The following is a 70,717-nucleotide window of genomic DNA, read 5'->3' as shown; positions in this document are numbered from 1 at the left end:
TGGTGCTTAACCCAGAGCCTGACAGGGCTTGGAGGGCCTGTGATATGTAGTCCTCAGGGGGACTGTTTTGAGACAGGAAGACAGGGAGGAAGGGGAAAGTGAAAGTTGCTTAGTCCTATCTGACTCTTTGTGACCCAGGCCAGAATACTGGATTGAGTAGCCTTTCCCTTCTCCAAGGAATCTTCCCAACCCAGGGATCGAAACCAGGTCTCTCACGTTGCAGTCAGATTCTTTACCAGCTGAGCCACAAGGGAAGCCCAAGAATACTGGAGTGGGTAGCCTTTCTCTTCTCCAGGGGATTTTCCTGACCCAGGTATCGAACTGGGGCCTCCTGCATTGCAGGCAGATTCTTTACCAACTGAGCTAAGAGGGAAGCCTGGAGGAAGGGGAGGTTTGAGTAAAACTCCAATTGTATGTGGAACTTCCACAAATATCTGTGCTTACATTGGAACTCAATTCTTACACTAACTTTTCTCTGCACTGTTCTGCCCTGTCCATCCCCCTGCCCCTTCCATCCCACCTCGCCTTTCCCACCCACAGGAGGGGTGGTTGAAGGGGACACAATAGTAGCTACTTCTAACAACAAATAGATGGGCCACGGGTCTTTTATATTAAGTGATGCATCTACATGCCTGTTTGATTTCTCCCCTAAATGATTAGCATTTGGCATTGATATACATTTCTAAATTCATCTATCCTCTCCTCCTTTTTCTCTCCTCTTCATTTACTCAGGCCCTGCCTTGTTCAAGAAAAAGTGTGTATGAGACGTATGACATACCATAATGGTTAAGAAGCCAGGTGTTGGGGCAAGGCAGGCCTGGCTTCACCTCCAGACACCACTGCTTGCTAGCTCTGAACTTGGACAGGCTGACTAATTTATTTGAACCCTAGTTTCTCTTTTGTGAAGTAGAGCTAACTTCCCCAGTGGGCTTGTTGGGAGCATGGAAACGTAAGGAATGTTATCGTTAAGGGTCAGCTTTCCCTTAGGCCTACTCTGTTCTTGCTAGCTCTCATTCTGGAGTCTAGATATGCCTAGAAATAGGAAGGAGGTCTGTGAGGCTGGAGTTCACTTCTTAGATCAAGACTATCTGCCTCCTGACTCCCTCCTTCAGGAATCACCCCACTGCTGTCTCCCGGAGCTGGAGGCTCCCGCCTCAATCCTTGGATAGGCCTCAAGGGGGCAGCAGTGTACAGAAAATGCCCAGCATTGCGGCTGCCTGCCCAGCCAAGGCCTTCCTCAAGGACTCTGCTTCCTGCAGCTTCCAGACCAGAAGCAGATTTATCATAGAGTGAATGAAAGTTAAACCTCAAGGTCCTTCACTCTGTTAAGCCACTTGCAAGGCCTGAGAATGGGACTCACGGCAATTCTGTACTAATAATTTTACATTTTCTTCCTTAAATCTTAAAGGGGATCCCAATCTGTCTAGCTTCAGATCCCACCAAATCTCCCAGGGCTCCAGGGGATTCTGAGGGAAGGGAGGTCCCTATGGGCCTGCAGTTGAGCCAGTGGAGGCCCGAGGGCTTCCTGGTGGGTGAAGACACTGGCCACAGGTAGTGCCAACCAGCCAGCATCAGCCTCTGCTCTCTAGGCCCCACGCTGAGGGCCCTTCTCATTCCCAGCGTGGCTCTGCTCCCACTGGGCTCTTGGTCCTCAGAAGGCCCTTTCCTGTCTGGGTCTCGGTTTCCACTTCAAAGTGAAGCTGGAGTGAGGACACCAATGAGAGAAGTGGCCACCTCAGCTCCTGACAGTTTCCCACTTCCTGCTTCTGTCTTTCCTGGGGTCTCCCTTTCCTGCCAAGAAATCCCCTTTGAGGAGAGAATGGGTACATGTATATGTATGGCTGAGTCCCCTTGCTGTCCACCTGAAAGTATCACCTCACTGTTAATCAGCTATGCTGCTGCTGCTAAGTCGCTTCAATTGTGTCCGACTCTGTGTGACCCCATAGACGGCAGGCTACCAGACTCCCCGTCCCTGCATTCTCCAGGCAAGAACACTGGAGTGGGTTGCCATTTCCTTCTCCAATGCTTGAAAGTGAAAAGTGAAAGTGAAGTCACTCAGTCGTGTCCCACTCTTAGCGACCCCATGGACTGCAGCCCACCAGGCTCCTCAGTCCATGGGATTTTCCAGGCAAGAATACTGGAGTGGGGTGCCATATACTCCAATACAAAATTAAAAGTTTTTTTTTTAAGAAATCTTTTAAAAAGAAAGAAATAGAGTCAGTGAGTGCGAAGATGGTTTTCCTGTAACCCAAAGAACTAAGAAGGAACATGAGATCTGCTGTATCTCTTAGCAGGTTTTTGCGGCCACAGACTGCGCTGAACAGAGTGCGCATGCGTTAGGCTGCCCAGCGCTCAGACACTGGGAAGGTGCTGATTGCTCAGTGAGTGCTCTTCAGAAACCACGAGGAGGCTTGTCAACAACAAAAAAAACTGCACAACCTAAAAGTTGAGAGTGAGGTTTTCTTCGGTGGACATGCTAGGGACTTCAAGCCCTGGACACAGCATCTCAGATAGCGCTGAGAAACTGATTCGAAAAAGCAAGGGCTGGGGGTGGGGGTGGGGGATGTGGCAGGGTGGTGTACCAGGAAATACAGGAGTTTTTGCAACAAAAGATCAGGTAGTTGGAATGTCAAAAGACTACTGTTAAGAAAAGAAAAACAGAAGTCTCAAGTCAAAAAATTTAGCTGTTTTTTTGTGTATGGGAAAAGGCAAGAGTTTGGGCTCACTGATACACTTCCTTTAATAGGCACCTCAGCTATCTGATTCTTTACCAACTGAGCTATCAGGGAAGCCCATCCCTGGTGGCTCAGATGGTAAAGCGTCTGCCCGAAATGCGGGAGATCCAGGTTCAATCCCCGGGTTGGGAAGATCTCCGGGTTGGGAAGATCTCCTGGAGAAGGAAATGGCAACCCACTCCAGTACTCTTACCTAGAAAATTCCATGGATGGAGGAGCCTGGTGGGCTACAGTCTATGGGGTCGCAAAGAGTCGGACACGACTGAGTGACTTCACTTCACTTCACCGATCTGGGGCCAGCATCCTGTGCTTTCTCACCCTGAGTCTCCTCAGGGTGCACCGTTGGGTGTCCATTCAGTTCAGTCGCTCAGGTGTGTCCAACTCTTTGTGACCCCATGGACTGCAGCACACCAGGCTTCCCTGTCCATCACCAACTCCAAGAGTTTGCTTAAACTCATGTCCATTGAGTCAGTGATGCCATCTAACAATCTCATCCTCTGTCGACCCCTTCTCCTCCCGCTTTCAATCTTTCCCAGCATCAGGGTTTTTTCAAATGAGTCAGCTCTTTGCATCATGGGGCCAAAGTATTGGAGTTTCAGCTTCAGCATCCATCCTTCCAATGAATATTCAGGACTGATTTCCTTTAGGATTGGCTGGTTTGATCTCCTTGCAGTCCAAGGGACTCTCAAGAGTCTTCTCCAACACCACAGTTCAAAATCATCAATTCTTCAGCTCTTAGCTTTCTTTACGGGTGGCTGCAGTAACTGACTGCTAGATGGTAGGCATCCTTTTTCTATCCTGAATTCCCTGGGAGCTTACCATCTAGGAGGCTGAAACACGATGGCTTGATGGTGGCAACATCCTTTGATTCCTGATATGGCCGGCAATATTTTGCTTACAGGCTGAAGAAAGCTGGAAAGGATTTGCAAGTTTGGACTGACTCTTTCCACTTTGAATTGGTTTGGGCCGTTTTGAGCTGGTTTAATTTGATTGGACCCCATTCCATACAGATTCATCAGGCAGAGGTGAGCCTTGGCAGGTTTAGACCAATTGTTGCCATTTGAGCTGACGTAGGCTGGTTTGAGCCAGCTGTTCATCCATCACATTGGCAAAAAACGTTTCAAGTAAGAACCTTTGGGGAGGGATACAATTTGGCAACCTCTATGTGCCAAACCAATTTGGCAATAGTTATAAAATTAAAACTGCAGACTTTCTGCCTAGCAACCCCCCTCCTGGAATCTGTATCACAGAAATGAGAATGTAAGCATAGAAGGGCTTATGCACAAAATATTTTTGTTGGCAGCATTTTTTTGTGATAATAAACCTGGAAACAAAATGCATGCTCATCTAGGGAGGAAGAGTTAATAGTTAAATAAATTGTAGTATCTCTTTACCATGGAATATTATGCAGCCATTAAAAACAATGAGTTAGAACTTGATCTATTGACAGGAGGGATTTTCATGCTCTTTTGTGAGAATAGTAAGACATGGAGAAATGTATACTTATAAATTTTTTTATTAAACAAAAGAACCAAGCTATATATGTATGTATGCATGACATGGAACAACAGACTGGTTCTAAATAGGAAAAGGAGTACGTCACGGCTGTATTTTGTCACCCTGCTTATTTAACTTCTATGCAGAGTACATCATGAGAAACGCTGGGCTGGAAGAAGCAAAAGCTGGAATCAGGATTGCCGGGAGAAATATCAATAACCACAGATACGTAGATGACACCACCCTTATGGCAGAAAGTGAAGAAGAACTAAAGAGCCTCTTGATGAAAGTGAAAGAGGAGAGTGAAAAAGTTGGCTTAAAGCCCAACATTCAGAAAACAAAGATCATGGCATCCGGCTCCATCATTTCATGGCAAATAGATGGAGAAACAGTGGAAATAGTGACAGACTTTATTTTTGGGGGCCCCAAAATCACTGCAGATAGTGACTGCAGCCATGAAATTAAAAGACGCTTACTCCTTGGCAGGAAAGTTATGACCAACCTAGACAGAATATTCAAAAGCAGAGACATTACTTTGCCAACAAAGGTCCATCTAGTCAAGGCTATGGTTTTTCCAGAAGTCATGTACGGGTGCGAGAGCTGAACTATAAAGAAAGCTGAGCACCGAAGAATTGATGCTTTTGAACTGTGGTGTTGGAGAAGACTCTTGAGAGTCCCTTGGACTGCAAGGAGATCAAACCAGTCCATTCTAAAGATCAGTGCTGAGTGTTCATTGGAAGGACTGATGTTGAAGCTGAAACTCCAATACTTTGGCCACCTGATGCACAGAGCTGACTCATTTGAAAAGACCCTGATGCTGGGAAAGATTGAAGGCGGGAGGCGAAGGGGACAACAGAGGATGAGATTGTTGGATGGCATCACTGACTCAATGGACATGAGTTTGGTTAAACTCCAGGAGTTGGTGATGGACAGGGAGGCCTGGTGTGCTGTAGTCCATGGGGTCGCAAGGAGTCAGACATGACTGAGCAACTGAACTGAACTGAACTGAACTGATGCATGATTAAATGAACATGAAAAAAATTATGGAAACATACACACCACTTGGTTAACGTAAATTACTCGGCATGGTGGGAGAAGAAAGAAAAAATGAGGAGAGAGGAAAGGGAGAGAGGAACAAAAAGGCTGATTTTAAAAAGATGTTCATGGTACAGAGTGCACACAATTAAAGTCCCAGTGATGGGAGAAATATTGGGTTGGCCAAGAATTTCCTTCAGGTTTTTCCATAACAATTTATGGGAACACCCATCTCAAAGGCATCTGTTGATCTTCCTGAGCCAGAAGTGAGTGACAGGGAGAAGGCAGCACGGCCAGGATCTGCCCCTTGGTCCTTTATGTGTACTGGCTCATTCAGTCTTCATGACAACTCAGAGAAGTGGCATCTGTTAGTATCCACATTTGACAGAGAAGGAACAGAGGCATAGAAAGGTCAAGTACTTGCCCAGGACAGCAGCAGAGTCAGCACAAACCTTGGGAGTCTAGCTGTGGGGTCCGTGACCTTCACTTCTGCCACTCTCCGTAGTAGCTGTGGGACCTTGGGCAGCTCATCTGAACTGTTGGCCTTGAGCTGTGGGACCTTGGGCAGCTCATCTGAACTGTTGGCCTTCAGTTTCCTCATCCATGAAGTAGAGCTGAATATCCTGCCCTCCGTCCCCCAGTGAGTGTGTGTGTCCTTGACTGAGCCCATAGACATCTCTTATGGGTCTGTAATTGCTTTATAATGTTGTGCTAGTTTCTGCTGTACAATGAAGTGCATCAGCTATGTGTACACACTCACCCCCTCTCTTTTGAGCCTCCCTACCACCCCACCTCCATCCCCGCCCCACGAGGTCATCACAGCACCAAGCGGAGCTCCCTGTGTTAGGCAGCAGCTTCCGGCCAGCTCTCTGCTTTATACACAGTAGTGTATATATGTCAATCCTGCTCTCCCAATTTGTCTCACCCTCCTCTTCCCACCCTATGCCAGCTTATCAATTCTCTTCATCTGAATCTCTATTCCTGGCCTGCAAACAGGCTCATCTGTACTATCTTTCTAGATTCCATACATATGTTTTCATATATGATATTTGTCTTTCTCTTTCTGACTTACTTCCCTCTGTATGACAGATTCTAGGTCCATCCACGTCACTACCGACAACCCAGTCTCATTCCTTTTTATGGCTAAATAATTTTTATGGCTGAGTAATATTCCATTGGAGAAGGCAATGGCACCCCGCTCCAGTACTTTTGCCTGGAGAATCCCATGGATGGAGGAGCCTGGTAGGCTGCAGTCCATGGGGTCACTAAGAACTAGACACGACTGAGTGACTTCACTTTCACTTTCATGCATTGGAGAAGGAAATGGCAAACCACTCCAGTGTTCTTGCTTGGAGAATCCCAGGGTCGGGGGAGCCTGGCAGACGTGGGCTGCCGTCTATGGGGTCACACAGAGTCGGACACGACTGAAGTGACTTAATAGTAGTAATATTCCATTGGATCTACGTAGCACATCTTCTTTATCCATTCATCAGTCAATAAAGGACATTTAGGTTGCTTCCATGTCCTGGCTATTGCAAATAGCAGCACACAGACTTGAGTCTCCTTGACCCAGCCCTCTTCCTTCCTCTCCACCTGATGCTGCACCCCTGGACCTGGCTCAGAGTTGGACTATCTTGTCTTTGTTCCTATTGCAGTATGCAATCACACACCCCAGAAAGACAAGGACACATAGGTACTAGTGTCAGGCTTGGCTGCAGATCTCCACTGTATCAGCAGTATGCCTTGAACAAGTCATTTATCCCCTTAACCTCAGTTTCTTCATCTACGAAATGGGAACAGTAATCTCCCCTCTGCCACATTGAATGTGTTCATGGAAGTACTATTTGCTGCTTACTGACATATGTAGGAACATGCCCCAGAGAAGTGCTGAACAGAAGTCCAGAACAGAAGTGCTGCCTGGGATGGGGCTGGGTGGCGGGATCAGCTCCCAAGGGGTGTTCTCAGGCAGGAGTGAGTGTGGCATGATCTCAGGGATGACTCTGTCCAGCCTCCCTACAGGGTCACCCAGGGACCTGAGTCACAGCACCGGGGAACACATGGGCCCTGCCCTGAGAGGCTTCTATTCAGCTGTCTGTCAAAGGAACCCCACGTGTCACCCTGGACTGTGACACCTACTCTCTTTGTGGCCTTAGGCAGGTTACATAACTTCCCAGAGGGGACGGAGGAGGGCAGGCCAGTGGGAAATGGGGGCATTTGGCCAGGGAAGAGCTACCTGGGGTGACAGGAGCCCTGTCTGCTGATGGCTGAAGGTCTGCATGGGGAAGGTGGTTTATGAAGATTATGTAGCACTGCAAGACATATTTTTTCAACACTTTAACTTTTCGAAGATTTCAAATCTGACACCTGGCAGAGACTCCTGAGCACACCTCCCCTCTTTCTGGTTTTGCCCCCAGAGGCTTTGCTTTGAACACTGTCGGGCATTTTTTCTGGTATTGACTTCAGCATTTCCAGAACAAACTTGTGATGCTATATTATGATTTAATGCGTTAAGCATCACATACTTAGCTTTTAAATGAGGTTCTATATCTCCTCACTTCTCATCACTCTTCCCAAGATCAGTTCAGTTCAGTCCAGTCGCTCAGTTGTGTCCAGCTCTTTGCGACCCCATGGACTACAGCACTCCAGGCCTCTCTGTCCATCACCAACTCCCGGAGTTTACTCAAACACATGTCCATTGAGTCGGTGATGCCATCCAACCATCTCATCCTCTGTCAACCCCTTCTCCTCCTGCCTTCAATCTTTCCCAGCATCAGGGTCTTTTCAAATGAGTCAGCTCTGTGCATCAGGTGGCCAAAGTATTGGAGTTTCAGCTTCAACATCAGTCCTTCCAATGAACACCCAGGACTGATCTCCTTTAGGATGGACTGGTTTGATCTCCTTGCAGTCCAAGGGACTCTCAAGAGTCTTCTCCAACACCACAGTTCAAAAGCATCAATTCTTCGGCACTCAGCTTTATTTATATCCATACATGGTTACTGGAAAAACCATAGCCTTGACTAGACTGACCTTTGTTGGCAAAGTAATGTCTCTGCTTTTTAATATGCTGTCTAGGTTGGTCATAACTTTTCTGCCAACGAGTAAGCATCTTTTAATTTCATTGTCGCAATCACCATCTGCAGTGATTTTGGAGCCCAAAAAAATAAAGTCAGCCACTGTTTCCACTTTCTCCATTTATTTGCCATGAAGTGAATATATTCCCAAGATATTTTATCATGATTTTACTTAAATAAATCATTCCTTCCTTTATCATGACTCTTTCATCTATTATCTTTGAAATTATTGGGAATACCTAGAGTTTCTTTTTGAATTAAACATATCAAAGGGGATCTCAGTAGTCTGAACACCTATTTTTGTCCTGCAGAACCCATGATCAGCTGGCTGTAGCAAGGATTCCTGCAGACCTAACAATCCTGACCCCACTAGAGCCCTGCTGTCCATGACGGTAACCGTGTTGCCTCCAAGGCCAAGTGTTGCTACTTGACCTGTACCATCTTCCAGGTACCCCCCCCCCCGGCCCCTTCTCATCTTTCGCTTTGAAATCCGGAAGTCCATTTCCACTGTGGAATTTCCTTCCTTTTTCTCTGGCTTAGAGAGTGGTTTTCAAAGATGCTGCTGCTGCTAAGTCACTTCAGTTGTGTCCGACTCTGTGTGACCCCATAGACGGCAGCCACCAGGCTCCCCTGTCCCTGGGATTCTCCAGGCAAGAACACTGGAGTGGGTTGCCATTTCCTTCTCCAGTGCATGAAAGTGAAAACTGAAAGTGAAGTTGCTCAGTCGTGTCCGACCCTCAGCGACCCCATGGACTGCAGCCTACCAGGCTCCTCCGTCCATGGGATTTTCCAGGCAGGAGTACTGGAGTGGGGTGCCATTGCCTTCTCCTTCAAAGATGCTAGTATTCCCTTTGCTGATGTGATTCTCAATGCATTTCTCAGTCCTTGGAGAAGGTGTGGTCTTCTGAACCTCTATAAGAAACATAGTTAAGTTTTGGCTCAGCAGCTTGTGTGCTCTCCCTAAATCTCTGGATTCCTTCCTCTGTATGAATTTGTGGCATTCAGCCTCATTTACCCCAGGCCACCGCAGAGTTCAGGTTCATCTAATCAACAGAGCAAACATTTAGAACCACTCCCAGAGGTAGAGCAAGCATCTTGATGGTTATTGTGGGTAAAGTAAACCCATATAGATAAAGTGTGTGTGTGTGTGTTAGTCGCTCAGTCGTGTCTGACTCCTTGTGACCCCATGGACTGTAGCCTGCCAGGCTCCTCTGTCCATGGAATTCTCCATGCAAGGATACTGGAGCGGGTTGCCATTCCCTTCTCCAGGGGATCTTCCCAACCCAGGGATTGAACCCAGGTCTCCTGCATTGCAGGCAGATTCTTTACCATCTGAGCCAGCAGGGAAGCCCATAGATAAACTGGTCTGATCTAAAATTATGTTTCTCCCTTCTTGGTCTAATTCCCTCACAGATTCTACTGGTTTTTGTGACTGTAAATTGGGTGAAAACTTTAGATTATTTTGGCCTGGCACTGTACCGCTTAAGGGTTTGATATTACTGGGGTGCCCTTGGGATGTGCTGTTAAAGAATCTGAAGCAATGGCGAGGGTGCATGAAGAGATTGCTGTCACTCACAAGCCTCCTGCGAGGTTATAACAGGGATCTTTAGAGTCAGAAACAGCCTGATCAGTGCCAGGGAAATGGGTTAACTGCACTGACAAGGGAGGCTTGATATACTCTGTGGGGTTGGGGCACTTTGAGACATCTAACTCTCTGATATATCCTGATTACAATTCTTAGGGTGCATGCTTTCCAAGTCAATTCTTCAGCTTTTATATAAGACACCAGGGGCCTGATACAGCTATGAAAATTTTAATCTTAAGTGTACAACTGAATGAAGTCTTCCCGAGTGGCTCAGTGGTAAAGAATCTGCCTGCCAATGCAGGAGAAGCGAGTTCGATCCCTGGGTCCAGAAGATTCCCTGAAGAAGGAAATGGCAACCCACTCCAGTATTCTTGCCTGGGAAATGCCATGGACAGTGGAGCCCAGTGGGGCTATAGTCCATGGGGTCACAAAAGAGTCAGACGTGACTTAGCGACTAAACAACAACTGAATGAATATATATACGTATACAGAAATACACCGAATATGTACATGAATATATATGTACACATGTATGCATATATATATAAAGATGAATATATGTGCAGATGATCCGCAGCTTGAGATGGTTTGACTTAAAAGCTTCTGACTTCATGGTGTGTGGAAGTGATACACATTCAATAGAAACCATACTTTGGATTTTGAGTTTTGATCTTTGCCTGGACTAGTATATTCAGTACCACACTGTCTTGTGATGCTGAGCATGGAGGCCACTGCAGCTCCTGCTCAGCCATCAGTCACAAGGATAAACAACTGATATATTTACAGCCATTCTGTACCCACACAACCATTCTGCTTTTCACCTGCAGTACAATACTCAATACGTTCCATGAGGTATTCAACACTTCATTATAAAGTAGGCTGCGCTATATGATTTTGCCCAACTGTGGGCTAATGTTAGTGTTCTGAGCGTATTTTAAGGTGAAAAAGTGAAAATGAAAGTCGCTCAGTCGTGTCCGACTATTTGTGACCCCAAGGACTATACAGTCCCTGCTGGAGTGTGTAGTCTTTCCCTTCTCCAGGGGATCTTCCCAACCCAGGGATTGATCCCAGGTTTCCTGCACTGCAGGCAGATTCTTTACCAGCTGAACCACAGGGGAAGCTCAAGAATACTAGAGTGGGTAGCCTATCCCTTCTCCAGGAATCTTCCCGACCCAGGAATCCAACCAGGGTCTCCTGCATTGCAGGCAAATTCTTTACCAACTGAGCTATCAGGGGAGCTGATTTTAAGGTAGGCTGGGCTAAACTCTGTTGTTCAGTAGGTTAGTGTATTAGACGCATTTTCAACTTGTGATGGGTTTATTGGGACATAACCCCATTGTTAGTTAAGGAAGATCTATATGTATATTCTGTATTACCACTGCTATAAGATATAAGACACTTCTAGGGGGACAGAGGCTCTCTCATACCCTCTCCCTGCCCATAGCTCCCTACCCAGAGGTAATGACTTATCTGACTGCTGTCAGCATAGATTAATTTTGCATGTTTTTGAACTTCATATAAATAAAACCATAAAGTATGTATATATTGTTATTTGGGGCTTGCCTTTTCTTTTCTCGCATTATGTCTGTGAGGGTCACTCATATTTTTACAATTAACATGTTTGTTCTTTTCCATACTGTGCAGTGTTTCATGGAATATATATGAATTTATTTATCAGTTCTATGATTGATTGACTTTTAGATTGTTTTAAATGTCTCTACCTCTAGAAGACTCTGACCACCTGTGTTCATCCAGGCTCTGCCTACCCCACTCCCCACCTGTCCCTCCCTGACTGTCCCATCTTCCAGAGCGGGCTGGCTTCCGGCAGGGGTCAGCCACTGGGGCCGCTGGCAGGAGGCTAGGAGGTCGCCGGAGAAACCAGGCCGTGTGTCCCCCACCTCTCTGTCCCAGCTAGTTTCCTAGGCAGGGGCTGTGGCTCCACAGCTCCAGCTTCCACCGAGGGACCTCAGACTGCAGTTTGGGAAACATCACTTTTCCCTTTGCCCCTCCAGTCGGGGCATGGGAACGACTTCCTGCCGGGATCCAGGGTGCTTCACTGTTTCCTGTTTGGCCCTCGGCTGCTCCATAACTTGTGGATACAATCCTCTGCATTAAACTGTCTCTGTTGTGAAGAGCTGAAGTGGTTTGATTTTCCTGGTGAGACCCTAACTGATCTCCCTCCCAAGCGAAATTGTGTCCCCTTCAATTCAAGGGACACAGCACCTCCCTCCTCAAGCTGCCCCAGGGGTAGGACCCCAGGAAGGCCCAGATTCTGTATCCCTGAGGTCTTTAGTGCCTCCCCTACCCAGGCATGCACTAAGCAGCCATCAAGAGAGGCCCAGTGACCACACAAGGTGAGTCCAGGCTGAAGGAGGAGGTGGGTCCAGGCTGAAGGAGGAGGGGCTGCCCGAGTTGGTGGAGGCAGGTGGGAGGATGGAGTGATGGAGTGAGCCCTGGCTGCCTGCACGAGGTAGAGAGACAAGGAGAGGAGGGAACCAGGTGGCAGGGGGCAGAGGAGGGGGTGAGTAGGAGGACCCCCCCAGGATCTACAGCGTGGGCTGGTGGCCTGAAGACCAGCAGCATGGGCTGGTGGCCTGAAAAGACCTTCAGGTCTCTTAGCTTTCCCACCTATAGGATGGAAGAAGAGGTTGCGGAGCCTCCTTGTTCTGGCACGTCTCTGATGGTCACACATTAGTAGGAGTCTGAGCTTCACCTATGTACCTGTCATTGTGGGCAGACCAGGGTTGGAGAGTTACCTTGGCTTGTCGAGGACAAGGGTTTTCAATTGCGCTTCCCTGCTTCATGGGGATCTGAGCTGGGCCCATAGGGATTTGCCTGGAGCCAGGGGTCAAGCATGTGGTCCCACAGGTCTCAGCGCAGGGCAAGGGGGCAGCTGTCCCCACCCCAGACTGGCAACGCCCTCTGCATTGGGCAGGCCACTCATCAGGAGCTTCTTATCCACCATTAATCCAGGTACTGAGCCTGTCCTGGTGCTGAGGCTGACACCCGCTGGGGCCTGCCCATCCGACATAGACTGTATATTTGGCTCTGGGTGGAACTTGCCTCATGAGCTCCATGACTTACCACATAAAGTACTTAGCATAATGCCTGACACTTACCTAGGGCTGAATAACATTGGCTGTTCTTGGAGTTATAATCATGATCACTGCTATACGCTGGCACTTGGCTAAACTCTTTGTAGGTGTTACCCCATTTCATCGCATTTAATCCTCACGAGCACCCTCTTGGCCCATGTGGATGTTATCCTCATCTTGAGGCCCCCAGACGTGAGATATTTACAGGGTCCATGAAGGAGAGTTGGAAGTCAGTGCTACCTGAATTAGTCTGGGGTGAGGGTAGGTGGGGATCTCTATAAAAGCTTGAACTTTATTATCTTTTTCTTTTTAATTTTTTTTTCAACCCCCACCCGCGCGGCGAACTCCGCTGCCACTGTCTCCGCCCCACAGACACGTTGCAGGCCAGAGCGACCGGGACGCAGGGCATCTCTTTTTAATTTTTAAAATTAATTGATTGACTTTTGGCTGTGCTGGGTCTTTGTTGCTGCACCTGGGCTTTCTCTAGCTGCAGTGAGCAGGAGCTACTCGCTAGTCTCGAGGGCGTGCAACCTTCGCTAGTTGCGGCACATGGGTTTGGTTGCTCTGAGGCGTGTGGAATCTTCCTGGACCAGAGATGAAACCTGTGTCCCCTAAACTGGCCGGTGCATTCTTAACCGCTGGACCACCAGGGAAGTCCTGGACTTTATTATCTTGTTTGGAATCACAGATGGAATTAACAAGATTTGCTACAGAGAGTCCCTCCCTCCATTCCAGGCTCTACCTGTTGCCCCTTCCTAAATGTTTAAGCCCCCAGAGCCTGAAGATGGTAGGGGTTCGGGGGGCACTGACCCCTGGTGGGAGGGAATAAGGTTGGAGGCCTCAAGTGAGCAGAAGGTCAAGCAAGGCCGGCAGAAGAGAAGAATCAGGTCAGAAGCAGGCTGTTGGCTGTACTTCCTTCCTGGAACAGGCACAGGAGGCTCTGGTCAGAACACAGAGGTGAGATTAAGTGCAGCAGCAAGTGACAGCAAGGCAGCTCCAGGGTGACGGCTTTAGCGTGGGAGGGCCCGCAGGTCACAGAGATCTCAGCAGCCCACATGGAGGGGGGGTGGGGCCAGGGAGGGAGAGGGTGACTGGACCTGAGTGACGAACAGCCTCACTTTTTCGTTTGGAGAAACTTCTAGCAAGGTATTTAAATCTGCCGTGGAGGGCAGAGACACTGCACCAGGAGAGACCAGCTCTCGCTCCAAGGCAGTGGAACCTGCCTGTGGTTAGAGTCAGGTCCTGATTCTGCTCCCAGACCTCCTCCAGGTTTGCTGAGTCCTCTGGAGACCTCTGGGCCCCTCGGTGTTTCCATCTGTGAAGTGGGAAGGGTGGATGCAGGGTTCCCAGGGTCCCTCGACTCTGATTGTCACTGACATTCCCTTATAACTGGAGTCTAACTTCACCGTGGGCTTCCCTGATAGCTCAGTTGGTAAAGAATCCGCCTGCAATGCAGGAGACCCCGGTTCGATTCCTGGGTTGGGAAGATCTGCTGGAGAAGGGAGATACTACCCACGCGAGTATTCTGGCCTAGAGAATCCCATGGACTGTATAATCCATGGGGTTGCAAACAGTCCATGTGATCCTGTTGTGTGGGTGACAAAAGAGGGTTAGTTCTCGGAGCCTGGGAGGTCTGGGCTGAGTAGGCAGGGCTGGCCGGCTGAGGTCTGGAGGGACAGCCTGGGGTGGTATTTGCCCTGGTCCCTGAGATCTGGGCTGAGTTCTGCTCTTCCCATGGCATTTACCCCAAGCCAGACACCACAGATCCCAGCTCCCTAGTTTGAGCCTGAGAAAGCAGGTCACCATAGGCAGCAGGTGAGTCTGTGTGTGGCGTGGGGGGTACAGGTCAAGTCCCAGCTGCCAGAACAGAAGGCCCCTGGCTGCAGGCCATCCTTGCTTTGGTCTCAGGGATTCCTGGCTGGCAGCAGGTCCGTTTCTGGTCTAGAGACCCCAGGTGCCAGTCCCAGCTCTGCCACTGACCATTTGGTGACCTCGATCAAGTCCCTTCCTCTCTCTGGGTCTCTCATTCCTGTGTGTAGAATGGGGACCCTGAACCTGGATCATCTCCTGGGCCCTGGCTGTGAACCCTACAATCTGAAGATCCTGAAACTCTGCACTTATCCTTCCTGGCCTCAGCCTCAGTTTTCCCATCTGTGAATGGGAACATCTGTGTGGAGGAGCCCGGAGGAGGATGCCAAGCCTCTATTCCTTGTGTTCAGCCTGTGGGTCTTGCTTGGTCCCTTACTAGGTCTCTGAAGCAGACTGGGCCTGACCAGCGGCCCATTTTACAGATGGGAAAATTCACGAGGGCTCCATGGAGCTGTGGTAGCTGAATGGGAGGGCTGAGAAGTTACAGCCTGAGAACTCTGGCTCTGGGGCCAGTGGGGAGCTGGGAGGAGGGAAGAGGTCCCATCTCAGTGCCAGCCCTTTTTAGGATGTTGAAACTGCACCTGGCCGAGGGTTTGGTTGGAGTGTCGGGGGTCAGCATTCCCATCGGGAACTCAAAGGAGAGTAAAGAAAGCCCTGGAAGCACATGGCCAAAGGACATCATTGCCCTGGAGCCTGGAGAAACTGCCTGGGATGTGGTCCTGAAGAAGATCAAGGAGCTCTCGGATTCGGTAAAGAAGGAGGGAGAGAGGAGGGGGGCAGTAAGGAAGGATGAGGGTGTCTCAGTCCCTGCTTTGGGGGGCAAGAAATAAGACTTTCTGTTTTCTGGTTTTATGTCAGTTTCCTAGGTCTTATTTCAAAGCTCTGCTCTGCTGGGGGTGATAGAGTCATTCTGTTCCCTTCTAGCTCCCTCCCCATGCCACCGCTTGGGGGTTTTACCCAGTGCCAAGCTGCCTGGTTGAGGATTGGAGCTGTCTTTCCCCTTTCTTGATCTACAAAGATTGTTTCCCTCTTGTCCCTCTATTTTAAGAGTTAGAAGTTGTGGTTGTTCAGTTGCTAAGTCATGTCCAATTCTTTGTGACCCATGGACAGTAGCACACCGGGCTTCCTTGTCCTTCACTGGCTCCCAGAGTTCGCTCAGATTCGTGTCCATTGAGCTGGTGATGCTGTCCAACAATCACGTTCTCTGACACCCCCTTCTCCTTTGGCTTTCAATCTTTCCCAGCATCAGGGTCCTTTCCAGTGAGTTGGCTCTTCGCGTCAAGTAGCCAAAGTATTAGGGCTTCAGCATCAGTCCTTCCAATGAATATTCAGGGTTGATTTCCTTTAGGATTAACTGCTTTAATCTCCTTGGAGTACAAGGGACTCTCAAGAGTATTCTCCAGCACCACAAAAGTATCAGTTCTTTGGCTCTCAGCCTTCTTTATGGTCCAACTCTTACATCCATACACGACTACTGGAAAAAAGAGTTGGAAGATCTGGTATCAAACTCTATCCTAGCCAGTACTTTCTCTGTGACCTTGAGCCAGTGACTTCTTTCTGAATCTTTTTTTCCCCATATCTGAAATGACAACAGCAATAGCACTTACTGCATAGTGTTGTTTTGAGGGTCAGGTGAGATAACCCACTACCCAGCCTTCTCTTTCTCTTTCACTGTCCTGGCAGGACTGCCGACATGCTTTCATGGTGGCCGACCTGGACGTGCTGGCCAGCCGCCACCAGGTCTTCCGCCAGGCCCTGCCGCGGGTCTCACCCTTCTACGTGGTGAAGTGCAACAGCAGCCCCTGGATGCTGCGTGTCCTGGCCGCCCTGGGCACCAGCTTCGACTGTTCCAGCCAGGTGAGCCTGGGCCAGCTGACTCATTCACAAGCCCAACACTTCCTGGGGAAAAAAAGGCCAGTTGCCAGGGGTCCTGGAGTGGAGACTGCAGCTCCTCAACAGGGGCGGACACTCCTAGTCCTCAATTGTTTGGGAAAGAATAAATGAATGCCCTACGGGGGATCAGTCTCCCACTGGTCCTTGTGACTAAGGCAGACAGCTTAAGTGAATGAGGGGAAGCACAAGCTTGAAGACACAGCTGCTGTTCTTGTCCTAACACAGCCTTATCACTTGGAAGATTCTAGAAGCCAAAAGGGCACAGTCATGTTCAGCACACTGCACAATAGGGGTTCAGTCAAGGGCAGTCCCTTTTGCTCATGCCCAGGGTTCCCATCCCCAAAGAATAGAGGGGCATCAGGGCAGCTCCCCACTCTGGCTCTCACCCATGCCAGGGCGAGCTGGAGCAGGTGCTGGACCTGGGCGTGGCTCCCTCACGCATCGTCTATGCCAACCCCTGCAAGCCTGTCTCCCACATCCGCTTTGCTTCCCTCCACGGGGTGAAGCTCCTGGTGTTCAACAGCGAGGAGGAGCTAATCAAGGTGGCCCAGCATCAGGTGAGACCAGCAGGAAGTGGGTGCAAACTAGAGACAGGTGGAAAAAGGGACGTTAAACCTGGGACCCCGGCTGTTGGAACTGGCTGCAGGAATCAGATGAAGGAAGACTCATGTGGTCACTGGCACAGGCCAAAGCAGCAAAGTACAAGAATTTGGGTCGGTGGCCTGATGCCTTCGTTGGTGCCCATTGATGCCAAATGAACAATGCCTGTGTTCACATAGACACTGGGAAGAGCCTAGAAGGTGGTCTGGCGTTAGCTGACCTTATGGAAAAGACACTCGTATTGGAGTCAGGGAGGCCAGGGATCACATTTCAGATTCATTTGTCACATGCTGCCTGATCTTAGGAAAGTTATTTAACATCTCTGATCCTGTAATGTGGAGGCCTATGGAAGGTGTATTTATAATTTTATCTGCCAGGGACCAGCCCCGGCTGATCCAGGGTATTCGAAGCGGGGACGGCGTCGGCGACCTATTTATTTAAATATTTTATCAAAGATATAAAGAGTAATAGGATGAGGATAGCTCAGTAGGAAAATTCAGTGGAGAAAAGAGGCTGAGTAGCTTGGTTTACGCGGGAGACCAATAAAACTTCAAGACAAGAAGTTTGCACCACTTACGTAGGCCGCAGGCGTCCTTCCGTTCTCCTGAAGGAGAGGAGACACTGAGGCCTCCCCGGTCGGATCTTAGAAGCCCAGGCATAATTAGCAAGCATGGCGGGTTCCGCGCTCCAGATGGAGACTCACCCAGAATTTGGGAGAGAGGGCGACATGGGGAGACCAAGTTTCGGTGAACAAGGCCCGCACTTTATTTTCCAAAGTAGTTTTTATACCTTAAGTTGTGCATAGAGGATAATGGGGGAAGGGGTGGAGTCATGCAAGGACAGCAATTCCTGGTCCTAATCGAAGCCAGGCTTTCAAACTCCATGTGCAAAAGTTCAGGTGAATTACATCATCTTCTGGCCAGGAGGCCTGTTAACATTTTAAGAAACTTATCTTTCTCTAAAGGTGATTATTCCAAAGTCAGGCACCAGCCTCCAAAAAAGCATTGGACAAAGCTGCATTCCTATAGGGCAAAGGTGAGGTGGGCTCAATCAAGAAAAGAATTAACTCAAGGGTCCAAGGTTACAAACATTGAGCTACTACTTACATTTCTATACACCCATTATATCAATCAATACACTGCCAAGGACACAGTAGGTAAGGGGTATGGAGACTTAGCAGCAAACATTGGCCCAGTAAGTGAAAAACCCTTCACCAATACAATTTCTAATCAATCTTTTAACTACTCAAAGGAATCTGTGTTTAGACAGTTTAGAACATCTCCTGCCTCTCACAGTTGGGAGGCTCTGAACAATCACACGTGGCCGGAAAAACCTATTCAGGCAGGCTAGAGGATTTCCAAAGGAGTTTGTAGGTTAAACACTGTCACACCCAGGAATTATTAACTGGAACTGTAATCTAACTCTTTTTTCAGAGAGAGGTAGTGGGGGACAGCCCCCCGTAAAGTCAGAGGTGTAGGTGAGAGCACAAAGCAGAAAGTAGGCAGACTCTGGTTTTGGGGGTAGATGCTCGAGAATTTCCAGGGGGACTCCTGAGGCTCGATCCCGCCTTTGCGTATGCCGAGCCTCCTTCCTCATGACCTTTGTCATGGGTGGAGCTCCTCACGCAGGCTCCCGGCAGTGATAGAATTCCAGTTGAGCTATTCCAGATCCTGAAAGATGATGCTGTGGAAAGTGCTGCACTCAATATGCAATATGCAATATGCACTCAATATGCAATATGCCCTCAATATGCAATATGCCGGCTCCCGGCATTTATCCTTTTCCTGCTTTTTCTTGCCTGGACAGAAGCCTGTAGGTAGTGAGTGTGTTCACTCTTTGGGTCTCCATAGCTGGACAGTCCAAAGGAGCTAGGCAGAAGTGGGTGGGAAGCTGGAGGGAGGTAGGATGGGGGGCCTCGGGGCTCATGTGCCTAAGAAATTCTGATACCCTTTGCACCCCTCTCCCAGGCTGGTCCTCTGGTGGACCCAGGACAGTGACAGCATCTTTCCCCTGAGCTCTAAGTTTGGGGCCAGGCTGGAGGTGTGTGAACATCTGCTCGAGTCTGCCAGGGACCTGGGGTTGGCTGTGGTTGGAACCAGGTGAGTGGACTGGCTTTCCCTGCTTGGAAAGGAGGAGCCAGGAGTCTTGGTTTCCACTGTCCGTCGTTGCTGTTATTCAGTCGCCAAGTCGTGTCTGACTCTTTTGTGACCCCGTGGACTGCAGCACACCAGGCTTCCCTGCCCATCACTATCTCCTGGAGTTTGCTCAAATTCATGTCCATTGAGCCAGTTGTCATCCAACCATTTCATCAGGTCGCCCCCTTTTCCTGCCTTCAATCTTTCCCAGTATCAGTGTCTTTTCTAAGGAGTCAGCTCTTCACGTCTGGTGGCCATAGTATTGGAGCTTCAGCTTCAGCATCAGTCCTTCCAATGAAAATTCAGGGTTTATTTTCTTTAGGATTGACTGGTTTGATATCCTTGCAGTCCAAGGGACTCTTAAGAGTCTTCTCGAGCACCACACTTCGAAAGCATCAATTCTTTAGCTTTCTTTATGGTCCAACTCTCACATCCACACATGACTACTGGGAAAACCATAGCTTTGACTATACAGACCTTTGTCAGCAAAGTGATATCTCTGCTTTTTAATACACTGTCTAGGTTTGTCATAGCTTTTCTTCCAAGGAGCAAGCGCCTTTTAGTTTCAAGGCTGCAGTCACCATTCAAAGTGATTTTGGAGCCCAAGAAAATAAAGTCTGTCACTGCTTCCACTTTTTCCCCTTCTATTTGCCATGAAGTGATGGGACTGGATACCATGATCTTAGTTTTTTGAATGTTGAGTTTTAAGCCAGCTTTTTCACTCTCCCTTTTCACCCTCATCAAGAGGCTCTTTAGTTCCTCTTCACTTACTGCCATTAAATGGTATAATCTACGTATCTGAGGTTGTTGATATTTCTTCTGGCAATCTTGATTTCAGCTTGTGATACATCCAGTCCAACATTTCAAATGATGTATTCTGCATATAAGTTAAATAAGCAGGGTGACAATATACAACCTTGTCATACTCCTTTCCCAATTTTGAACCAGTCAATTTTTCCATGTCTTGTTCTAACTGTTGCTTCTTAACCTGCATACAGGTTTCTCAGGAGGCAGGTAAGGTGGTCTGGTATTCCCATCTCTTTCAGAATTTTCCACAGTTTATTGTGATCCACACAGTCAAAGGCTTTAACATAGTCAGTGAAGCAGATGTAGATGCTTTCCTTGAATTCCCTTGCTTTCTTTATGATCCAGCAGATGTCGACAATTTGATCTCTGGTTCCTCTGCCTTTTCTAAACCCAGCTTGTACGTCTGGAAGTTCTTAGCTCACATACTGCTGAAGCCTACCTTGAAGGATTTTGAGCACGGCCTTGCTAGCATGTGAAATGAGTGTGATTGTGCGGTAGTTCGAACATTCTTTGGCACTGCCCTTCTCTGGGATTGAAATGAAAACAGACCTTTTGCAGTCCTGTGGCCACTGCTGAATTTTCCAAATTTACTGGCATATTGAGTGCAGAACTTTAATAGCATCATCTTTTATGATTTGAAATAGCTCAGCTGGAATTCCATCAACTCCACTAGCTTTGTTCATAGTAATGCTTCTTAAGGCCCACTTAACTTCACCCTCCAGGATGTCTGGCTCTGGATAAGTGACCACACCATCGTGGCTATCTGGGGCACTAAGACATTTTTGGTATAGTTCTGTGTGTTCTTGCCACCTCTTAATCTCTTCTGCTTCTGTTAGGTCCTAACTATTTCTGTCCTTTATCATGCCTATCCTTGTATGAAATGTTCTCTTGATGTCTCCAATTTTCTTGAAGAGATTTCTAGTCTTTCCCATTCTATTGTTTTCCTCTGTGTCCTTGCATTGTTCACTTAGAAAGGCTTTCTTTTCTTTCCTTGCTACGCTCTGGAACTCTGCATTCAGTTGGGTACATCTTTCATTTTCTGCCTTGCTTTTCGCTTCTCTTTTGACCTCAACTGTTTGCAAGGCCTCCTCAGACAATCACTCTGCCTTTTTGTATTTCTTTTTCTTGTTTTCTAAGAAGAGGCAGTCTTCTTACAGCCTCCTGTAGGATGTCACAAACCTCCGTCCATAGTTCTTCAGGCACTCTGTCTATCAGATCTAATCCCTTGAATCTATTTGTCACTTCTACTGTATAATCATCAGGGATTTGATTTAGGTCATACCTGAATGGCCTAGTGGTTTTCCCTACTTTCTTCAGTTTAAGCCTGAATTTTTCTATAAGCTCATGATCTGAGCCACAGCCAGGTCCAGGTCTTGCTTTTGCTGAACATATAGAGCTTCTCCATTTTCAGCTGCAGAAAATGTAATCAATCTGATTTCAGTATTGACTATCTGGTGATATCCATGTGTAGCATCATCTCATGTTGTTGGAAGAGAGTGTTTGCTATGACCAGTGTGTTCTCTTGACAAAATTTCCACTGTCTACCTCCAGCCTTTGGCTTCCTGGGTACGCTCTGGTCAGCTGAAGCCCCTCTGGGCCTCAAGGTGCTTCTCTGTTCTCAGCGAAGAAGCTGGATGTTATCTGGGATTAGGGTGGGGCAAAGGAGGCAAAGGCCTTGGGTGCAAAATTTAAGGGGATGTGAACAAAGTTAGTACTCTAGCTAAATAATATTTTAGCGACTGAACTGAACTGAATACAATATTTGAAAAAATGAAAAATAATGCAAAAAAATCACGATGAGAAAAATATTAAAACTTTAACTAAAGACAGGATTGGCATTTCTCATCTTTCCTTTTGCTTCCGGGTTCAGCTACTGTTACCACTTTTGTGCGTATAAAGCGCCTGTATTATTTTTAAGTGTTCATGTAATCTGGCTTCATTGGGCCTTAGTCGTGTCACATGGGGTCTTTGGTTTCAGAGCGTGGACTCTCTAGCTGTGGCGTGTGGACTCAGTGGGTGCAGCACACAGGCTTAGTTGCTCCGGCATGTGGAATCTTAGTTCCCCATCAGGGATCGAACCCGTGTCCCTTGTATTGCAAGGTGGATTCTTAACCACTGGACCACCAGGGAAGTCCCTACTGTTACTAATCTTGTCTTTATTTACATTTTAGTATTTTCGTCATTGTAGATGTTTCTAAATCAGTTTTGCTCTTTACAACGATTGCATTTAATGTTCTTTATCTTGATCATTTAGTACTGTGGCACCCCCTTGAACTTTTGCACTGGCCTCACCCGACCTGGCCCTCCTCACAGGCATGGGGATTCGGGTTCTGAACACACACCTTCCAAGGGGGAGAGAAAGGGAAGCCCCTGCAATGAGGCACTTGGAAGGGGCTGCTAAGAGAGGTGACCACCACACAGTCTTGAGTGCTCCAACTCAAGTATGACCATGCTTCGGTGTTTCTGGCCATGTCTGTCCTCCTACTGACCTTTGCTTTTTCACGGGTGTTTCTCTACATGTCACTTGATGTGTGTTCAGCTTCCATGTGGGCTCAAGATGCCAGACACCCCGTAACTTCATGAAGGCCATCGTCGACTGCTGGCGCGTGTTTGAGATGGGCAGCAGCATTGGGCATGACATGAGCCTCCTGGACATCAGAGGGGGCTTCTCTGGAGAGGAAGGCTCTGACCCTGAGTTTGAGGAGGTGATGGGGAGGATGAGAGGGAGCCGGGTGCTCCAGCTTGGGTTCAGGGGACCAAGTGTGTGTGTTTGTGTATGAGGAGGTCATATGAGATTGTGTACGAGGAGGTCATATGAACTGTGAGTCACATGAGATTTGTCTTTGTTGAGAGGTCTTTGTCTGACTACACTTGCATGGCCTGTGTGCATATATGAGCATGTGCATATCTGGCTCCGTGTCTTTCTTTAGAGGTGTTAGTTGCTATCCCCCCTTAAGCTACAGTCAGGTAGAAGTTTGTTATCCTTGTGACCTGGGGAACATTTTGTCTTTGCTGACTGTGTATTAATTTAAGTGGTCCCAAATTCAGATATCTCAGGGTGCTCTGTGCCCTTGGACAAGTTACTTCCCCACCATGGGCCACAGCATCTACCTGTTTCCTCCCTAGTAAAATGGAGATAATGACTCCCCACACAGCTGTCAAGGGAATGAAGGGAGAGTGTGCAGGTAAAGCCCCCTCAGATGGACTGGCCATGTTAAAGTCTGGGTCTGTCCCTGCAGGTGGCAGGAGTGATCAACACTGCCCTGGCCCAGGACTTCCCCGAGGGGAGTGGCGTCGAGGTCATCGCAGAGCCTGGACGCTTCTATGCAACATTTGTCTGCACGACCGCTGTCAACATCATTGCCAAGAAGGCTGTGCTGGAGCCCAGTGGGTGGGCAGGCCACTGTCCAGGAGCAGAGGATGGATAGGGGGTCTGGGCTCCACCCCCAAATGCCTAATTAGCAGGAAACAAGCTTTGAATTGGGTATGAGAATGAACCTGTTAGTATCACTATTTTATTGTTCTCAGACTGGGAGGTGAGAAGCAAGATGAAGAGTCTTCATTTTTCCTAAGTAGCCAGTGGATTTATATGGCGTTTATAGCCCATGAGGTTCATGGACAAAATCGTGCTGCTGTGCACTTTAAATTCATCCAGCAAGCATTATCTAACAGGGGCAGATTCCGGTGCCAAAAATACAGTGAGTAAATGCAAATTCTTACAATACATATAAGAAGGCACCCTTGTCGTCATGGCCTGAAGGTTAAGGGTGACATCTGCAGGGTAATGGTAAACCTAACCACCGCAGGAGCTCTTTTACAGTGTTATTTTTGCAGCATTTGGTTTTCACACAAAGTGAGCTAACCAGAAACTCCATTGCATGATAAGATGGAGAACATGAATAGATTTTCCCCACTGGCTTAGTGCTCTTATTCTTTGCTGCTTTATGATAACTGACATATAAATATTTATAAGCTGCTTTAATCTCCTCCCTTCTCCTTTGGACAAATGATTGGCCCACAGGTTTGTAATCCCAAGGCACTTGTGTCAGCTGATTGCGTTTATTCACAAAACGTCTGATTAAAGGATATTGTGATAGGAAGCCTATGATTTCAAGTCATCATTTAACAAAACTCTAAGTATTAAGGGCTTATTTTTAAAATTTGTATCTTTATTATGGTAAGGGGTAATTTTTGTATGTGTATTTTTTTTTTGGCCACCCCACGGGGCATGTGGTATTTCAGTTCTCTGACCAGGGGTTGAACCCATGCCCCCTTCAGTGGAAGCAGCACAGTATTAATCTTTGGACCACCAGGGAAGTCCCTAGGGACTCATTTTTATTTCCATAAAAACAAGAGTTGCCAATTATTAAATATCTATCATGTGTGAAATATGTATTTTCTCTCATTTCTGCTCAACAACCCTGTGAAGTACTTTGGGGTCATTCCCATTTTACAGGCAGAGATAGTGAGGCTTAGAGAGAGGAAGGGACTTGTCCGAGGCATCACAGCTGGTCAGTGATACACTGGACCTGGTCTGCCTGTCTCAAATACCACGTGCCAAGCAGACCTGAGCTCTTGACCTTAGGGGTGTCTTGACTACCTCTCACGACTAAGTAGTTTAGGGACAACTGGGGCTATGGCTTCAGTGATGGCAACTAAGAAAGAGGGGGGAGGATGGTAGGAAGTATATCGGGGTCAGCGGGGAGGGCAGAAAATCAGTATTCAGAAGGATCTGGGCATCTAAATGCCCAAATATTACGAAATGCTTCAAATGCTAACAGAAATCAGCACAAAATCTCGAGTTTAGATTCCAGAAAGCAATATTCTAAGAACAGATGAAGAGTGGTTGTGAAGACACTGCCTTGGTAGTAGGTCCTGTCCGAAGGATCTGGGGGTCATAGATGAGCACTAGTTCAATATGCATCAGAAGTATGACGGTGCTGGAGAGAAAGCATCACACGCTTCCACTGGCAACATCAACAGAGGCAGAGTGCTAAGATGCTGTTCCCCATGCTTGTCAGAGTAGGGCAATGTTTTTAAATGTACTTTGTTGTTGTTTAGTTGCTAAGGTGTGTCTGATTTTGCAATCCCATGGATCGCAGCACACCAGGCTTTCCTGTCCTTCACTATCTCCCAGAGCTTGCTCAAACTTACGTTCACTGAGTCGATGATGCTATTCAACTATCTGATTCTCTGTCGCTGCCTTTTCTTGTCCTGCCCTCAGTTTTTCCCAGCATCAGGGTCTTTTCCAAGGAGTTGGCTCTTCCCATCAGGTGGCCAAAGTATTGCAGCTTCAGCTTCAGTCCTTCCAATGAATATTCAGGGTTGATTGCCTTTAGGATTGACTGGTTTGATCTCCTTGCTGTCCAAGAGACTCTCAAGAGTCTTCTCCAGCACCACACTTGGAAAGCATCAATTCGTTGGTGGTCAGCCTTCTTTATGGTCCCACTCTCACATCTGCACATGACTACTGGAAAAACCACAGCTTTGACTATATGGATCTTGGTTGGCAAAGTGATGTCTCTTCTTTTTAATACGCTGCCTAGGTTTGTCATAGCTTTTCTTCCAAGGAGCAAGCGTCTTTTAATTTCATGGCTGCAGTCACCATCCGCAGTGATTTTGTAGCCCGGAGAAAAGAAAATCTGTCACTGTTTCCGCTTTCCCCCCATCTATTTGCCATGAAGAGATGGGACCATCTTTATTTTTTGAATGTTGAGCTTTATTTTTTAAATTGAAGGATAACTGCTTTATAGAATTGTATTTGTTTCTGCCAAACATCAACACGGATCAGCCACATTGTGTTAGTTGCTCAGTTGTGCCCGACTGACTCTTTACAACCCCATGGACTGTAGCCCACCAGGCTTCTCTGTCCATGGGATTTTTCAAGCAAGGATACTAGAGTGGGTTGCCATTTCCTTCTCCAGGGGATCTTCCCAACCCAGGGATTGAACCCTGGTCTCTTGCACTATAGGCAGATTCTTTACTGATTGAGCTACCAAGGAAACCAGTAGTGAAGTATATGTCCCCTCCCTCTTGAACCTGCCTATCACCTCCCTCCCTAGAATGTTGAGTTCCAAGACAGCTTTTTCACTTTCCTCTCTCACCCTCATCAAGAGGCTCTTTAGTTCCTCTTCACTTTCTGCCATTAGAGTGGTATCATCTATATATCTGAGGTTGTTGATATTTCTCCTAGTAATGTTGATTCCAGCTTGACCTTCACTTAGCCCAGCATTTCACATGATGTACTCTGCATATAAGTTAAATAAGCAGGGTGATAATACCTGGAATGTGTTTTAATCAGTTTGTGTAAGACCTGGAAATAACTGCCGTAAAGCTTCCTCTGGAGAACCCAGAGGTGAGGCAGGCCACTCAGGGCCACAAGGGGAAGGACAGGATGGGTCAGGAAGCAGAAGGACACGGGAAAAGACTGGTCAGAGCCTCTGTTGTGGTTTTCGAGGAACAGAATGGGTGAAGCAGGGTGAGTTGGACTGGCAGGTTTGGGATTGGCTAGTTTGAGTAATTTCAGTGGGTTGTGGGGGGTAAGGACTGCCCTAGGAGGATTAGGCCAGAGGTAGTTTCTGGTTCTGTGAGTTCCATCCAGAGGTGGTTTGCAGTATGAACACTGGATTGGTTGGCTGGCACGGGCAAGGCATACTTGCAAGGCAGTCACTTGCTGTCTCTAGAAATTAACCAGCCTGGGGAGGAGCAGTCTCGCTAGGGTCAGCAAGGCCCCAGATGCTGGAGCCTCAAGAATATAGGGGGAAAAAAAGAATATAGAAAATAAGAAAATGTAGTTTAGACAGGCACCCCTTTGAGGAAGGAAACTGATAAATTAGCATATCACTAAGGACCAACCATGATGGAATCAAGTCACGAAAAGACCGTTTGCTCCCAGTTTGACTCATGCAGCAGGTGCTCAGGGCACCTGGTCTAAGGGGAGGGCAGAGAACATGAGACCTGTGAGCTGGGGGCGAATCCCAGCCCTGCCACAGTCTCCTACATGACTGCTGACAAGACTGTTTTCTCAACCGTAAAGTAGGGCTCGCTGAACCCACTCAGAGTGTAGTTAGGAGGATTAAATAGTTGAATACATGTAGGGAACTTAGAACAACGCCTGAGTCATATGGTGTGTTAGTTAGATTATTCTTTTGTTTATTTACTGGCTGTGCTGGGTCTTTGTTGCTGTGTGCAGGCTTCCTCTAGTTTTGGCATGTGGGGGCTGTTCTGTAGTTGTGGTGCACTGGCTTCTCATTGTGGGGACCTCTCTAGCTCCGGAGCACGGGCTGTAGGCAAGGGCTTCTGCTGCTGCAGCTCGCAGGCCCTAGCGCGGGCTCAGTAGTCATGGCGCACAGGCCTAGTTGCTCCATGGCACGCGGGTTCTTCCCAGACCAGGGATCGAACCTGTATTCCCTGAATCGGCAGGTGGATTCTTAACCATTGGACCACTAAGGAAGTCTAGTTAGATTATTCTTATTTGGAAGAGGAAGATGAAGAGGAGAAGGGAGGAACACTGAAAGGTGGGGGGTGGAGGCGGAGGGGCAATGGGAGTGCAGAGGGCAGGCCCCAACTGTCCATGGGCTCAGAGAAGACTCCTGGAGCAGGGAACAGGGGTTATCCAGTGCTGGGCAGAGGGTCAGGGCTCCCCCACAGGTGCTGGGCTCGGGTGTTGAGGGTCAGCCCTGGTTGGGCACAGCTCAGTGCTGCCCTCTGCCCGCCCTCAGGAGGCCGCCGGAAGCTGCTGTACTATCTCAATGATGGCCACTATGGAACATTCCGCATCTTTCCCAGGGAGTCTGAACCCAGGATGCCCATTATGGTGAAGGTAAGGAGAAGGTTTCATGGCTCTGGCACCTCCTAGACCTTAAGACCACCTGGGCCAGCCCCCCTCGGGCAGGATTCCCTGCTACCAGTGGGAGAGGCGAAGGATCTCAGATTATTGGTGCCTTAGTGGATTGTCACACCTTCTGCATGTGCCAGGATGTGCAAGTGTATCTGCGCATATTGGCATGTGCACTTCTGTGTGGGCCTGGCGATTCACACCTATGCGGGAAGATGCGTGTCTAGGTCCATGGGTCTGTGGAGGGGTATATGCTTCCCTTTGGCTGTCTGTCTTTCTGTCTGTTGTTCTAGAGTCCTTGAATCTTGGAGATGCAGGAGACTTAGGAAGTAGAGATTCTCAAACTTTGCTTCACATTAGAATCACCTGGGAAGTTTTAATACTTCTCTGCCCGGACCAGGCCCCAGACCACTGATATCGGAATTTCTCATGGGTTGGGACCCTGGCATGATCCTTTGTGAAAACTCCTCAAGCACTTTCAATGAAGCTAGGTTTGAGGCCCAGTATTTTGAGCGATTATTAAATAAAATCTTCCCACTTTATAGATGGGAAAGCTGAGGTCCCATCTGTGTCTGCACTTGTGAATTGGCAAGGCTGGAGTCAGTCTCTAGAACATAAGCTCCATGAGGCCGGGTTAAGAGCAATGCCTGGCACACAGGGATCATTTAGGAATTGGTCAGTGTGGGTGGATAAGAGAGTCCTTTCTGCTGGTGCCCTGGGGCATGCCCTGCTTGATGAGAAGTGGGTAGAGGTGTGTGTGTGGGGTCTTCTCTGATTCCCTATCCCCATGTCCCTGCAGGAGCTCAGCCCCAAGCTGTCCCTCTTCCCCTGCACCCTCTTTGGCCCCACGTGTGATGCCTTTGACAAGCTCTTCTTGAAGGAGGTGCAGCTGCCAGAGCTGGATGTGGGCGACTGGCTGGTCTTCCCGTTCATGGGTGCCTACACGTCTGTCCTGAGCTCCACCTTCAGTGGCTCCTCTCCCACCTCCATCTGCTATGCCGTGGGGCCTGAGCTCAGGTGTCTGGGGGAGGAGGAGAGGGGGTGGGCAATGAGCGGGTCTCACCAAGATCTGAACTTGTTAAGGGGAGTTGGTGGCTGAGCCCTGGGATCCCAGGCCCTGGAAATACCCTAGTCCCCTGACTGGCCCCAGCAAAGCCCAAGATGTCTGGCTGACCTTTGACACTGGCCTCTGCCTATGGGGTTGACCCTGTTACAACCTCTCCTCAGGGAAGTCCAAGGTAGCCCACCTGGGCAGCTCTGAGAGCCCGGACATGTGCCATTGTGGGCAGAATCAGGCAGCCCTGTGGCCCCAGCTGACCCTCAGCTCCATGGCCAAGGTCCCCCCCGCTATCAGGCCCCACTCTTCTCTGACCATTTGCAGCTGCCTCCCAGTTCCTTCCTCAGATATCCCTTCCCCATCAACTTCAGGTTCCCTCACAGCTCCTGACCCAGGATCTCCTCTGGGTCCAACCTGGGGTTTGCCTCCTGAGGTAGTGGAGGGGGCTCCGGAACACCCCTTTACCGGCGCATTTCTTCCACAGGAGCCTGCTGGAGACCACACCGTAGGCCAGACATGGTCAGAATGGAGGGGCTGTGTCACCTTGGTGCGCTCGTGAGGGATGTCTGGGGGCAGGGATTGGTGGGGAGGAGTAGCGTGGAGGAAACAGAGGTTAGGGCAGGGGCCCCCAACCCCAGGGGTCCCCAACCCCGGGCCATGGACCAGTACCAGTCCGTGGCCTGTTAGGATTCTGGCTGCAGAACAGGAGGTGAGAGGGGGGCGAGTGAGAGAAACTTTAACTGTATTTACAGCCAATTCCCATCGCTTACATTACTGCCTCAGCCCCGCCTCCTGTCAGATCAGCGGTGGGATTCGATTCTCATAGGGCGAACCCTGTGCGCGGACCATGAACCGCGCATGCGCTCTCCTTTTACGATTCTAACGCCTGCTGTTCCGAGATGGAGCTGACTGAGGTGGTGATGCGATCAATGTAATGTGCTTGAATCATCTGAAACCATTCCCCCCGACTCCCGGTCCGAGGAAGAATTGTCTTCCAGGAAACCAGTCCTTAGTGCCAAAAATGTTGGGGGACTGCCGGGTTAGGGTGCCTCCGAAATGAGGCAACATCTAAGGTTCAAAACTGTCCTCTGTGGAGAAGAAAATGGCAACCCACTCCCGTACTGTTGCCTGTAAAATCACATGGACAGAGAAGCCTGGTGGGCTTCCGTTCATGGGGTCTCAAAAGAGCCCGATACGACTTAGCGACTAAACAACAGCAATCACGAGCTAGGTTTAACACCGTTTTCTCTGCTACTCTGCCAATGACTGAACAAATGAAGATAAAACATGACTGCCCAGAACTCTAAAGCGCTCTGCTCCTGGTTTTCTAAAATCTATAAACAAACATTCTTTCTGAGTAATTAAAAAAACAAAGCAAACAAAACTGTCCTCTGTCTACCGTGGGCTTGAAGCCTCAGTTAGCTCTTCCTGGCAGCCTACCCTGCCCCCTCTTGACCCTGGAGTGAGGCAGTATAAGGAACCTGCACCATTACAAGAGCGCCCCCTGGAGGTCATACCCTGGAATATGCAGCAACGTGCATTGACCAGAACCTTGAGATGCTTTTGGCCTTCCTTTCAATCTGTTAGTGATCCCTGCCCGTTGTTCCAGAAACATATATGTGAACCACAGGCGCCTGATGGAGAGAGCGCTGGCATTGTAGTCAGACACGCCTGGAGGGGATCCAGGCTCCACCACATCCTGGCAGTGTGGTCAGAGCTTCAGTTTTCTCATCTGTGAAGTGAGGGTGCTCTTAGTATTCCCCTTGCAGGATTGTTGAGAGGATTAAGTGAGATAATGCAAATTCTCGTTCAAGGTCAGTTCACGCCCACCTGCTTCTGGCTGGGCCTGATCCTGAGTCTGATCACCCTTGCCCCCACGGTCTGGGTATCCTCAGCGAATATGTACAGCATCTAGCCACATAGTTAATGGACCGTGTGGGTGCCTCAGACCTGGCTTTGGCCTTAAGAAACACCCAGGTTTGGAGCTTGAATGGACCAGGTGTGAATACAGCCAACTCAGAAACAGAGCAAATGCCACTGCATGTTCCCTGGGCAGGCTAACACTTGAAAAACAACATTTGAGGAGTTTTGAGCTCAAAAAAAGAATGCATCCTGCAGGGAAGGAAGATGATAGAGAGAGTCACTTCAGAATGATGGGTCACATTCCTGCAGGAAGGGAAGGGAGAGAAGACCCCAGAAGCCAAAGTCACTCATGTTCTGTGCCCTTTTAAAGCTTCTCCTGATAAAACAAGACAGTCTCTGAGCTCCAGCTTCTGCAGAGGGTCCTCCCCACCCGCCAGAATCAGCCTTATCAATCTTGCTGCAGCCTCCCCAGCTCATCCAAGACCAGAGGAATCCCCAGAACCCTTGGGCTACAGAGATTTCTCCTACAAACATCTCAGGTGGAGGGAATGAATCTGCGGATGTCACCCAAGGAAGGTAGCAGGTTCAGACAGCCTTTGGATAGTGTGTCTCCTCCCAGAGACTGAAATTCTGAGTGGAAACATCTATCCTTACCTCCCCAGTGGTGTCTGGAAGTACAAATGTGAGTGGGCTTTAGGGTAAAAATAAAGTTTTACTCAGATGCAAGAGATTTTGATGTGTTCTGTGTTTTGCCCTTCAGGCATTTTACTGTGTGATTGTGGATATCCATCCATCTATCCATCCATCCATCTATCCATCCATCCACCCATCTAGCCACCCATCTACCCATCTATCCATCCATCCACCCATCTATCCATCTATCCATCCACCCATCCATTCATTCATCTATCCATCCACCCACCCATCTATCCATCCATCCATCCACCTATCTATTCATCCATCCACCCTTCCATCCATTCATTTATCCATCTACCTATCTATCCATTCATCTATCCATCCATCCATCCACCCATCCATCCATTCATCTATCTATTTACCCATCTATCCATCCATCCATCCACCCATCTCTCCATCCATCCACCCATCCTTCCATCCACCCATCTATCCATTCATCTATCCATCCATCCATTCACCCATCTATCCACCCATCCATCCACCTATCTATTCATCCTTCCACCCATCCATCCACCCATCTATCCATCCACCTATCCACCCATCTATCCATCTACCTATCTGTCCATCCATCTACCCATCCATCCATCCATCCATCCATCCATCTATCTATCCACCCTTCCACCAATCCATCTATCCATCCATCCATTCACCCATTGATCTATCTACTCATTCATCCATCCATAAGATAAAATGCAAGAGCCTAGACTGTTCCTGGCACTGTTCTAGGTACAAGTGACACATGATGAACAAGATGGACAAGAGTCTAAGCTCATAGAACTAACTTTCTAGTTGGAAAAAGAGCATAAACAAAGTCCTAAATCTAATAAAATGAAGTGGAAGCAATAAGGGCTGTGAAGAAAAATAAAGCAAGCAAGGGGCCAATGAGCGATTGAAGATAGTGCTGTTTTAGATAGTGGGGTCTCGGGAGGCCTCTCTGAGGACATAGCAGGTGAGCAGAGATCTGAAGGGAGCTTGTGCTTACCTGAGTCAGAGAGTTCCAGGCACTGGAAACAGCAAGTCCAAGGCCAGGGACGGACAGTGTTCCCTCACAGGCAAGAAGCCCGTGTGGGTGAGCACAGTGAGTGAGGGGAGGTGTTGGCAGTTGAGGCAGGAGGAGGACTGGGGGCTGATCTCAAGCTTCAGGTGAGTCAGGGATCTGACTTTGCTCTGAGGCGGAGAAGGTGGGGAAGGGGCTGGGGAGGCCCTGGCAGGTTTGGGCAGGTGAATAGTGTGACAGGATGCAGAGAGAAGTTGAGGGGCGCCTACCAGTCCTGGGAAGTGACAGTGGTCACAGTACAGGTGGTAAGCTGCACCAGGTTCAGCGTGGACTGCAAAGGTCAAGAGGGGAGAACTTTCTGAAGGGGTCAGAGGTGGGGTAAGAGGCAAAGAGAGGCGTCCAGGACAACTCCAGGGCTTTGGGCTGTGGCTGCGGTACACAGATGGGGATGCAGGGAGGGAGGAGAAGCAGATTCAGTCATTCAGTCATGTCCGATTCTTTGCGACCCCATGAATCGCAGCACGCCAGGCCTCCCTGTCCATCACCAACTCCTGGAGTTCACTCAGACTCACGTCCATTGAGTCAGTGATGCCATCCAGCCATCTCATCCTCTGTCATCCCCTTCTCCTCCTGCCCCCAATCCCTCCCAGCATCAGAGTCCTTTCCAATGAGTCAACCCTTCGCATGAGGTGGCCAAAGTACTGGAGTTTCAGCTTTAGCATCATTCCTTCCAAAGTAATCCCAGGGCTGATCTTCAGAATGGACTGGTTAGAGCTCCTTGCAGTAAAAGGGACTCTCAAGAGTCTTCTCCAACACCACAGTTCAAAAGCATCAATTCTTCAGCGCTCAGCCTTCTTCACAGTCCAACTCTCACATCCATACATGACCACAGGAAAAACCATAGCCTTGACTAGACGGACCTTTGTTGGCAAAGTAATGTCTCTGCTTTTCAATATGCTATCTAGGTTGGTCATAACTTTCCTTCCAAGGAGTAAGCGTCTTTTAATTTCACAGCTGCAGTCACCATCTGTAGTGATTTTGGAGCCCCAAAAAATAAACTCTGACACTGTTTCCACTGTTTCCCCATCTATTTCCCATGAAGTGATGGGATCAGATGCCATGATCTTCGTTTTCTGAATGTTGAGCTTTAAGCCAACTTTTTCACTCTCCTCTTTCACTTTCATCAAGAGGGTTTTTAGTTCCTCTTCACTTTCTGCCATAAGGGTGGTGTCATCTGCATATCTGAGGTTATTGATATTTCTCCCAGCAATCTTGATTCCAGCTTGTGTTTCTTCCAGTCCAGCATTTCTCATGATGTACTCTGCATAGAAGTTAAATAAGCAGGGTGACAATATACAGCCTTGACGAACTCCTTTTTCTATTTGGACCCAGTCTGTTGTTCCATGTCCAGTTCTAACTGTTGCTTCCTGACCTGCATACAGATTTCTCAAGAGGCAGGTCAGGTGGTCTGGTATTCCCATCTCTTTCAGAATTTTCCACAGTTTATTGTGATCCACACAGTCAAAGGCTTTGGCATAGTCAATAAGGCAGAAATACAAGTTTTTCTGGAACTCTCTTGCTTTTTTGATGATCCAGCGGATGTTGGCAATTTGATCTCTGGTTCCTCTGCCTTTTCTAAAACCAGCTTGAACATTTGGAAGTTCACGGTTCACGTATTGCTGAAGCCTGGCTTGGAGAATTTTGAGCATTACTTTACTAGCGTGTGAGATGAGTGCAATTGTGCAGTAGTTTGAGCATTCTTTGGCATTGCCTTTCTTTGAGAAGCGGGTTAGGAGGGATTAAAATGGAGAGTTCCCTTTTGGAAAAGTAACGTATGAGAAGCCGATTCAACTCCCAGATATAAGCATCAGGTTTCAGGGCAGAGGTCGGGAGGGCAGATATGACTGTCCATGGGGTGTGGTCCACACTGGTTGGACTTTCCACCCCTAGGGCTTGCCAGCTCAGCCAGGAAGTAAATATGCAGAGAGATGACACAAGTCCTGGGAACTGAGAGGAGAAACGTTCCCGGATGGCAGCCCTCAGCTCTGTGCCCAGGACTCCCCAGAGTGGGTGAGGTGAGGGCTGAGAACGACATCGGAGAGACGGAGGGCATCGCTGATCTTCACCAGCGGATTTTAATGCCTAGGAAGGTTGGTGGAAGTGGGGTCCAGAGAGGATGGGGTGTGGGCACCTCTTCCAGGAATTTAGTTGTGCTGTAAGAGGAGCAGGAAATGGGAGGGTTGCTGGAAGAGGTGCCTGTAGGTCAAGGAAGGTTTAAGATGAGAGATATTACAGCTTCTTTGTAGGCTCACAGGGATGACTGACAGAAGGCAAGATAATTAAGACGCAGAAAGAGAGGCGACAGTGGCAAAGCAACATCCTTGGGTGGATGGGAGGGATTAGTGTCCTGTGCTCTGGGGCAGGGTGGGGGAACTGAGGCGGGGTGCGCCTAGATGGGAACTCCTTCAGTGCCTCCACAGGGACAGGCAGGTCACTGGGAGAACATGGAACTCTACTGGTGGTTTCTTTCTTAGCGGAATAAGAAGCAAGAACATGGTGGGAGCAAGGAAGCAGGAGAGGGTCCTGGTGTTCTCAGGAGAGGGGCGGAGTGGAAAAGGAATAAAAGTGTGGAAGGATGAATGGATCTATGAAATGGGTGGCAGTGCCAGTGCAGGTGCCCACTCGAGGTTTGTGGGGGTCCATGTAGAGGCCCGCTGTGCAGTGTGTTTTGTCTTCAGCACATGGGCACCTGCTCTGTGGGTGCAGAATGAGTGGGGGTCATTGGGAAGGAAGAGAGCTAGGCAGGTGGAGACAGCTTAGAGAATGAGGTGCTCCTGGTGGGGGCAGGGGGGTCTCTGCAGGTCCAGGCTCCACCTGCAGTCTTCAAAGCCTTTTCCTGAGCCCACATGCTGCCTTCCACAGCCTTTACCTGCTGGAGACTCATAATGACCCAGTGAGCAAATAATACCCCCTCTTTAGAGAAGTGAACCCTGGGGCCACCTAGCTGGTAAATGACAGAACTGGGATTTGACCTCAAAAGCGGTTCAGTGTTTTTCCTTTAGGGCCACAGGGATGAGCACACTATGTTTAAGAAAGTCTTGCTTCTCAAATATATATATACATATACATATATGCTTCTCAAAGATACACACATACGTATATATACGTATTATATATATGTATTATATATATAACAAGCTTGGCTGTTGGGAGATTAAATTTCAGGTGTTCTGAGCGCCGAGTGGCCCAGGCTTTGTTGTGGTTCAGCCATAGTGATTTGCTTCCACCCACTGGCCACAGTCAGTGTTGCATCTGACCAGAAACCTACAAGGCGTTTGCTCAGCTAAGGATTCGGTTTATGGGAATAACAATGCCTTTTAGAGGAGTTCCCTTCCCTCTTTGACAAACGAGGAGAGAGAAGTCCGAAGAGGTGGCTTTAAAAAGCTGTCTGAACCTGCCTGCTCCATGGAGTCAATAAGTATTCACTGAACACCTCCTCTGTGCCAGGCACTGTTTTAGATTCTGGGAATTGAGCAGACATCATTGCTCTTGTAGACCTGACATCCATGGAGGGTGGAGGTGAGGAAGGGGGAGGACAGGAACCAACCAAATAAATAAACCAATGCTAGACTCTGGAGGATGGTGAGAAGGAATTAAAGGACAGTGACTGGAGAGGGTGGTGGGAGGTGACGTTTGAAGAGAGACCTGATGACTGGGGTGGTTTGGGAAAGATGCTGCAGGAAGAAGGAACAGCTCTACAAAGGCTCGGAGGCTGTGAAAGGTGTGGGCGGTCCAGAACAGGCGGAGCCCACCAACGCCCCAGCCCACAGCTATCTGTGTAGAAAGTCTAGAGGTCATAGCAGGACTTTCTAGCAGGGAGGTGCATGCCATTGACCTTCTCTCAGCCAGTTCACAGCCTTGATCAACACCCATCCAACTCACACAGCTGTCCCCTCCCTCCTGGAAACTCTCTCCTCTCTTGGGTTGTATGATACTAATCGCTGGTGGTAGGAAAAGCTATGAATATTCTCCTGTGGAAATCAAAGCTTAGCAAACATACAGAAGTTTCTGGTTTGAAGGAACCCACTGACATGTCAGACTTCCCTGACTTCCCTGACTTCCCTGGTGGCTCAAAGGGTAAAGCATCTGCCTCCAATGCGGGAAACCTGGGTTCAATCTCTGAGTTGAGAAGATCTCCTGGAGAAGGAAATGGCCACCCACTCCAATATTCTTGCCTGGAAAATCCCATGGATGGAGGAGCCTGGTAGGCTACAGTCCATGGGGTTGCAAAGAGTCGGACATGACTGAACGACTTCACGTTCACTGACATGTTAAAAGTTAGAGCAGAGAATATTGACACTCAGAGTCAAAGGTCAAGATCAACATTTCTGGGATCTGGAACAGGAGCACGTGGGAGAGAATTGGAGATGTCATCAGTTTCGCGAGTAGCTTTTGCCATGTTATAAATATGTGTTTGTGGACCTGTCTGCTGCTAATCTGTGAGCCATTCTTGCAAATAAAATGAATATTTATGTTTTTATATATATTATATGAGTAAGCTTTATTCAAATCCTATGATTAGTGTTCCAAGAAATAATAAGTTTTGGAAGCAAAGTGAAGTGAAAGTCATTCAGTCGTGTCCGACTCTTTGCGACCCCATGGACTATAAAGTCCATGGAATTCTCCAGGCCAGAGTACTGGAGTGGGTAGCCTATCTCTTCTCCAGCAGATCTTCCCAACCCAGGAATCAAACTGGGGTCTCCTGAATTGCAAGCTGATTCTTTACCTACTGAGCTATCTGGGAACAAGTCCCTAATTTGATAATTTCGCCATGTTACTCTGCTGCTAAGTCGCTTCAGTCGTGTCCGACTCTGTGCGACCCCATAGATGGAAGCCCACCAGGCTCCCCCGTCCCCGGGATTCTCAAGGCAAGAACACTGGAATGGGTTGCCATTTCTTCTCCAATGCATGAGAGTGAAAAGTGAAAGTGAAGTTGCTCAGTCGTGTCCGACTCTTAGCGACCCCATGGACTGTAGCCCACCAGGCTCCTCCATCCATAGGATTTTCCAGGCAAGAGTACTGGAGTGGGGTGCCATTACATGTTACTCTAATACTACCCAGTTATGGGGTTACAAAGAGTCGGACATGAATGACTGACTGAACTGAACTGAACCCAATTATGTCAGCTGGTATTTTCCAGTGTTTGAATATTTGCTCTAGGCTATAGTTCTTTGTAAAGCAAAATAGTGCATCCTTAAAAAGAGGAAAGTTATAGGAAGCAACATGTACCTAATACCCAACATGAGGCAAGACACTCAGTTCAACCAACATCAGTGCAAATGAAATCAGTTCTTCCATACCAGAAATATTTATCATAAAAACAAAGATCAAGGGCAATTAATATTGCATTTAAAATTTTCAAGACTCTTCTATTTTTTTGTCTTTTATTTATTTTTACTTATTTATTTAAGTATAGAGTATTTACAATGTTCTGGTGTACAGCAAAGTGATTCAGTTGTACATATATATATTATTTTTCATTATATTATATTGAATACAGTTCCCTGTGCTATGCAGTAGGACCTTATTGTTTATCTATTTATAATTTTTTAAAATTAATTTACTTACTTTATTGGGGGCTAATTATAATACTGTGATGGTTTTTGCCATAAATCAACATGAACATTTGTGATATCACTCAATTTTTAAAATGACCTTTATTTGGCATTTATGTTGGGTTAATGTTTCCCCCTTTTTAATGTTTTTTTAAGTGATCAAGTGTCTATATGTGGTAGAGGTCATTGTTACATGTTTTTGAATATAGTAGTCTCCCTTATCCAAGGCGGTGATAGGTTAGAAGACCCCCAGTGGATGCCTGAAACTACAGAGCGTACTGTGGTTTTCCATATACATACATACCTACGCTAAAGTTTATTTTATAAAATAAGTGCAATAGATTAACACCAACTAAATAAAACAATTATAATTACATACTGTAATGAAAGTTATGTGAATGTGGTCTCTCTCTTTCTCAAAACATCTTATTGCTCAAATTTAATGCCTTTTCCATCTTAACTTTCCTTGCACCATGGCAGTAACTTTTGCACTTGGAGGCAAGACAGCAATACTAGCATGAATTTCTTTTTCCTTCCTCACCATTTCATGAAGAGAAAATTTGTTCTTACTATAGATCTTAGCAGCCTCCACATTTTTTCTATAAGTTTAGAACTTAAAGGAAGCACTTGATGGCTTCTGTTTGGTATATCTGAATTGCCAGCATCACTACTCTTGGGCTTTGTGGCCCTTATTAAATAAAATAAAGGTTATCTGAACACAAACACCCAGATACCAAGACCGTCAGTCTGGTAACTGATGGCTACTGAATGACTCACAGGCAGATTATGCTGACAGCGGGATGATTCATGTCTCTGTTGGGATGGAGTTGGATGGCTAGAGATTTCATCACACTTCTCAGACTGGCACTCAATTTAAAACATAAAACATTGGACTTCCCTGATGGCCCAGTGCTTAAGAGTCTATGCTGCCAATACAGGGGACATGGGTTTGATCCTGGCCAGGGAACTAAGGTCTTACATGCCATGTGGTGAAGCCAAAAATTAATGAAATACATAAATGCATGTAATAGTTTAGAAACTTATGAACTGTTTCTGATATTTCCCATTTAATATTTTTGGACCATGGTTGACTACGGGTAACTGAGACTGTGGAAAGCAAAACCGTAGATAAGGGAGGAGGGGGATTACTATATACCATCCTGTCATACACTGCCTCATAATAATAATAAACCATGCATCTGCAATCATGATTTTTTAAACAGAAAACCTCTGAATTTTTACTTTTGGCTGCTATGCCGGGCTTGTGGGAATCTTAGTTCTTTGGCCAGGGGTTGAACCCAAACCCTCAGCCCTCAGCAGTGAAGGCACAATGTCCTAACCACTGCACTGCCAGGGATTTTCCTGAAATGTTTAGTATAACAATCTCTCAAGAAAATTTTCACTATTTTTTATTACGGTCAATCATTATTCTTCCAAAACACATGAAGTGTTGAGGAAAATACAGAACAATGTATGACTCCTGGAATTCCTGAGAATTACCTGGGATTCTAGAAAAAGTCAGTTTCATTCCAATCCCAAAGAAGGACAGTGTCAAAGAATAGTCAAACTACCACACAACTGCAATCATTCCATGCTAGCAAAGTAATACTCAAAATTCTCCAAGCCAGATTTCAGCAGTACAAGAACCGAGAACTTCCAGATGTTCAAGCTGGATTCAGAAAAGGCAAAGGAACCAGGAACCAAATTGTCAACATCTGTTAAATCATAGAAATAGCAAGAGAATTCCAGAAAAAATGTCTACTTCTGCTTCACTGACTACTCTAAAGCCTTTGACTGTGGATCACAACAAGCTGTGGAAAATTCTTAAAGAGATGGGAATACCAGATCACCTTAGATACCACACCTTCTGAGAGATCTGTATGCAGGTCAAGAAGAAACAGAACCAGACATGGAACAACAAAATAGTTCAAAATTGGGAACCATATACATCAAGGCTGTATATTGTCGCCCTGCTTATTTAACTTATATGCAGAGTACATCATGTGAAATGCCAGGCTGGATGAATTACAAGCTGGAATCAAGACTGCCAGGAGAACTATCAACAGCCTCAGATATGCAGATGATACCATCCTCATAGCAGAAAGCAAAGAGGAACCTCTTGATGAGCCTCTTGATGAAAGTGATAGAGGAGAATGAAAAAGCTGGCTTAAAACTCAACATTCAAAAAACTAAGATAATAGCATCTGATCCTATCACTTCATGGCAAATAGATGGGGAAAAAATGGAAACAGTGGCAGATTTAATTTTCTTGGGCTCCCAAATCACTGCAGATGGTGACTGCAGCCATGAAGTTAGAAGACGTTTGCTCCTTGGAAGAAAAGCTATGACAAAGCTAGACAGCAGAGATTAAAAAGCAGAGACATCACTTTGCCAACAAAGGTCCGTATAGTCAAAGCTATGGTTTTTCCAGTAGTCATGTATGTGAGAGTTGGACCATAAAGAAAGCTGAGTGCCAAAGAATTGATGCTTTTGAACTGTGGTGCTGGAGAAGACTCTTGAGAGACTCTTGGGCAGCAAGGAGATCCAACCAGTCAATCCTAAAGAAGATCAGTCCTGAATATCCATTGGAAGATGTTGAAGCTGAAACTCCAATGCTTTGGCCACCTAATGTGAAGAGCTGGTTCATTGGAAAAGATCCTGATGCTGGGAAAGATTGAAGATGGAGGAGAAGGGGAGAACAGAGGATGAGATGGTTGGATGGCATCACCAACTCGGTGGACATGAATTTGAGCAAGCTCTGGGAGTTGGTGATGGACAGGGAGGCCTGGTGTGCTGCAGTTCATGGGGTCTCAAAGAGTGGGACACGACTGAGTGACTGAACTGAAGAATTTGGAAATGCTTTTTGAAGTTCTGCCTCTGTAACATTTCTCAACTCTACATCCAGTCCCATCTCCAAAGGCCATTGCTCTGATTGCCAGAACTTTGCCATCACTTCTGACCTTGTGAGTCAGACTCCAGACTCCTCCAGCCCATACTCCATGTGGCGGAGGGATCTTTCTAAAGCAAAAACTCAGCCTGTTCTGCTGTGAAATCTGTCCCTGGCTCCCCAGTTCCTTCACCAATGTTCCTTAAAATGCATCTTGGAATGATGGTTACGTAAAAACATCTGAAGCTTTCTAATAGGTGGTGGTTTAGGAAGCTTCATTCAGAGATGCAGAATCTCTGGGAGCTGAAGCCTAAAAACCTGCACCCACATCTCTGAATGATTTTCTTAAACCTTTTTTTTAATGGCAAAATACAACACGAATACAAAAAAACCACATAAAACAAATGTACAGATTAATGAACCATAATTAGGCAAACTCCTGTATGACCACCACACCTGTCTGAAGGCAAAATTTTGCCCCCCCACCCCAGAACTCTCCACACATCTCCTCCTTATCACTTCCCATCTCCACCCCCAGCAGCCTTTCACTTTGCCTGGTTTTTATTTTAATGTGTCATTAGTTTTTTTAATCCTTGGTTCTCTTTCCATCTTTTTTCTTCTTGCGATTTATTTACTAATGAAACCAGATTATTTGTCTTATAGAGTTTCCCGCTATCATTGCTAATTATATCTCCATGGTGGAGGTAGCACATTCCTCTTTTCTTGGAATTTCCTGTTAATTGGTCATTGGATCCAGAAACTAATCAGATTTGCATTTCTATTTCTGACAAGCCTGCTTTTACAGGTGATGTGTGTTCATCATCAGGGGCTCATGACTATGTTTCTCTCATCTTGTACATTTCCCACCCTAGATCTGAAATCAGCCCCGATATCTTGGGTAACTATTAATAGCTGGGATTTTCTAAGAAGCTATTAAGCAGTCTTCTGAAGTGGTGAACTTACTTATACTCTCCTCAGCAATGTATGAAAGTCCTAGTTGCTCTGAATCCTCAGCAGGATTTAGTATGTTGATCTTATTTTAGCTCTTCAAGTGGTGTAAAATGTTGTTTCATTGTGGTTTCAATTTGGAGTTTCCTAACAATCAGTGATGTTGAACACATTTTCATGTGCTCTTTGGCCATTGGTATATCTTCTTTCATGAAATGTGTTCTGCATATATATCCTATGTCTCAACTGAATCAAACTGGTGAACAACATTGAATCATCTGTACCATTGCTGATTTTTTTTTTTTTTTTTTGATTGAGCTTCTGAAAAAAGTATTTTGAAATCTCCAGCTGTGGTTGTATGTTTGTCTAGTTCTCTTTTAGTCTCAACAATTTTTATGTGTTTTTCTAACTAATTAATTTGGCTGCACCAGGTCTTAGATACAGCATTTGGGATCTCTGATCTTCGTTGCGGCATGCAGAATCTTCTAGTTGCAGCCTGGGGGATCTAGTTCCCTGACCAGGGATAGAATCCAGGCCCCCTGCATTCGGAGCTCAGAGTCTTAGCCACTGGACTACCAGGGAAGTCTCTGCTTTATATAGTTTTAACCTGTGTTATTTGGTACATACAAATTTAGAATTGTTATATCTTCCTATTGAATTGGACTTTTAAAAATAATTTTCTTTATTTATCTATTTACTTATGGCTGTGCTGGGTCTTTGCTGCTGCTCATGCAGGCTTTCTTCTAGCTGCAGCTAGTGGGGGCTACTCCTTAGCTGCAGTGCACAGGCTTCTCATTGCAGTGGCTTTTGTTGCGGAGCACAGGCTCTAGGAAGTGTGGGCTTCAGCAGCTGCAGCACATGAACTCAGTAGCTGCAGCTCCAGAGCACAGGCTGAATAGCTGTGGTGTATTGGCAGGCGAATTCTTTACCACTGAACCACCAGGGAAGCCTCTAATTGGACTTTTATTGTTATAAAACATCTGTCTTTATCTCTAGTAATACCTTTTGTCTTAAGCTTATTTTACCTGGTATTAATATAGTGACACTACTTTTTAAAAAAGTAGTGTTTGAGTGGTATATCTTTTTTGACCCTCTTGTTTCTGTGTTTTTATATTTTAAAAGTGTCTCTTATAAATGAAACACAATTGGGCTTTTAAAAAACCCACTCTAGTGTTACGTGTCTTTTAGTCAGTTTGTTTTAACCCTGTATATTTAATGTAATTACTGATATAGTTGGATTTATAATTTAAGCAACCATTTGGATATAGTTGGATTATATTTGGATATAGTTGGATTTATAATTTAAGCAACCATTTGCTGTTCATTTTCTATCTCATCTGTTCCTTGTTCATGTACTCACCCACTATTTTCTTCTTTTGGATAATCATCTAGCTTTTATTATTTCATGCTTTTCCTTTATTAGGTTCTAGCTACACAGTTTTACAAAATCCTTGCAGTGGTTACTTTAGAGATTTAAATATGCGTCTTTGACATATTATTATATGTCTTAGTTCAAGCTACTGTAACAAAATACCATAAAGCGATGGACATAAACAATAGAAATGTATTACTCACAGTTCGGGTGGCTGGAAAGTCCAGGGTCAGGACCCCAGATGATTAGGGTCTGGTGAGAGTCCTTTTCCTGGTTTGCACATGGCAGTCTTCCTGCTTTGTCTTAACATGGCAGAGAGAGGAAGCAAGCTCTCTTACCCTCTTCTCAAAAGAGCACTAATCCCACGAGGACTCTATCCTCATAACCCAACTACTTCCTAAAGGCCACATCTCCAAATACCATCACTTTGGAGATTAAAGTTTCATTGTATGAATGGGAGGAGGTGGGGAGGGAGAGACACAAACATTCAGCCCATATCACAATATTGCAGGCTCATTGGCGTATTAAATTAATATATTTACCACTGTTTTAACAATACAAGAAACTTACAACAGCTCAGCTCCTTTAACTCCCTTCCAGCTTTTGTGCTATGTTGTATATTTTGCTTCTGTAAACACTACAAGCCCTCCAAGACATTTCTATCACTGTTTCGTCAATTTCTGAATGTTTACCCACACATTTCTCCTTGCCAGTGCTCTGCATTACTTTCTGAAGGTCTGCTCTTTCATCTGGAGTCATTTTACTTCAGCCTGAAATTTTTCTTTTAATATTTCTTGTGGTACAATTTGGTCAGCAGCACATTTTGTCAACTTTTTTTTGTACAAATGTCTTTGGTTCCTGTTAATTCTTAAAAAAAATTATCCCTCCTTGGTATAGAATTCTAGATTAGCAGTGTTGGTTTTATTATTATTATTCCATTTCTGACCTTTTAAAATGTCATTCCTTTTTCTTTTAGATTTATAGTTTCTGTTGAAATGTAGGCACCAGTCTTATTGTTGGGCTTTAAAGATAGTGTCTTCTATTTAGCTGCTTTTGCGATGTTTCTTTGTCTCAGTTTTCAGCTGTTGAACACGTCTAAGTGTGGCTTTCTTTAGTGAAAGAAAGGGTTTTACTAAGCTTCTTGGATTTGTGGGTTGATGTCTTTCAACAGTTTTGGAAAAATAATAAGTCATTTGAAGTATCTTCAAATATTGCTTCTGTCCCAAATCTCTTTTCTTCTGTTCTGGGATTCTAATTATATAAATGTTAGAATTTGTTATGCTGTGTTCCTGTTTTTTTTTTTTTTTTCTGTTTCAGCTTGGATGTTTTCTATTGAATTGTTTTCAAGTTTTCTAATCTTGTCTTTTATCCTTATGCTGTACTCTTTTTTGTTGTTGTTAAATATATCAAATAAATTCTTAACTTCATGTGTTGTATATCTGTTTTAGAATATTTAGTTTTTAAAAATACATTCTACTTCTCTATTGACAATCTTTATTGTATATCCACTTTTTCAATCTTTTTTTCTTCATGTTATCTAGCATATTATCAAAGTTATTTTAAAGTTTTTGTTTATTAACTCTGGTATATGGATCATTGTGGTTCTGACACTATTTTCTATTTTTTCTCTTGACTACCAATCATATTTTCCTGCCTCTGTATATCTAGTAATCTCCAATAGATGATATTGTTCAAATTGTAACTTATCCCAATATGATATTATCCCATTATGATAAGTGTGTAGTAGCATCTTATTGTGGTCTTAATTTGCATTTTAAAATTATGTGTAAGGATGAGCACTTTTTCATATTATCAATGATTTGGTTTTCCTCTTTTGTGGAATGCCTGTTCAATTTATTATTTATTATTTGTACAGTGGTCCCCTCTATTCCTAATAGCACGTCTTTTTTTTTTTTTTTTTAATTGAAGTACAGTTGATTTACAATGTGTTCGTTTCAGGTGTATAGCACAATGATTCAGATGTGTTCTTTTATATTCAGATATATTCTTTTTTTCATATTCTTATGCCTTATAGGTTATTTAAAACATTGAGTATAGTTCCCTGTGCTGTACAGTAGATCCTTCTTGGTTATCTATTTTATATACAATAGTGCACGCATGCTCGGTTGCTCAGCTGTGTCTGACTCTTTGCAACCCCATGGACTGTAGCTCCTCTGTCCATGGAATTGTCCAGGCAAGAATACTGGAGTAGGTTGCCATTTCCTACTCCAGGAGATCTTCCCAGCCCGAGGATCAAGCTCATGTCTATTGCATCTGTATGTCAGTAGGTCTATTTCTATTTTATAAATGAGTTCACTTGCATTTTTTAGATTTCATGATATCATATGCATTTGTCTTTCTCTGCCCCACTTAATATGGTAATCTCCGGGTCCATCTGTGTTGCCGCACATGGCATTATTCCACTCTTTTTTATGGCTGAGTAATATTCCATTGTATATATGTACCACATCTTCTTCATCCATTCATCTGTCAATGGGCATTTTGGTTGCCTCCATGTCTTGGCTATTTTAAGTAGTGCTGCAATGAACAACAGGATGCATGTATCTTTTCAAATTATAGTTTTCTCTGGGTATATGCCCAGGAGTGGAAATGGAGGATCATATGGCAACTCTTAGGCTTCCCTTGTGGCTCAGCTGGTAAAGGATCCTCCTGCAATGCAGGAGACCCCAGTTCGATTCCTGGGTCAGGAAGATCCACTGGAGAAGGGATAGTTACTCACACCAGTATTTTTGAACTTCCCTTGTGGCTCAGCTGGTAAAGACTCTGCCTGCAATGTGGGAGACCTGGGTTTGATCCCTAGGTTGGGAAGATCCCCTGGAGAATGGAAAAGCTACCCATTCCAGTATTCTGGCCTGGAGAATTCCATGGACTGTATAGACCATGGGGTCACAAAGAGTTGAACATGACTGAGCAACTTTCACGGCAACTCTATTTTTAGTTTTTTAAGGAACTTCCATACTGTTTTCCATAATGACTGTACCAATTTACATTCCCACCAATAGCGTAGGCGAGTTCCTTTCTCTCCACACCTTCCCCAGCATTTATTATTTATAGATTTTAAAAATAATTTTATTTACTTTTTTTAAAATTTTTGGCTGTGCTGCATCTTCGTTGCTGCACGGGCTTTTCTCTAGTTGTGGTGAGCGAGGGCTACTCTAGTTGCGGTCCATGGGCAGCTCATTGTGATGGCTTCTCTTGTTGTGGAGCCTGGGATCTAGGTCTTGTGGGCTTCCATAGCTGTGGCTCCCGGGCTCTAGAGCACAGGCTCAGTAGTTGTGGAACACAGGCTTAGTTGCTCTGTGACATGGGGGATCCTTCTGGACCAGGAATTGAACCTGTGTCTCCTGCATTGGAAAGCATACTCTTCACAATTTAGCTACCAGGGAAGCCCATTATTTGTAGACTTTCTAATGAAAGCCATTCTGACTGATGTGAAGTGATACCTCATTGTAGTTTTGATTTGCGTTTCTCTAATAATTAGCGATGTTGGGCATCTTTCATGTTCCTGTTAGCCACCTGTATGTCTTCTTTGGAGAAATGTCTGTTTATATATTCTGCCCTTTTTTTTTTTTTTTTTTTTGATTGGGTTGTTTGTTTGTTTGTTTTGATATTGAGTAGTATCCTAATAGTACTTCTTGCCTTAAAGCCCACACACTGTCTGGTGTTAATCTGCATAGGTATTTGGTTAGTAGACCTGCACCCAGAGGGGACTTCCACTTCCCTAAACTGACCTGGAAATTGTACTGTCTTTATTGTTTTACTGTTTATCCTTGGAGAAGGCAATAGCAACCCACTCCAGTGGTACTCTTGCCTGGAAAATCCCATGGACGGAGGAGCCTGGTAGGCTGCAGTCCATGGGGTTGCTAAGAGTCAGACATGACTGAGTGACTTCGCTTTCACTTTTCACTTTCTTGCATTGGAGAAGGAAATGGCAACCCACTCCAGTGTTCTTGCCTTGAAAATCCCAGGGATGGGGGAGCCTGGTGGGCTGCCATCTATGGGGTTGCACAGAGTCGGACACGACTGAAGTGACTTAGCAGCAGCTCGAGGTTATAATCTACACACTTAACTCCTTCAAGTCTAGATTTAATCAACCCTCCCTCCAAAGAAGATCTTCACTTGCTTTTTCGGGGGGCTGGAATCACAGTCTGGGGATACCTCAATCTATGTTCAAGACTTGATCATCCAACACATATAAGCTGGGGCTGCAAGTCCACACTAGGGCTGACTTCCTTCTAGGAGCGTGGCTTTGGGGATTCCCAGCTTGTTGTGGGGAAGGTTTTCTATATGATCTTTCACTATGTACTCTAACTTTATTTGTGCCCCTGGTCCAAGACAGTCAGCAAAACAACAGCCCAGAGTGGCCAGAATCGGGAAAAAAGACTTTCCTGTTTGGTTTCTCTGTCAAAATTTTTGTTTTCCCTTCAGTGTTTTTTCTGGTAACTCTGTAACCCTCTGGTTACACTAATTTACCAGCATTTTTCATTGTTTCCAAGGGGTGAGTTGATCTGAGTGACTTAGCCTGATATGACCATAAAAGGGAATTCTGCCAGGCCCCAGACTCCATTTGACAGAGATGGAAACTGCGGGTCAGTGGGGTAGGGCCACTTTCCTGGGACCTTACAACCAGTTAGAAGTGGAGCCAGCCTGCAGACTTATACCAAGTCTGGTAATCTCTCCACCCACGACCTAGCAGTACTCTCTTGGATACTTGGTTTTTCTGTATGTAATGAAGAAGTCAGACCAGATGGTCTCTGAGAGCCTACTGGACTCAGGACAGAATCCCATAGTTTTTCAATCCTCTGAGACCCACTCAGCCGGCTCTGCACCCTCAGTTAGTGAATTGGCTCAGCGTAGATCTGACACCTGAGGCTAGGCACGGAGAGTTCCCAGATCAGCCACAAGGGGGCAGTTGTGTGCAGAGAGCGCTCAGGTTCTGAGATGACATCATGGCCAAGGGTTTCTTTTTGGAGGTCTTTGCTTCTCACTATCAAAAGGGAAAATGATTTTGCCTGGGATCCAAAGCCCTGTGTCCCTTCTGCTTCGTTTCATTTGACAAACTGTGGCTGGTGCACAGAGATAAGTCATCCCCTGCCTCTACCCTGGAGGACTTCATGGTTCACTAAATCATCCTCTCCAGGCTAGATTTCAGGCTGATTTTTCCACCTCCCTGTTTGGCTCCTGCTGTTCTCCTTCCCCCAATACTACCATTTCTCCTCATTTTTAATGCTCAACTCAGATGCCAGCTCTTCCCTGGATTCTCCTAAACACTCCCACCAGAATCCCCCTCTCCCTCCCCTAAGCCCATAGCCTTGGTTCTGTATCTTGAATCCTGGTCTGGCCGTGTGCTCATCTCACTTCTCAGACAGGGCAGGGGCCGCCTCAACTCTGGGCCCCCTGTGCCAGCCCAGGACACAGGCGCGCTGGAGGGAGGAAGGTGGAGGGTCTGCTGGCTGAGACTTCTGGCAGAGCTGAAGGGGATCGGAGCCCAGCACCTAGAGGGCTCCACTGGCAGCTCAAGTCTCTACCCAGACCCCAAGCCTTTCAGGATCCAGCTAGGTGCTCACCGCTGAGAAAATGACAAGAAAAGCTTCCAGTTCCATGAACCAGTGGATACATTATGAAACCATAAAAACGGCAGAAGAAAACATAGAAGGGTTTCTGATTAACTTTGGAGTTCGAAAGACCTTTATATGACGCAAAACCAGAAGCCATTAGCAAATAAGAAACGTAAATGACTTTTAAGCTTTTGAAGAAATCCTCAACCTTATTCATGCGAAGTCTACCAGAGATTAAAAATACACCGAGATTCCATTTTCACCCATCAGATTGGCAGAAATCCCCAAGTTTGATATCATTGTTTAGGTGACACTGTGGAAAAGCAGGCACACTCATCATTGCTGGGGGAGGGGACATCCCTTGGGGGACAAGATGGCATTATCTATCCAATTTTGCCAATACCCTGGTGTTAGACTGGATTCTAAGGTGATCCTTCTTGACTTTCAACTTTGTGTGATCCTTTGCATGTGAGCAGAATCTGTAAATATGATGAAAATATGGACTCAATGATTACGTTCCTTTATATGGCAAAAGAGATTTTTCAGGGACTTTCCTGGCATCCAGTGATTAAGACTTTGCCTTCCAGTGCAGAGGGGTGGGTTCAGGGAGCCAAGCTCCCACATGCCTGATTACCCAAAAACCAAAACATAAAACAGAAGCAATATTGTAGCAAATTCAATAAAGACTTTTTAAAATATGGTCCACATTTTAAAAATTCTTTAAAAAAATAAATATAGATTTTTTTAAAACAGAGATTTTGCAGATGTAAGTAAGGTCCCAAGTCAGTGGAGGGGGCTCAGGATGGAATCAAGGTATTGGTAAGGCTTAGCTCTCATTTGGAGCCTCAGGGGGCAAATCAACTTTCTCACTCACTCCTGTCATTGGCAGAACTTTCTTCCTAGGGGGCTGGACCTGATCAGCTGAACCTGTTAAGTGCAGAAAGTTTTCTCCAGCTGGTCTCAGAAGCAGAAGTCCGAGATTTGAAGCAGGAGAAGGATGCACTGTACCATTCAGAGAAAGTCACATGGCAGAGTATGTAGGTGTCCTCTAGGAGCTGAGGAGCGCCCTCAGCTGTTTGCCGGTGAGAAACCAGAGACCACAAGGAAGCAAGTTCTGCCAATGACTGGGGTGAGCGTGGAAGCGGGTCTGCCCCCTGAGGCTCCAAATAAGAACTAAGCCTTGCCAACACTTTGACTCCATCCTGAGCAGGAGACCCAGCTACATCATGCAGGACTGCCCTACAGATACTCAGGGTGTTATTTTAAGCTGCTGAGTTTGTGATACTTTGGTATGCAGCCACAGAAAATGAATACAGTACCTTCAACCTAGCCATCCACTGCTGGGAATTAATTCTGCAAATATACTTGTACATATATTGAACAAAGTATGTACATGATTATTTATTGCAGCATTACTGTAATACCAAGAAAGAGAGAAATTAGAAAGGACTCAAATTGATTAAATGGATTATTTCAATCTACAGTTGAGTATCAGACAGTGATAAAAAGAAAAGTGGAGCTCTACTGGCTGATTAAAATTAAAATTAAAATCTCCCAGCATATGTAGTTTGTTATGTTTTATGCAGAAAGGGTGTTATGAACATATATTCATTTTTGTAGGTGCATAAAGTAACTGTGCTGGAGTAGGAAATGGCAACCCCACTCCAGTATTCTTGCTTGGAGAATCCCATGGACAGAGGAGCCTGGCCAGCTACGTTCCATGGGGTCGCAGAGTTGGACACGACTGAAGTGACGTAACACAGCACAACAAAGTAGCTCTGTTTATTTTAAATTTATTTATTTATTTCTATTTGGCCGCACTGAGCAGCACGTGGGATCTGAGGTCCCCAACCAGGGATCAAATTGCTGCCCACCTCACATCGGAAGTGTGAAGTACTAACCACTGGACCACCAGGGAAGTCCCCAGGCATTCCTTTTTACTGTATGCTTTTTATACACATTTTTGGAACCATGAGGATGTATTAATGAAAAATCAAATAAAACTAATTGCTTTAAAATGAGCCAGAGAGGGAATTACCTGGCTGTCCAGTGGTTAGAACTCTACACTCTCACTCTCCCAGCCTCAGTCCCTGATCAGGGAATTAAGATCCCACAAGCTGGACAGTGTGGCCAAATAAATAAATAAAATGAGTCAGTAGGGTGCTACCCTCCCCCCAGCTTCTTTGTGGGCCTGAGCCTGCTCCCTTGCTTTGCCCCCAAAAGTTGATTCTGGGGCATGTCCTCCACAACATCCTTGACCTCTGACATAGGGTCCTCCATCTCCCTTCTGCCTAGGGGAACTAGAGACAGGGATTCAAATAGCTGTGTCTGAGCAAGTCATGTTTCTGGGATTCAGTTTTCCCATCTGTAAAATGGGGATGATCATACCTCAGAGGGCTGTTGGAGGATTACATAAAATAAACCACGTCAAGTGACCCCCACCCCCCACCCCACACTCCTGCCCCTTAGAAGGTGCTCTTGGCAGTCGTGCTGGCTGGAAAGGGCATTCCTTGCAGAAGGAGTTTATCGAGCACATAGTGAGTAGACCTGATCACTCACCGTGTAGCAGCAGCCCTTCTGTAGTAACAAGCAGAGGAGATAAGGAGAGACCCCAAGAAGGCTCCATGGGATGACATGGCTGCTCGGACACAGATGGGCTGGGGCAGAGAGAGCTCAAGCAGAAGGGCTGCTGCTCACCCAGCCTTGAGTTTCGAGGCTCCAGCTCCCCAGATCCCCTATCCAGGAGTCTCCCCAACATCTGCCCCCTCCAGCAGGAGACAGTGACAAGCAAGACAGAGCACCCCTGGGGTGGCGCGGAGCCAGCGAAGGCCCCTGTGACCACAGAGTGAGGAACCACAAAGGCCTTGAATCTTTGATCTCTCACCTGGAACTCTCTTCTTCCCCAGGGTCTCCCGCCCTCATCCTGCGGCTCACTAGGCCTTGAGGGAGTTACCTCCCCTTCCTGAGCCAGGGAGAGAACGGCCTTGGGTTCTGACAACCTTCTAGATCCCCGTGGACTCTGACTATACTTCTTGTCCTGGAGTTTCCCTAGGGATCCGGGGGCAAGCTATCCGGTCTTTTGTCTAAATAGCATGAGGTTGGTTCCTAACATCTGAGGCTTGGCCTCTGAGAAGTCACGTGAGTGTTTCTTTCAGCACACGTTGGTCACGCTTCCTACAGGGAACTGTGTCTTGGTGTCTCTCAGACAGTCTCTGCCTGAGCATCAATCACTCTCATGCGTGGGGCTGTTTGTCACCGTCTAAGCTGACGCAGAGAACAGAGACCCCCTCACGTAGGCAAACACGTGTGCAGATTTCAGACCACTCTAATCCGGTTTGACTCCTTTCATCTAGTTTTCCTATGGCTTGACCCATGAGGCTGGAGCAGGTTTACAGCAGTTTCAGCTAGGTTTAGCTGGTTTGACTCACTTTACATCGGCATAAGCGTGTTTGCATCTGTTTGTCTGTTCTGAGCTCATCTGTGGCTGTTTTGATTTGGGTTATCATAATAATAGCAGACACTCTTCTCACACTTGTGATACGTCAGCACGGTCGATTAAAAGGGCTTTACATGAAGTCGTAATTCTCACAACTACTGCGCAGGTGGGGACTGTCATTAGTGTTCTTCTTTCTTTTTCTGGAACACATTTGCTTCTTTATTTTTATTTTTGCTGCACTGGGTCTTCGTTGCTGCCTGCAGGCTTTTTCTCTAGTTGTAGCACCCAGGCTCTCTAGTTGCGGTGTGTGGGCTTAGTTGCCCCGAGGCATGTTCCCAAACCAGGGATCAAACTCACGCCCCCTGCATTGAAGGGGAATTCTTAACCTCTGGTTCACCAGGAAAGTCCCCAGCGTCCTCATGTCACGCGTGGAGAAACTGAGGCACAGACAACTTCAGAAACCTGCCCCAGGTTTCCAGCTCACTGAGAGGCAGATCTAGGATTTGAACCTACTCCATCTGGCCGCCGAGTCTGTGCTCTGAACCTTGACGTTACGCTCTATCACTGCCGATGAGCGTTTGAGCCATTTCTTGATAAACGTCGATGCCGTCTGAGCCAGTTTGTTCTGCTTTTGCCAACACAAGCTGCTTGGTGCTGGCTCCATCTGCAAACAGCCCTGAATTTGGCACGTTCAGGTTGACACACCATCTCAGGCCTCACAGAGCCTAGACCACTGTATTAGTTTCCTATGGCTGCTGGCACAAACTGCCGCAGATTTGACTGCTTAAAACAGAAATGCAATTTCTCACAGTCTGGAGGCCAGAAGTTCAAAATCAAGGTTTTGGCTGAGCTAGTCTCTCTCTGAAGGCTCAAGGGGAGTATATGCTTCTTGCCTCTTCCAGCTTCTGGATACTTTTGAACTGTGGTGTTGGAGAAGACTCTTGAGAGTCCCTTGGACTGCGAGAAGATCAAACCAGGACATCCTAAAGGAGTATTCATTGGAAGGACTGATGCTGAAGCTGAAACTCCAATACTTTGGCCACCTGATGTGAAGAACTGACTCATTGGATAAGACCCTGATGCTGGGAAAGATTGAAGGCAGGAGGAGAAAGAGACGACAGAGGATGAGATGGTTGGATGGCGTTATCGACTCAATGGGCATTAGTGTGAGCAAGCTCTGGGAGTTAGTGATGGACAGGGAAGCTTGGCGTGCTGCAGTCCATGGGGTCACAAAGAGTCGGACACGACTGAGAGACTGAACTGAACTGAGCTTCTGGGGGCTCCAGGTGTCTCTTGACTTGTGGCCCCATCACTCCAACCTCTGCATCCATGGTCACATTACTTCCTCCTCTTCTTCTGTGTGTTTCTTATAAGGAAATTGTCAGTGGATTTAGCATACCCCAACCCCTCTAGACATTCAGGATTATCTATCTCAAGATCCTTAATTTATCTGAAAAGATTTTTTTCAAGTAAGTTTCCAGCCACAGATTTCAGGGTTTAGGATTTGGGCATATCTTTGTGGGTGGGGGGCTCCATTCAACCCATTACAACCACTAAGGTCACATCACAGTATTTCCCCCTGAGAACCTAGCTCTTAAGAGGGACTCTAACAGATTGGTTTTTAACTCAGCCTTTAGGATTTTATTACTTTCTGCTGAGGAATTAAAAGGTAAAAGTATTCAATGTGCTTGCAGCCACAGAAGAACCTCTTGTACTTTTCAAGACTTTCTTGTTGCTCTTCCTGGCTGGGAAGATCAGGAATTCCTGGAAACACCAAGCAAGGTGTGGGAATGTTTCCGTAAATAGGCACCGGAAGACACAACCTGCTTTCTAAGATGTTTGCTGGTGATAACACCAAGTTTACTGTTCCCCAGGGAGCTCTCTTTAGTGAAAGTAATGCTGAATTGAAGGAGGGCAGATGATTAGCGGACGAGGGGGAGCAGTTAGCCCCAAATATCTCTGCACTCCTGGCCCAGAGTTGAAAGAAGCTTGTCATTTAGATAGAGAGAGAGGTGACGAAATGATGTCCTTACTCAGCAGGAAGCAGCACTCAGGGCCCTTTGTACTCAACTGACCCCAAGAGCCAATTCACAGAAATATTACAGAAAAGGGAAAGCTGTTTCTCTTTTCTGCATTTCCCCACTTGCACCCACAAGTGATGACTATGAACACCACTGGATGTGAGAGTCAGCTTAGTCCTTAGACCATTTTGGCCTCTGCAGAAGCTTCAGGGATTGGGCTCAAGGTTCTGCTCTGCCCCTACCAGCTGAGTGACCTTGGGCAAGCCAGAAAGGCTTTCTGAGTCTTGATTTTCCCATCTGCCTGTTGATTTAATAGGATTACCTGGGAAAAGGCCCACGTTTGGCACATGCCGTGTGTGGCAGAACACACACTAGCAAACAGGCTGGCTGGCCGGAGTCATTACAAATTCATGGTCAGCAACTTCGAATGGTCACTCTGCACTGCCGGAAATCCTACTCTATGTGTCTTGTGGGCTTGATTGTGAGAACTATTTCACATCTAATCCTTAACCGTCCCGGCCTCTTTTCCAGTCTCGCTTTGGCTGCAACTTTCTTGCACCCCTTTGGCAAACCATCAGAGGAGGGTCCCTCGGCTTCGCATGGCTGACTGTACAAATCCACCTCCTCTTCTTCTGCCTCTCAGATGACTGTCCCTGCTCCTAAGTTCTGTCCTCTTGGGCTCCGGGTGTCCTCTCTCTTACTTTAGCAAGGACTCTGATCCTGGGTAATCCCCTCTCTCTGGAACACCAGTTCCTCCCCAATTCCTTGCCATCAGCACAGAGACACGGTATTATAGTCTCCATGTTTGGACAGAACTCTCCCTTCACCCTCCCTATCTTCTTCCAGCCAAAGCCCCATTTCTCGACTTCCCTTTGCAGTAAAACATTCTAAAAAGTTGCCAGTGGTGGTTCTCTTCGGTTCATTTACTCCTATTTGCTGTTCCACTCCTGCCAGTCGGCTTTCACTGAGATTGCTCCATCAAGGTCGCCCTGGCGTCCTTGCTGTGGACACGTCTCTGTCCTCAGCTTACTCACCCTTCCCGGGGAGCTCCCCCTCGGCTTCCTCACCTTGGCCCTCCTCTTCCTCCCCGACAGCTTCTGCTCAGTCCACTGCACTCTCTCCTCTCCTCTGCCCAGCTTCTGCCTAGGAGTATCCTTGGACTCTGTCTTCCTCCCACTTTTCCAGTCTGAGCTGGAAACCAGCCTAGGTCACGCAGTCTCTGTGGGTCCAAGCCGTCCCCCAGCCTGCCCAGACTCCCAGGATGGGAACAGTAGAGAAACTGCCCACCAGGCTAGGAACCCAGAAGTTCTTCTCCATTCCTCCTCTCTCACCCATTTCATCTGACCCTCCAGCAAGTTCTGCCACTCCCACCTCCAGAAGAGGTCTCCAACACGCCCTCTTCTCAGGATCTCCACAGCCACCAGCCTCATTCAAGCCTTAGCATCTCTAGCCTGGGCCACACCGTCGCCTCCTCCTTGGCCCCCCTGATTCCACTCTTACCTGGTACTCATCTCTTCTCTAAAGAGCAGGCGGAGTGGGGGTTTGCATGCGTGAATCAGATTATTTCATTGCCCCGTTGAGATCTCTTTAGTGCTCAGAAGACAATTCAAGCTCCCTACTGCAGCCTGAGGGTCCTAGGTGATCGGCCGTGCACACCACCTCCCAGCCTCATCTTGTTCCTCTGCCCCGGTCTTCACTATAGCATGGCCACTCTGGGCTTCCTTCTGTGTCCCAAACAGACTCACTTGTGCCAGCTTCAGGACTGCTGCTCATGCTGATACGGCTTCCTGGAACACCCTCCCCTGGGTTCCAGGACTAGCTGCCTCCTTCTCATCCTTCAGTCTCAGATCAAATGCCATCTCCTTTCTGACACTCTCAACAATCACAACACTCAAGGTCCCATGTCATGGGCACAGTTTCATAGACCTTTACATGGTAGAATGAATATGTGTGTGTGTGTGTGTGTGTGTGTGTCTGTGTGTGTGTGTCTGTGTGTCTGCGTGTTTGCTTGTTTGTCTCTTTTCCCATTAGCTTGAAGATATTGCAACAGTAGAACATTTGGTTCAATCCTGAACACTCAGCGTCTAGCACAGAGCCTGGCACATAGTAGATACTCAACAAACATTTGTGGAATGAATGAGAACATCAAACAGGAACGCCTTCCTCTGCTTGGCGCCACACACTTCCTTGTGGCCCCGAATCTTATCTCCCACAAGCTTCAGCATGCTGTGACAGCACAACCTTCTGCCACACAGGCCCGTGAACAGTGCTCCAATACCACAGTCCAGCAGGCCTCAAGAAGCCCAGCACATTCAGGACAAGACCCAGCGGGGACCATATTAGGCCTGCCCTGCATCTCAGACACTGCTCCAGGCTCTGGGCCTGCCCAGCTGACCATAGGGGTTCCCAAGGGACCTCCCAGCCCTAGATGCAGTGCCATTTGGGATCCATACAGCTGAGCTCCCAGGCCTCAAGTAGTGGGTCCTCAGCCACAGACCTGGGTTGAGCAGAGCACGATGGGTCGTTGTCTTCCCAGGAGGCCCCACTCAACCTCCAGAGGAGAATGGCCCCTGCTGAGCACCCTGAGCAGCTGGGGAACCGGAAAGGGGAGGGGGTAGTGCTGGATTCTGGGGAGAGGAAAGGAGGCCCAGGCCTCTGCTCTGCTGTGCGACTTTAGGTGGGTCACTGCCTCTTTTTAGCCTCACCTCCCTTTGCAGAAGGGCTTCCCAGGTGGCATAGTGGTAAAGAATCTGCCTGCCAATGCAGGAGGCACAAGAGATGTAGGTTTGATCCCTAGGTTGGAGTAGGAAATGGCAACCCACCCCAGTATTCTTGCCTGCAAAATCCCATGGACAGAGGAGCCTAGTGGGCTTTAAGTTTCATGGGGTCACAAAAGAGTGGAACATGAGTGAGCATGCATACACACACACACCCTTTGTAGAAAGAAAAGAGCATCTAAGAGCCTCTAGGGAGTATCAAGGTACAGATGGGAAACCAAGGCCCCGAGAGGGGCAGGATCTGCCAGGGAAGTGAGGAAGGACAGAATCACCGCGGAGCCCCAGGCCACCTGCCTCCCGGGAGGCCACAGGGCTCAGAGGGCAAAGCTGCTGCCATCTCCTCACCTGTTGCTCTGCCCTAGGCCCTTGGACAAGAATAAAGGCAGAGAGCGAGTCACCAGGAAGGAAAGGAGCTTCGGAAAAGGAAAGTGGGGTTCCAGCCCCTCCCCCAGAGCCCCGCCCTTTTCCTCTCCTCCCTGGCCAAGGAACCAAATGAGTCACAAGATTCCACTGGGCGGCTCGGTGCCAAGCTCGGTGATGACGAGGGACCTTGGAGCCATGCTTTTGGCTCCGGTCTCTTTCCTTGCTCTGCGTTCCTGTCTCCTGTGCATGGGCAGACAGGCAGGCAAGAACAGGCAGACAGCTAAAACCCCTGAACAGACACAAACAGACACCTACCCAGATACACAGACACCTCGTAGACAGGCAGACACTATACACACTGACACACAAGCCAACAAGCACACAAATACAAGCAAACAGTGCACTGACATACGGACAGACCCATGACCACACAGAGGCAACAGCCAGACATGCGGGCACATGACAGATGCGTAACAGAGATACAGGCAGACTCAGACACACTCAAACAGAAACACCTCACAACCCAGATACGCGCATGACACAGACTCACATGGAGGGCCTGCAGGAGGGGATCTGGGGCGAAGGACAGGCCAGATGCCCCTGGGCCAGCCCTCAGCCCCAGAACCACACCGAAATGGATTCATAAAAGTGGATTCTCTGGGCCTGAGCTCTTCGGGGGCTGCTGAAGGCAGCCTCTACCTCCTTCCCAGTACGAGGGGCCCGCTTTGCAGTAAGACAAATGGAGGTTGGACATAGAAAGGGACTTCCCTACAGGGAGGGTGTTGAAACCTGCTAAGTGGGTGACTAAGGATGGCTGGAGGAAAGGAGTGGAGTGTTGGCAGGTAGCAAGCCTGCCTTTTGGCTGTGTGACCTTGGGCAAGTCTGTTCTGAGCCTCAAGGGGCTCATCTGGTTCTGTCCTCCCAGATCCCTGCAAGGAGCAGATGGCCAGCTCCTGTAAGTGTTCACGCCAATGCTGGAGCTCCAGGACCTTACTCCTCTAACCCCCACACCCCTACTCAGGGCAGGATTCCCTTCTTGACTCCCTGCCCAGTACCCCCTGGCAGGGAGTAACTCAGTCAACTCAATCACAGATGCCTGTTGTCCGGGCCCCTCCCCTCCCCCAGGGGCCAGCCAGCTGAGATGCCCCAAGTCTGGAGGAGGGTGGCAGGGAGGTCAGAGCAAGGGCAAAGGGATTTCCCAGTGCTTGCATTTTCCATCCAGGGGCATCTGTGAGGCTCAGGCCCAGGATGGGGGGTGGTCTGTCCAGGTGGTGTCTCTTTCATTCTCCCGCTGTTAAGAGTCCTCTGGCCCCAGGCCCAACCTTTGGAAGACAGGGGATTGCGAAATGGGGAGGTAAAAGGTGATGGCGGGCCTGGCGGGACAGAAGCCCCATTGTTTGGGGCCCAGGCCAGCCTGGGCAAAGGAAGGGTTTAAGCCTGGGGCAGGAAGGAGGGGGGCTCTGCAGGGGGTGCCAGCTGGCAGGGCTCTTGCTTTGGGACCCTGGAGGGGCGCAGGTGCTGAGCAGGATCACCCCCACCCCACCAGGGGGTGGATTTGATAGAAGGGGCTGTGTTGAGTGAGATGTCTGGGCTGATGGGGAGGGCAGACCCAAAGAGGGGTCTTAGGGCAGGGAGGCAGCTCCCCACCTCTCCCCCCGCCCACCACACCCACTCCATCCTCCCCGCAATCCCCCCGGGGAGGATGAGTCTCCCAAGGCATCTGCAGGGTCCTAAACTATCCTCCTCCAGATTCCAGTCATTCCTGGAAACCAAGACGGCTTGGGGAAGCTCCAAGGCTTGGGAGGAGGGGGGCGGTGCCCAGTGAAGAGGGGCGCGCAAGACTTTATTTATTACTGAGGGGTCGCAGGGGGACTTAGTCATTTTTGCCGCCCACACTCTCCGCATCATTTCTCTAACTTAGGTCCCAAACTCGGAACTCCGCCGCCTCCTAATCTCCCTTTGTCGGCGCAAGCCCCTCGGCCCCACCGCGAAGCCCACCGGGCAGTCCTTCCCAGGGTCAGCAGACCACTAAACGTTTCTACCTCGGTTGGAGCTGGTCCCCTAAGGGAACGGCTTCCAGCCGAGACCCGGCAAGGTGAGTCGCGTGCTCACGATCCCTTTCCCCAAGTCCCGGCTTCGGGGGTTACGGCGGGGCGATTCCAGGTGCGAACCCGCTGGGGCCCCTCCCTTCCTCCGCCGGCCGGGGCGGCGCGCCCCGCGGGGCGGTACAAAAAGCGATCCCGCCCAGCCCAGCTTTCCTCACTTGACTTTGAGTGTCCCGCGGCGGTCGCGGGGAGCGGGGAGGCGGAGGCGAGAGAGGCAGCGGGGCTCAGCCCACACCCCTCACCAGGTAGGGCCTCTCCCCTGCTCGGAGGGAGAGAGAGAGTTGTAGACATAAGGAGCAGAGAGGAGGAGGGGCAGGCGGAGGGGCCGAGACAGGTGGCAGAGAGGGAAAGTAGAGGGGGGCAGAGGGGCACAGCGCGAGGGACACGTGAGGGCACAAAGTCAGGGGCCCCCATCAAGGACCGAAGCTGGGCAGGGATCCAGGATTGAAGGAGACCTGGGGTTCGAGGCCTGGGTGTGGCCTTGGGGGGGGGGGCACCAAGAATGCCACCGTCCCCACCTCCCATTCTCTGAGGTCCCCTGGCAGGTCAGAGAGGGACTCCACTTCTTGCCCAAGCTCCCTCCCCGTCCTGTAAACCAGGGCACATAGACTGTGGCTCCTCGCCCCTGTCCTGCCAGGGGACGCAGAAGTCAGGGTCCCTGTTGGATCCCCGCAGACTTGCAGCCCCAGGAAGCAGGGGCGAGCGGTTCCCGGGGGTGCCAGGGAATCTCTGCTGCCCGCCACTTCTGACCCCTGACCTCTGCCCTCCCTGGGCCCAGGAGGCACCATGTGGCGCCGTCCACTGGGGCTGCTGCTGCTGCTGTTGCTGCTGCTGGCCGGCGAGTTGGGCGTGGGCGCCAGGCGGGGTCGTAGGCGCCGGGAGCTAGCACCCGCTCTGCACCGGCGTGGCATCCGGGACGCGGGGGGCCGGTACTGCCAGGAGCAGGACCTCTGCTGCCGCGGCCGCGCGGATGACTGCGCCCTGCCCTACCTGGGTGTGACCTGTTACTGTGACCTCTTCTGCAACCGCACCGTCTCCGACTGCTGCCCTGACTTCTGGGACTTCTGCCTTGGCGTGCCACCCCCCTTCCCCCCAATCCAAGGTGGGCACCAGACGGCCAGGGGTGGGTCACGTTGTCAAGCCCAAAACTCAGCAAGGCTCAGGAGCAAGGCTGATGCACTGGCGTTTCCAGGGGCGGCTTTGGGGTAGCATCTGGAAAGAGACCCGCCCCCTCTCTCTTTACTTCTGCGAAGCACTCACTCTGGTCTAACTTGAATCTCTCCTGTAAAAAGCGCCTCGGTCAGTGGGATTTTCATTTGCCCCAGGAGAAGGGCAGCCACCCATTTCTCCCAGTCCTTCCTGTCTCTGTATTCCAGACTGAGAAGGTGCTGGCCCCACCTGCTGACTCACTCTCAGACTGATAAAGCACACAAGCATTGGTCAGCGTCATTTTAGCAGTTCCTCTGCTTTTGCTCAGGATTCCTTATCCCTGAGATGGCTGGTCACACCTGGGAGGTGGGTCAAGTCTGTTCCTACCTTCAGCCCTTACCACCATCCACCCATCCCAATCCAAGAGGAGAATCACTTGACTTCCTTCCTACAATTCCACAGGGCCGCAGGTGTGCCTGGGTTGTCATCCCAAAGTGCTGTGTTATCTCAAGGCAGTCATGTGTCTTCTTTGGGCTTTGGCTTTCTCATATTCATCCCACTCCCCATCTCCAAACCCCAGCTCATTTAACTGGCATAGGATCTAAGGAATGTTGTGGCTGGCATCCAAGTGAAGCAAGAGGGATTTGGGTTAGAGTCAGTAAAGAACTTCCAAGTAGTGGGAAGTTGATATGTGACTCTCAGGAGATGTCTTACGTTATAGCTTGGCTTTGCTTTCAGTGAGGGCTGGTGTGTGTGTGTCTGGGAGGATTCAGGACACTAGACCTCTGAGGATCTGGCCATCTCAGCCCATCGTCCCTCGTCTTGGTTCCACTTCTCTTCCTGTCTTCCCTCCCACTAGGATGTATGCACAAGGGGCGCATCTATCCAGTCTTGGGAACCTACTGGGACAACTGTAACCGTTGGTGAGTATTTGGGACTTGGAGGCGGCTTGCCTGGTAGGCTTTGTGGCAACAGACTTGTTTCGCATCCTATCCCTGTCACCCATTTGCTGGTGGCAAGGCCTCAGTTTCCTCATCTGTAACGTGGGAAATTTTACCTGGACCACATCAGCTTCTACACCGGCATTCCAACAGCAGTCCCCAGGAGTAGTCAACTCTGGATGCCCGGCTTCAGGTGCAGCTCCTCCTGCCTGGGGCCGGGCTACTTCCCCTCCCAGCCTTTCTCGCTGTCACTGGAGAGTCCAAGAAGGGGGCGCCAGGAAGGAAACCTCTGACTGCAGCATCCGCTGACCTGGACCGGATGAGGGTCAGGGATGGCTAAACTGGCAGCCAGCCAGAGTGTAGCGGGGCCTTCCCTGGAATGTGGCCCCTCCTCCCTCCCCCACCCCTCCCCTCACTTCCCAGCAAGAGGATGAAGGGGTTGGGGTATGCCACTACCCTAATCGAAGGTCTGAGATGCGAGGGGGGAAGCCTTGAGTGCTTTAATGAAAATAAGGGGGACCCTAAGACTTAGAGCAGGAGGCCCTGCACCCACTCCACCCCCTGCTCTGGGACTGAGAGGGCCTCTGGGAGGAGGAAACTTTTAGGAATGCGTGATGCATAAGTGATTTCCATTGCCTCACTGGTGTGAGGGGTGCCTGGGTCACAGTGAGAGTGAGGATTTGTGTATTTCAGCATGTGTCAGGGTGAGAGTGTACGTGCACTCACGTGTGCACGTTTTGAGTGTATGTGACCTGTGTGTGTGTTCAAAAGATGGAGCACGCCTGCATGATTCTGCTGGTACTGATAGGATGGACATGAAGGGGTTAACACACTCTGTCCCTTCTCGGCCTGGCCACCCAGGCCCCCTCTGGAATGCCGGTACCTGCTGCCACCAGCCCTGCCTAGACTTGCTTGGATAGCCCTGGGGGCAAAGAGGGAGGCAGCAGGAGAGGACTGACCAAGCCACTTTCCTCCCAGTCCAGCTCTGGCTGTGTTCCCTGCACTTGACACCTGAGGGGAGGGTGTGCGGCAGTGTCTGGGGGCCTCCCAGACTCTGGGAGCCCTCCAGGGATGTTTTGAGAGCCAGAGGGGGAGGGGGAGGACAAGAGCCTTCCTGAACATGCCCACAGCTCCTGGGGCTGGAGAGCCCAGCCATACTGGGTCTTGTCCCCTTGAGGCTCCTTAAAAGGCAACATTGGAGGCGGGAGCCTCGGGCAGGCTCAGAAGGACAAAGTTCAGCATCTTGTCATAGCAGAGTTATGAGCTTGGAAAAGCATTGTAGAATTCACAGGATTCAGCTGTTCAGTTGACACCTATTAGAGACCTACTATGTGCCCAGCGTGGTGCTGGGTCAAGGAGATGCAGCCAGTATGCAGCAGACAGTCCTTGTCCCTGCACGGGAGCCTCGGTGACACTAATCATAAACCTGTCATTACAACCTGTTCCAGGTGTGATGGGGGGACAGAGGCCAACAGGGGATCCTAGTTCTGAGTGGGGTGGGGGTGAGGGAAGGCCACTCAGGAAGGGACGTTTATGCAGATACCAGGGAGATGAGAGCATGAGTGGCCCAGGCCCAGGAGGAGGGAACAAGGGGGGTGATGGCTGGTGGAAAGGCCAGGAGGTGGGACCAAGCTCATTGCAGCTGGAGCTGTGAAATGGGGAGAGACGCCTGGGGAGGTGCAGGCCATGTCCCCTGGGTCTCATAAACTGTGCCTAGGATGTTGCATTTTGTTCTAAGTGTCGTGGGAAGCCACTTAGGGAGCACACACTGATGTGTGTTGCTCAAAGATCTCATTGGCTTTAAGAGCGAGATGTGTGTACTGGGGGAAGGGAATTATAAAGTGTTAGAGAGCCTGGTAAGGAAGCCACTGCCGTGGTCCAGGGACCAGAGTAGGGTGATGGTGGTGGAGGGGTAAGAGGCAAGTGGATTCCGAGTCTTTCATGATGCTGGGTCTGCTAATAGGGGAGGCATGTGGCAGAAAGTAATCTTCAACATGATGTGGGTGCTGGGGACAGGGATGAGTAACGGTGGAGACGTCATGGACCACACGGAGTTCTGGCTTGAACAGCCCAGTAGATAAAGTGTTGTCTGAGTTGAGTATGTTGTTAGGGGGAGGAACAGGTTTGGGGGAGATAGTTTAGCCGTTTTGAGACGCCATTCACATACCCAGAGGAGATGTCAGGAGGCCAGTTGGATCTGAGTCTGAAACTCAAGGGGGTGGGGAGTCGGGGTTCCTGCACTGAGAACAATAATAGGAGATGACAATTTCTGAGCACATAACTTGGGCCAGGCCTTGGGCTTTGCAAGCTTGCCTTTTAATCCCTGGAAGTTGGCACTATTATTATCCTCATTTTACAGATGACATTGAGGAGAGTTTTAAATAACTTACCTAAGGTCACACGGGCTTCCCTGGTGACTCAGTGGTAAAGAATCTGCCTGCCAATGCAGGAGATGCAGGTTCGATCCCTGGGTCGGGAAGATCCCCTACAGAAGGAAATGGCAACCCACTCCAGCATTCTTACCTGGAAATCCCATGGACAGAGGAGCCTGATGGACTACAGTCTGCTGCTGCGTAGCTGCTTCAGTCATCTCTGACTCTGTGCGACCCTATAGACTGTAGCCCACCAGGCTCCTCTATCCATGGGGTTCTCCAGGCAAGGGTCTTGGAGCAGGTTGCCATGTCCTCCCCCAGGGGATCTTCCCAACCCAGGTCTCCCACATTGCAGGGGGATATTTTTTTTTACCACTGAGCCACCAGGGAAGCTCCGAGCTAGTGTATGGGATCACAAAAGAGTCAGATACGATGCAGCAACTAAACAGCTAACAGAAGGTTCACTAGTTAGCTAAAATCAGAACCCTCGATTCGATTTGGAATCCGTGGTCTTTATCATTTCACTATATTGCCCCCATTCATTCATTCAACAAATATTTATTAGGTCCCTACTACGTGTTAGATTTTGTTTGGGGGCACTGATGATATCAAACAATACCTGCCCTTGAAGATATTCGATCCTATGAGGAAATAGGTATAAACAATATAAATAATTAAAGCTATAATACGTCAGACAGTGATGACAGGCTGAGGAGAAAATAAAGCAGGAAAGCAGGGTGGGAAGGGTGGCGGATGCTGAGACAGGGTGTTCAGGGCAAGCCGCCCTGACAAGGTGACATTTGAATAAGGACTCGGGAGAAGTGAGAGGGGGCCATGAGGACGCTTCCTCCCAGGAAGAAGAGCTCAAAGGCCCAGCGGCAGGAGCATGACTTGTGTCAACCATCAGGGGACCAGCCTGGCTGGGGCCTTAGGAACCAGGTCTTGGAGGAGGGGGCCAGAGAGAAGACAGATCGTGTGGGGCCTTGTTGGCATGGAAGGACTTTGGCTCTTATCCTGTCATGTGAAGCCAATGGCGAGTTTTGGGCAGGGGAATAGCATGATATGATTTGGGTTTAACAGGATCACTGTGTTAAAAATATACTGAAGGGGTGGGGCCCAGGGCGGAGAACAGTGAGGAGGCTGCAGCCTAATCCAGGTGAAAGGTGATTGGACCATTGTGGCTGCAGGAAAGAATGAGACACGGTTTGGATTCTGGATGTGTTTTTAAGGTAAAGTCAACAGATCTGCCAGTGAATCAGGTCAGCACGTGAGAGAGAGTCAAGGGTGCCTCCCAGGCTTTTGGCCTGCGCTCCAGGAAGGATGGAGTGGCTGTTTTCGAGGACTGTGGCAGGCGCAGTCCTGGGAGTAGGGGAGAGCAGGAGTTCAGTTTGAGATGTGAGGAGTGTAACCTGTTAGACACCCCGGAGGTGAGGCTGTGTAGCAGTCAAGATCCTGGAATCTGGAGTTCAGGGAGAGATCTGAGAAGCAGATGTAAACTGAGAATCATGAACTTGAAACTGACGTTTAAAGCCACCAGGCTGCATGGGATCACCTCGGGGGGGGTCCTCTCGGAGGTGCTGATGTGGAATTTCAGGCCCACATGTTGACCTCCAAGGCCTCCTCCCTTCCAAGGACGCCCAGCCTTACCTCACTTCTTCCTTCCCTCCCGTTTTTCCAGTACCTGCCATGAGAAAGAGCGGTGGGAGTGTGACCAGGAGCCATGCCTGGTGGACGAAGACATGATCGAGGCCATCAACCACGGCGACTACGGGTGAGAGGCCCACGGCGTGACCCCAGTGGGCACACGTGCACGCACACACAGATGCACTTTCTGCCCGAGAGGCACGTCCTGCCAGGGGCACCCACACTCAGATCTTATTCATGGGTACACTCAGCCAGTAGGCGTCTCTCCCACTCACGTGTGCATTCCTCCAGGGCCCCCAGCCTTGGCAGGCCTGTGACCTCCACCCCCTTTCTTTCAGCTGGCGGGCTGGGAACCACAGTGCCTTCTGGGGCATGACCCTGGATGAGGGCATTCGCTACCGCCTAGGTACTGTCCGCCCATCTTCCTTCGTCGCCAATATGAATGAGATTCACGTAAGTCCACCCCTGACTACAATCCTGCCATCTCCCTTTGGCCTATGACCCCAGGGACCCTGGCATCTTGTGCCCTGTTTCTCCAAGGACCCAGGCCCACTGATAGGCTGTGTGTTGTGGCCAAGTGACTCCCCTTCTCTGGGCCTTAAGTTTCTGCCTATAACTTGATAAACTGCACTGTAAGAACTGGTGCTCAGATTCAGAGTTTTGTGGTCCCGGCATCTCACCCTCCCTGGCTTCTTGAGTCTCCCCAGCTTGGGAAAAAATGTCATTGGTCCCAGTATGGCGGGGTCAGGGCCCCAAAGGGCCAGGAGGTCACCTTGGTATTTTGGGAAGGAAGGGACAGGCACTCCCCCAGTTTTGGCCAGAGAGCAGCAATTCTCGGAAACAAATGCCATCTCAGCAGAACCTCAAGGGAGTTGGGGGTTTCTCCCTTCCCACCAGTGGGACCCTCTAGAGGGAGAAATAGGAACCAGACCCAGGACAGTTCCAAGGGTGAGGAAAGGGCGCTTCAGCAGGACAGGGCTGGGCCACATGCCGAAGGCTCTGTCTGTCATTGGCGGGCAAGGAGGGGCTGGTGTCTGGCTGGAGTGGCCAGCCCTGCAGAGGGAGTTCAGCTCAAGGCTGGGGTGACCAGACCCTGCCCCTGCCCTTACTCCCTGGGGCCTCTGGCTATTTTCTGCCTCCTGCTGTTTGCTTTGGCAGCCTGCCCAGTCACGGGACCTTACTGCTTCTTCCCTCCCCTGCCCTTTGGGGCCCGAATCCCAAGGTTCTGGTGGAAAGAAGGATGTAAGTGGATCAGAAGGTGCAGAGCAGGAAAGAAGCTGGAATGGAAAGTGGCCCAGTCACTTACCTGTTCCTGGCTTCAACTGCCTCACCTGTAAACAGGACTAGTCACTCCCCAGCTGACGCTAGGGAGGCACTAAATGGTGCCTGCCTCTCCCTCTGGGTCAAGGTGGAGGTTGCTGGAATCTCTCAGATCAAATCTCTCAAATCTTGGAGGGCTCAAGATCAAATTGCCGAAGGTTCTGGACTCTTGGGAGACCTCCCATGCCTAGGCCCCTGGAGGGTCAGGCTGGGGCAGAGGCAGGAGACAGACAAGAGTGGCCTTTGCCTTGCAGACAGTGCTGGGTCCAGGGGAGGTGCTGCCCAGAACGTTTGAGGCCTCTGAGAAGTGGCCCAACCTGATCCACGACCCTCTAGACCAGGGCAACTGTGCAGGCTCCTGGGCCTTCTCCACGGCAGGTAGGTTCAAGGGCAGGGGCTGGCCAGGTGGGAAAGGGGGACCCAGGCCTGACTCCCTGACAGCCCCTCTACCTCCCTTCCCAGCTGTGGCATCCGATCGAGTCTCAATCCATTCTCTGGGGCACATGTCACCTGTCCTGTCGCCCCAGAACCTGCTGTCCTGTGATACGCACAACCAGCAGGGTTGCCGTGGCGGGCGACTGGATGGTGCCTGGTGGTTCCTGCGCCGTCGAGGGTGAGCAGCAGGGGGCACGGACAGGGAAGAGGGCATAAGCAGGGGTCTCAGGAAGCGAAAGCCTGCAGGAAGGGCCTGGGCCAGGCTGCCCCATGCTCACTCTGTCCCCGCTCCCTCCTGCTGCCCCTGCAGGGTTGTGTCTGACCACTGCTACCCGTTCTCCGGCCATGGGCGGGACGAGGCTGTCCCCGCACCCCCCTGCATGATGCACAGTCGGGCCATGGGTCGGGGCAAACGCCAGGCCACCGCGCGCTGCCCCAATAGCTATGTCCATGCCAATGACATCTACCAGGTCACTCCTGCCTACCGCCTCGGCTCCAACGTAAGTCTGCACTTGAGTGAGGGGCAAAGGCAGGAGAGAGCTGGAAGCCTAACCAAAGGCTGGGGCCTCATGCCTGATGCATCGTCTCCTCCCCACCCTCTCACCCTCCAGGAGAAGGAGATCATGAAGGAGCTGATGGAGAATGGCCCTGTCCAAGGTAAATGCCCCTCATCCTGCCCTGTGATGCCAGAAGCTTGTGCCTGCTTGAGACTGGGCACTGCGGCATAGGTGGTCCCTACAGCCCTGAGCAGCGAGTCCACTGGGGCCAGGAGTGGGGGACTATGTCCCCTCCTCAGGGGTGGCACCTGGAGGGGGCACTTAGAGCCTTGGTACCAGAGGCTCTGGGACCTAGGCATGTATCTCCAGGCTTGGGCGTCAGTGCCTGTGCTGATGGGCTGAGCTACCTCCTCTGACCTCTGCCCACAGCCCTCATGGAGGTGCATGAGGACTTCTTCCTATATCAGAGCGGTATCTACAGCCACACACCAGTGAGCCTCGGGAGGCCGGAGCGATACCGCCGGCATGGAACCCATTCGGTTAAGATCACAGGGTAAGGGGCTTGATGGGGAGGGGGGCTGGGGGCAGCTGGGGGCTCTAAACCTCCCTTGAATCCTTGCCACCTCTCTGCAAAGCTCCATTTCAAAGAGGAGGAAGCTGAGACTCAGAAAGAGGAGGTACTTGCCTCAGGGCACACCAAGAGTTAGGGGCCTTTCAAAGTGTTCTAGAACAGTTCCTTACACAACAGGAGAAATCACTCCAAATCAAATACAGACAAGGATTCAAGGGTTGCTCCAGCTCTCCACAGCTCAGGGCCTGTCCCAGCTTTGCCTGACTCACTGACTCATACCTCCAGCCCTCAGTTCCCCCACTGATGTAACAGGAGATGCTAGCATCATTGATTTCAATAGTTCAACCGATAAGATGTACTTTGTACCCACTTCCACCCCCCCAACCAGCCAGGTAAGGATGGAGAGCAGCAGATGTGTGCCCTTCTCCCCGCTGTGGGTCTCTGGAAGGTGTAGGCGTTTCTGCTCCCCCTTGCAGATGTCCCTTTGTGTCCCATGGGGGACTTGGAGATGTGGGGACTGGGGGAGGTGCAGAGAGGGACAGCAGTGTGCCGTCCTAAGTCGCTTCAGTCTTTTCCGACTCTTCGTGACGCTATGGACGGTCGCCCACCAGGTTCCTCTGTCCCTGAGATTCCCCAGGCAAGACTACTGGAGTGGGTAGCCATCCCCTTCTCCTGGGGGTCTTCCCCACCCAGGGATTCTTTACCACTCGCGCCACCTGGGAAGCCTGGTGGGGCTTGGGCAAAGATGGACAGAGAACTGCCCAAGTCCTGAGGGGGCACCAAGTCACCAAAGGCAACAGGGGCCTGGCTAGGGAAGGACGCAGCGGGGCGGGAGCCCCTGAAAGTAGGTGAATCAGCACCCTTGTGGCTCTGGCTCTGCCCGGCAGGTGGGGCGAGGAGACGCTGCCTGACGGGAGGACCATCAAGTACTGGGTGAGTCCTGGCACTGCGCGCCCTGCGGCTGCTGTCACCTTCCCCTGGCCCTCCTGCCCTTCTCCCCCACCGCGATTCCCCTCCTCACAGCCCCCTCTGCGTTCCCAGACGGCAGCCAACTCGTGGGGCCCGGCCTGGGGCGAGAGGGGCCACTTTCGCATCGTGCGCGGAGCCAATGAGTGCGACATCGAGAGCTTCGTGCTGGGCGTCTGGGGCCGCGTGGGAATGGAGGATATGGGACACCACTGAGGCCGCGGGCACCACACCGGGAAGAGCCCCCCTCGTGGGGCGGCAGCCCCCAGCCCCGCCCGCCCGTCCGCCCGACGGGACTCCAGGCGCCAGAGGTCTAATCCCTGCGCAGTTCCGCTGACGCAGCGCCGGGCCTGGGAGCCGCGGGCTGGCCGGAGCCCCCAGACCTCCCAGCGGGGCCGGGCAGGGGCTGGCCGGGGAGGAGGGAGACCCCCACGCAAGATCAATGAAGCCAGGAGAGCCACACACCGCCCCCCCGCCCCAGTCTCCGGCCCATGACCTCACCCCACCCTTGTACTTTTATTCTTCAATGATATTTATTTTTCTTTTCACTGTTTTAAAATAAAAGATACAAAGTATCGATAACTATGGTATCTTGAAACTTCTGGGCATGGAAATCCAGGCCAGAGTTGGAGTGGCATATGGGGGGACAGCAGAAAGGACTGCCTGAGGCTTTGCTGGTTGGCAGGGGTGGGGGTCAGGGGACCAGAAATCTTAGCCTCCATTCAGCCCGAATTGTCAGTGACCTTGGACACTGATCCACTGGGGGTGGGACATGGATGGCGTGGCCTTTGGCCCCCAGAGAGATGTGGGCCCGTGGGAACCACCTCTCAGACGCTGAGTCAGCGCTGCCTGGGGTGGGGGGCAGTCCAACCCACCAATCAGCAGAGCTGGCGCCAGTGCCCAGCAGGCAAGGGGGGCATAGCCCCATAGAAGCTGGAGCCTCTGTC

At 48.8% G+C, this 70,717-nt stretch overlaps 2 protein-coding genes across 3 annotated transcripts; both read left to right on the top strand.

Annotated features, from left to right (window-relative positions):
- Positions 1 to 15,453: 15,453 nt before the first annotated feature.
- LOC113900448 (antizyme inhibitor 2-like) lies at positions 15,454 to 29,725 on the top strand. The gene is given in 9 exon segments (XM_027554241.1): positions 15,454 to 15,636; positions 16,571 to 16,744; positions 17,176 to 17,337; positions 19,316 to 19,479; positions 22,862 to 23,027; positions 23,562 to 23,709; positions 28,044 to 28,144; positions 28,959 to 29,176; positions 29,701 to 29,725. Coding segments are annotated over 9 exon segments (1,341 nt in total).
- Positions 29,726 to 59,647: 29,922 nt separating this feature from the next.
- TINAGL1 (tubulointerstitial nephritis antigen like 1) lies at positions 59,648 to 70,352 on the top strand. Of its 2 annotated transcripts, none has more exons than XM_027517750.1 (12): positions 59,648 to 59,865; positions 60,654 to 60,977; positions 61,884 to 61,947; positions 66,016 to 66,108; positions 66,320 to 66,434; positions 67,556 to 67,679; positions 67,764 to 67,914; positions 68,047 to 68,236; positions 68,348 to 68,393; positions 68,663 to 68,786; positions 69,692 to 69,737; positions 69,846 to 70,352. In XM_027517750.1, exons 2-12 carry the CDS (start codon positions 60,662 to 60,664, stop codon positions 69,984 to 69,986), a joined length of 1,410 nt encoding a protein of 469 aa, XP_027373551.1. In that variant the 5' UTR covers positions 59,648 to 59,865; positions 60,654 to 60,661; the 3' UTR covers positions 69,987 to 70,352. The 2 variants fall into 2 exon arrangements, with proteins under 2 accessions (XP_027373551.1, XP_027373542.1); XM_027517741.1 differs by lacking the exon at positions 59,648 to 59,865 and adding an exon at positions 60,019 to 60,120.
- Positions 70,353 to 70,717: the final 365 nt, after the last annotated feature.

The sequence above is a fragment of the Bos indicus x Bos taurus genome, chromosome 2 (assembly GCF_003369695.1).
Source record: "Bos indicus x Bos taurus breed Angus x Brahman F1 hybrid chromosome 2, Bos_hybrid_MaternalHap_v2.0, whole genome shotgun sequence".
In the NCBI taxonomy this organism is placed as follows: domain Eukaryota; kingdom Metazoa; phylum Chordata; class Mammalia; order Artiodactyla; family Bovidae; genus Bos; species Bos indicus x Bos taurus.
Note: the sequence above shows the minus strand (reverse complement) of the source record. Positions and strands in the feature narration are given on the sequence as shown.

Bases quoted from the DNA above. Each gene is read 5' to 3' on its own strand.
- TINAGL1 (XM_027517750.1), top strand. From the start codon at position 60,662: ATGTGGCGCCGTCCACTGGGGCTGCTGCTGCTGCTGTTGCTGCTGCTG. The intron at 66,109-66,319 runs GTGAGAGGCCCA...CCTTTCTTTCAG, and splicing joins ATCAACCACGGCGACTACGG to CTGGCGGGCTGGGAACCACA. The intron at 68,787-69,691 runs GTAAGGGGCTTG...TCTGCCCGGCAG, and splicing joins CATTCGGTTAAGATCACAGG to GTGGGGCGAGGAGACGCTGC.